General features: G+C 41.7%; 2 protein-coding genes across 3 annotated transcripts; one reads left to right on the top strand and one right to left on the bottom strand.

Moving 5' to 3' along the window:
- The first annotated feature begins 16,175 nt into the window (after nt 1-16,175).
- On the top strand, nt 16,176-17,109 carry LOC104024310 (tubulin polymerization-promoting protein family member 2). Its single transcript, XM_009479709.2, has 3 exons — nt 16,176-16,480; nt 16,641-16,794; nt 16,927-17,109. The coding sequence occupies exons 1-3, from the start codon at nt 16,176-16,178 to the stop codon at nt 17,107-17,109; spliced, it is 642 nt and encodes a 213-aa protein (XP_009477984.2).
- A 7,398-nt stretch (nt 17,110-24,507) lies between these two features.
- On the bottom strand, nt 24,508-59,849 carry SYK (spleen associated tyrosine kinase). Of its 2 annotated transcripts, XM_075726039.1 has the most exons (13): nt 59,436-59,849; nt 57,806-57,966; nt 48,029-48,167; nt 46,533-46,614; nt 45,461-45,510; nt 41,382-41,450; nt 33,806-33,896; nt 32,941-33,118; nt 31,489-31,698; nt 30,852-31,041; nt 29,320-29,460; nt 28,216-28,328; nt 24,508-26,608 (listed from the first exon to the last, which is right to left on the bottom strand). In XM_075726039.1, the coding sequence occupies exons 1-13, from the start codon at nt 59,847-59,849 to the stop codon at nt 26,536-26,538; spliced, it is 1,911 nt and encodes a 636-aa protein (XP_075582154.1). In that variant the 3' UTR covers nt 24,508-26,535. The 2 variants fall into 2 exon arrangements, with proteins under 2 accessions (XP_075582154.1, XP_075582156.1); XM_075726041.1 differs by lacking the exon at nt 41,382-41,450.
- Between the last annotated feature and the right edge of the window lie 12,240 nt (nt 59,850-72,089).

Below are 72,089 nucleotides of genomic sequence, written 5' to 3'. Positions count from 1 at the left end.
TTACCTGACTTATTGTCATTTAAGCAGTTGTAATAAGTTTATGTCTGGGTATGATTTTTTTTTTTCTTCCCCATAATTAGGCCAGCTTGCAGTCTTATCTTTGTGCCATAGTTTAAATCTTGTGAGTAGAATCTCAATAAAAGACAAATGCCAAACCTTTTTATAAACATTATTATTGTTACTTGGATATGTAATGTAAGCATTGAAGTCTGAAAAGGTTCTACCCACTACACTATCAAACCCATTTCTGTGGCAACTTACAGCACACTGAATATTTACTTATAGTAACTGTTCCACATAAATTACACTAATGCCATCTTAAATACATTCTTTTCAATGTAGAACTAGCATGATTGTAAAGCAGTTTTTTTCATTCAATTCCTAAAAATCTGGCTGTTCTGTACCTACTAGCAAGTGCTGAAGTGATTATAATCATGCTGAGCTGAAGGCTCAATTTCACAACCATAATATGTTCATGAGCACATCCAAAAGGAGCTGAGATCAGCCCACATATGGAGGGTTGACTTTGCCTTTAATGTGTAGCCAGTGGAGAGTATTTCTGTAAACACAGAAGGAAACCAAGCATGTAGATGTTTGGGGACAAGGTTCTTAATTTATGGAAATCACTGCTACCCAGCGGAAGTCAGTGAAACTATGACAGCTCATTCCCTGCAGCAGATCTGCCCTTTGGCTTCTGCAAATGCGTGTTTGTGTGGGTAATGTGGGACAAGCTGAATGTGGTCATCCACGCTGACTAATGTCCTTCCATGGGAATAGGACACCACTCTCAAAAACATGACTTTTGCAAACTGTGTGTTGCATAGGAACTAGTTTCTTTCTGGCAATGCAATACAATGATGCTGCAGCCTGCACTCAGAAAGACTATTTCTTACCAATTATTAAAAGCTCTCAAATTAAATCAGTGGTAAAACTCCTATTTCCTGAGAGGAACTATCTGGCCAAATCAGAATACATGTAAAAACTTCAGCTTATATTCTTTCAAGTAAGAATATCAAATCTTCTCCTACCTTTCTAGGTGTCAGGACTGAAGACCCCAGCAGGTCTCCAGGTCTTGCTGATTCAGACATCTAATAGGGACACTATTAAATAGGTTCAGAAAAAATTTCAGTATTCCTGCCCACCTCCACATCTTTGTAGGGTTTTAATGTTACTGGTGTTTTTTCTGCAGCAGATCATTTTGCCAACAGTGTGCACGTGGAAATTAATTTGGCCCTAAAAAAAAGAAAAAAAAAAAAGAAGAATAAAATCCATAGTTGTAAGCCAGAACAACTTATGATGAACTTGTAAAGAAGAACTATTTGCCATCCCTTCTTCAAAACAAAATGTAATATCTTTTAATTGATTCCTACTCATTTTCTTGTCCCTGGTGGATATGACATGAAGAAAGACTCAAAGTAAGGGAAGAAAGACTTAGGCAAGGCATGAAAAGCAGAGATAGTGAAGCACTGGGACAGATTGCCTGGAGAGGCTGTGGAATCCCCATTACTAGTGTTTGATATTTGTCTTATCTTGTCTAAGACAAGACAAGCATTTGTAGGGAATGACAGAGATAGTGATTTTGCCCTAAGAAAAAGAGTGGATGGCCTCTTGAATGTTCTTCCAGATTCCTGCCATCCTCCCCTCTCCTTTCCCTGTGATTTATGTTTCCTTGAGGTTTCTGCCTGCCCTCTCCTATTTTCTTAACTGCATATTATGGAGACTCACATATAATTGTCGAGTATTTGAGTGTAATAAGCTGTTTTTCATTTTCTTTGATTTTCCAACTACATTTTGGTTGTTACATATCTGAAATAGCATATGACCTTGTTATGACCACACTTCAGTAAACCATAGTTCGGAACAAAGAATGCAGCTTTGGATTTGGAGTTCGGCAAAGAACAAACCAATCTCATGCTTCTGTCCTGCCAAAGAAGGACATGGTACGCTTGAGGCGAAGCTCCTCAGAGGCCACGCAGAGGCTAGTGAGCCATCTCCTTAGCCACAAAGTATATGGGTTGGATCACAGGGAGGATATTAACCATAAGATCATGTGGGTGGTCTTCTTTCCTCAGCCTGGTTGATTTGCAGACTATGCAAATCATCACTCGGCAGATGAGCAAAGGAAAAGACAGAAGACTGCTTCTTTGCATGGTAGGTAAACCACACATTTCACTCTACCCTTCAATCGTGTTGCTTGAAGCGAAGCTTCTGTTGAGTCATGAAGCCAAACGGACCACTGTGTTCCCCTGTGATGTTAAAAAGGTAAGACTCATTCTCCAAAAAAAATGTTTTGCATGGAGACATTAGGATGCCTTTTCCTGAATTTTATAAAACCTCCAAAGTAGAATTTGAGGGTTATTCTCTCATTAATCATAGAATCATAGAATCGTTTAGGTTGGAAAAGACCCTTAATATCATTGAGTCCAACCATTAACCTAACACTGCCAAGTCCACCACTAAGCCATGTCCCTAAACATCACATCTACACATCTTTTAAATACCTCCAGGGATGAGGACTCAACCACTTCCCTGGACAGCCTGTTCCAATGCTTGACAACACTTTCACTGAAGATTTTTTCTTAATATCCAATCTAAACCTCCCCTGATGCAGCTTGAGCCCATTTCCTCTCATCCTATCGCTAACTACATGGGAGAAGAGACCAACACCCACCTCACTACAACCTCCTTTCAGGGAGTTGTAGAGAGCAATAAGGTCTCCCCTCAGCCTCCTCTTCTCCAGGCTAAACAACCCCCGTTCCCTCAGCTGCTCCTCATAAGACTTGTGCTCTAGACCCTTCACCAGCTTTGTTGCCTGTCTCTGGACACGCTCCAGCACCTCAATGTCTTTCTTGTAGTGAGGGGCCCAAAACAGAACACAGTGTTCCAGGTGCGGCCTCACCAGTGCCAGGTACAGGGGTACAATGACCTCCCTAGTCCTGCTGGCCACACTCTTTGTGATACAAGCCAGGATGCTGTTGGCCTTTTTGGCCACCTGGGCACACTGTTGCCTGTCAACTAACACCGCCAGGTCCTTTTCAGCCAGGCAGCTTTCCAGCAACTCTTCCCCAGCTCTGTAGCATTACATGGGTTTGCTATGACCCAAGTGCAGGACCTGACATTTAGCCTTGTTGAATCTTACACAGTTGGCCTTGGACCATCTATCCAACCTGTCCAGATCCCTCTGGAGAGCCTTTCTACCCTCAAGTAGATCAACACTCCCACCCAACTTGGTGTCATCTGCAAACTTGATGAGGGTGCACTCAACCCTCTCATCCAGATCATTGATAAAGACATTAAACAAGACCGGCCCCAGTACTGAGCCCTGGGAAACCCCACTTGTGACTGGTCACCAACTGGATTTAACTCTATTCATCACAACTCTTTCGGACCGGCCATCCAGCCAGTTTTTTACCCAGCAAAGAGTGCACCCGCCCAAACCATGAGCAGCCAGTTTCTCCAGGAGAATGCTGTGGGAAATGGTGTCAAAGGCTTTACTTAAGTCCAGGTAGACAACATCTGCAGCCTTTCCACTAAGCAGGTCACCTTGTTGTAGAAGGAGATCAGGTTAGTCAAGCAGGACCTGCCTTTCATGAACCCATGCTGACTGGGCCTGATCACCTGGTTGTCCTGTACATGCCACATGATGGCACTCAGGGTGATCTGCTCCATAACCTTCCCCAGAACCGAGGTCAGACTGACAGGCCTGTAGTTCCCCAGATCCTCCTTCCAGCCCTTCTTGTAGATAGGCATCACATTTGCTAGCCTCCAGTCAACAGCGACCTCCTGAGTTAGCCAGGACTGCTGATAAAGGATTAATGCATATATGCATACACATATGGGAATATGCCCATGGGAAAGTAAGCCTACAGGCCAGGGCTGGGTGCTGCAGCTCTTATGCAGGTAGTCCCCAGACTTTGTTCTGAATATTTCTCACAGATAAAACAAGAAGGTCTCAGGAGGACTGATAAATATTGACCCCACGCTACCTTCTCCTAGCCTCAAACAGCATTACTTCTGAATACAAAGCATCTGTGTGTTTTATCTCACTGCAAGCACAACTGACAAGTGCCTTTGCTGCAAGCAGAAGAGTGATTAGACCATGACAAGATTTTTCTTCTCTCAGCAAAGGTTGAGTGGATCAATCTAAAAAACCTTCTCCTACTTGACTGCCCACCCTTTGTGCCTGGAACACCCAATGATGCTGATGGATACCGGTTTAACTACATGGGTACCTGGGTTTACGACAGCAGACAGCCCTAAGTATTGGATTTCATATCACAAAATTGACCTTAAGAATCAGCTGTGGAAATAATACAAGGGTTAAAGTGAAGGGGCGAATAAAAAAAAAGAGACTTTGGGGCCATTGAGGTCTATATTTATATCTTGTTGCCATGAAGGAACCAGTGCCTGAAATTGGCGGTTGAACGGTTGTGTCCACAGAGAGTGAGCGTGAATGTGTGTGCATGGGCGGGGGGGGTGTTTTTCTGCTAATACAGACCAGGACTCCCCCATAATTAGAGGTGGCAGGTGGTGAGGTCCTGCCACAACCATGCATTCACTCTGGCTCCTCACTCAAAAATAGGATTTGGGGAAGCGGGGAGGCATGTGGGGGGATGTTGCAGGTTCTTGGGTTTTTGCACAAGGTGCACCTAACATGGTAATGCCAAGCATGATTGATATCAGTTTGAAGAAACCTGTTGGCTTTTTGTGTTTTTTTTCTGCCCTTAACCAGACCTGAAAAGCAGTCCCAGGCTGTGGCTTCAGCAACCGGCAGCATGAGGCCAGCTGAGTTGTGTAGACTCCCACAAAGGGTGTCTTGCTTCCGGCAGATGTCCCAGATACCAAGCCATTTGATCCCACCACAAAAATAGTTGCATAAAATATTGTGTGTTGGCTCTGGCCTGACAGCGATGGGACTGTTCCGCTTCACTGGGCAGGTGGAAACATCCCGCTGGGGCTGTGGCTTGTGTCCAGCAAGCCTTCTCCCTCCATGGGGCAGCAAGGTGCCTCTGCGCAAGAACATGAAAGGGAAGAGACATGGGGGAGTTTTCCCTTCCCTTTTACAGATGTTCTTTTAAAAACTGACACGCATTTTCCTAACTGACTATTGGCACCTAACTTTGCTGCTGGGAAAGGGAATGTGGCTGAGCTTAAGGCTTCTGACACATTTCAGGAGCGTTGCTGTGTCTTCAGGAAAATAAGGACCTACAGCCAAACCCTCAGCTGGTGTCAAATGGCAGAAACCGGTGACTGCAGCACTGGGAAGCTGATTTACACCTGCTGGGGGGTCTGCTCACGGAGAAAAAGCATGAAGGAAGCAGAATGTTTTGCATTGCATGGCATGAGCCCGCATGCTCAGGAACACCATTGAGACTGCTGTTGGTCTTAACGCTGCATTCTCTTTTCAGTGTTGTGTGCTTCCCACCCCTGGCCTTTCCCAGCCTTGCCAGGAGCAGAGCTGTGCCATTGCAGAATTTGAAGCTGGTAACCGCTACTGACCACTGCATACATATATTTTTCAGAAAATCATACCATAAAAATCATGCCACAAATTATCTCAGTTCCACAAAATAGTCCCATGTGGATCGGTCAGTGAAATCATGAAAGAATGCTGCTTTTGAAAACAAAATGTTCTTAGCCAGGAGAAGTCTTCTGGTTTGCCTAGTGAGTTTCAGACCTGGTTGAAAACTGTCTCTGCCCACTTTGTCCTTCCTCCTGGTTTTAAGGGATGTGTACTGTCAGTCTAAGCTGTGAAAGTGGGCCAGGCACCACACCCAGAGAAGCAATAACCTGGTACCATCATCAGCAATGCGACGGCAGTGCAGTGCAGCCCAGTGGCCTCAGTACTTCTCCCGGGCTGCTGCATGTGACAAAGCCTGTGCTGCCTGACTTGCAGGCAGAGTGGACTAAGTTAATCTCCCTTGGGAAGTTCAAACATATTGCAGCCACACATGCTGCCCCAAGTCTCTGCCTCCATCGGCTTGCACTGCTTGAGTAATGCAGAGTGTGCAAAACAGGTGTCAGCTCTTCTGACGCAGGCTGGAAAATGTCACTGTTACTTAAGTCAAATGTAAGTTTTTTTAGAAGCTGTAAAACAGTGGAAAATGAGCACTTGCGCTCTCCTGCTTTTCATGAGCTGTCCTCTCTCAGTTTCTGGTGTCTAGGACTCTGGTAATCCTCTTCAGTGTAGTTGCAAGTGTGAACTGCTCTGGCTTCCATCTGCAGCAGCTTATGGCTTTTACAACTATCCCAGCCTAAAAGGAGTATTTTGTGGTGCACTGACTGTTTGTTTGTTTACTTGTTTTAGAAGAATCTCCAACCACAGCAGATTTTTCCATTTTCTAGGAGACGCACTGTAGGCCAAAAGTGGAAGAATGAGAACTGAGAGAAAATATAATAAGTTAATGTCTCCCTAGGTCTGGAAAGCAAGAAAACTAAACTGACAGTATGAAAATAACTGTACAGGATCAGAAGAGAAGTCCATCCACTGACATGTATGTACTTAGACCAGAACAAGCATGTGCTCCTACAGCATCCTTTGATATAAAACTTCCTGGCTACCAGTCAGGCTCAGAGACTTGCCATGCTGGATGTTGTTGCCTTTCTGTCTTTGGTGGCCCTTTTAAGGACCTTACCTCCCTGGCTTTTCCTAATTGCTTTTTGAACCTCTCTATTTTTCTGTAACACAAAGCATCTCATAGTGGTGAGTTTCACCATTTCACACTCTGAGGACAGAGTGAGGGGCTGTCATTTCTCAGCCTGCTGTAAGAGCACAGAAGCACAGAAAGCACAGGAAAACAGCAACTCCACTGGACTGTGTCAGCACCCAGCACTGATGTGAAAATCAGAGATGCCAGGTAGAGTGGAATTTGTCTGTGCCATGGAGCAGCAACATCTAGTACTAAATAAATGTTCTTGCTAGCCTCCATCCAGGTTAGGGTGGTACAGAGGGCCAGTGCCAGGTCCTGGTCTAGCTCAGTGAGTCCCTGACTGCTAGGATATCAGTACTATTGATCAGTTTTATTGCAGCAGTACCTAAGGGTCCTAACTTGGATCTGATGTGCATTTTCAAGAAGGTGTAAACACGCAGCAAGACAGCTCAGCTCCCAACAGTGAGCAAGAGCAGGCAGATTCAAGTGTGTGCGCAAGACTGGAGATAGCCACTACCTTTCTTTTGCCATTTTTAGATTTGCTGGATGCCTGAGTTGGTGCTAGAGAGTGCAGCTTGTGGGGACACCTGTCAGACCATAACCAGAAAAATGGGAAGGCCCTGCTGTATTCTCAGCTCCTTAAGATGGATGCTCTTTAGGGAGGACTCTCTGCCCCAGGATGGAGCACAGGGCTGTGTCCAACACATCCATGAAATTAATCTCTGCTCTTGATATGCCTGGAAGGCATTAGTTCAGTCAAAACTGAAACTTTCTTCTTGTCAACCCTAGCCACTCATAAAGGCAACAGAAGCGTGTATCTGTGTGTTATCCAGCACAGCACTTCCCTACGGAGGTTTAAAGGGGAGGGTGCCCAGCTCCCTGTCTTTGCTCTTTGCCTTCGCCAAGGTGTTTGAAGTCTGAACCATTGCCTGACAGTGGAGAAAAGACAGCATCTTCCTCTGCAAGCTGCAGTGTGTTTTGAAATAGGTTGTCAGTTTCCTTAGTAGTGATAAAAACATAACCCTATTTTTTTTTTTTTTCACTGATAGATCAGAATAAGACTAAGTCTGTAGCTCTAAAAGTCTGGTGTCTTAGACCATCCTTACATCTGCTGTGGGACTTTACAACCTGCTGCTAACACAACAATTTTACTTACTAAACAGGATGCAGAAAAACTAAGCAATCAAGCAGGAAGATCTAAAATATAATGTAAATCCTTGTGTGTTGTTTAAGTCTGGTTGTGCTCAGTGCTTTTAGCTGGGATATGTTGTATAAGTGATTTCTTTTATGGAAGGCAAGGTAGGAGAGAAGGTAAAAGCATAGTGCAAGGACAATGTAATACTAAGACTGCAGTTTGTGAAATTAGCCACTGTATTGCTTAGTATTTCAGCAAATAAGGTCCAGTATGTGCTTTTAAATATTAGTTAAGCCATGGCCTTTATGGACTGATATTGAAGAATGTTGCTGTTTAATAAAATAAGGCACAAAAATAACACTGATAATTAGTTATTAATATTACTTTCTTCTTTTGCTTGAAACTCACTTTTAAAAACTTGGAATAGACTTCTCTGGTTGAAACAGGCCTGTGCAGCTGGACAGAAAAGTACAAAGAAGACTTGAGCTGTCATAGAAAAATGATGGGCCAACATCAGCTATGGTATAAATGAGAATATCTCAAGAAGGTCATTGAATTTGTTCGTAAAGATGCTAAGTGATAAGTGATGAGGAAGTCTGCTTGTCCTATTTGTACTTGATGCATGCCAGCTTCTGAGTTTTCTGTTGGTCTGAATGACAGCACACAACTGATGGCTTGCAAATACCTTACTATAAGGACTGAAGTAATTTAGGAGCTTAAGTTACAATAGATATCTAGAGGTATGTTTCTCACAAGCACCTAAAATGTGATCTGAATTTTTTAAAAAAAACCATATGATACACTTGCTTTTTGTATGCAAGTATATTAGCCCTAAAAGATGCTTTAACTTAATATTTCTTGTGCCTCTTCCCCTACAGAATGCTTTGACATGTAGTGGAAAAAAATAAGCAGCAACAACTGTGTTTGTACAGTAAGTACAACCAAGGATCTGTACCTTTTCAGATAGACTTCTAGATCAGAAGAACTAGTAAGAGACTTCTGCAGGCAGAATGATGTTGTTGGAACAGTGTGCAAATGGATCAACTTGTTGGAACAAACTAAAACAAGATCATTTATTCCTAGATAATTGCATCACATCAAGTTTGAGGTAAATGTAATTTTGCCTGTGGAGGGAGATAATATAATGCAGCTAATATAGAATAAGAAAACAGACTTCAGGACCAAAATTAGTTCCTAATATAGCTTCAGTGGAATCAGTAGATGTTACACTGGCAATGAATATGACTCACGTTATCATATAGAAATTATATATATATGTATGAATATGACCTTTTCAATGTAGGAAATGGAAAATGGAATGGAAAATGGGAAATGACCTTTTTAAATATGTTAGTAATCACTTTTAATAATGCAATTATTAAATGACATATTTCCTAATGAGTTAGCTAGACTGTTGTAAAAGCTAAGATTTTTTTTGTAAGTCTTGGGAGAAGTTCAGCAAACTGGCACACCTGCTTAGTATTCCAGCATTTTCACACAATACTGTGGGGCACAGTCTTCTCTCACTTATGCCAAGAAACCCCAATGTGATAGAAAAGCCAAACTTCTGGCCAGGAAGACACATATTTGTCCTAGATTAATTAATCTGATAGAGGATGGTTATTCTGCTATTATTCCTGTAACAAAAAATGGCTTCAACATACAGCTGTAGTGTCCTTAAAATTAAGTTTTGTGCTCTGATCAGAATACATTGACTAAGCTGAGCATTTGATTTTCCTCTGTGGTTGATGTCTTTAAAAGGTCTTTTCCTTTTTTTTTTTTTTTGTGACTGAGATGATTCCTGAAATAAACTATGCCAATTGTGGGGGGAAAAAAATTGCTTACAAACATTCATGAAAATAAGCAAATATTGTGTAAAACTGCTCAATCTAAAGCAAGAAACTTCTTCATAGAAGTCCAGATCATGACGTGCATCTAGACCATCAGAAGATTTCACACTGACTTTACGGTCTAAAGAGAAAAGCGAAGGAATGAGGCATGTGAAGTCCAATAATCAAAAGAGAGGGCTGTGCTGGAGCCCTCCCATGGGAATGGTACTTGGGGAGCAAAATTTCTTTAGCTCTCCAGCTAAAATCAGTTCCAGCCAACACTGTGATCCAAAAGGCACCCAAGGAGAGAAGAAAGCTGTGGCTGAAAATTGCTAAGAGAGCTCTCTTAACCTTCGGTTTATCTGTTTATGTACCTTTTCCTGTCTATATCTTCCTACACATAGCTTGAGGAGGACGTTGAGGTTAAACTATAGGATAATATTTGTATAATATAAGGAACTGTACAAAGCTCTGAAGGGCAGTGGTGACACAGATTATGTTTACCATATGTCTGTACTAAACACTGAGCATGATCTTGCTTAGTGCCTCCATGAGCTGTCAGACATGCAGTATGACTACTAGGCAGACTAATACTAGCACTAAGGAAAAATGAAAATGTTTAAGTACTCAAAATTTGAAGGGAGGATAGTGAAAATTGGTTATTGCTTCATTTCTGTCTCAGCACACTCAACACATAAAGATGGTAGAGTGTGTGTGGGGTTTCTCTTAAGGAGATAATAATGGATGTGAAGCATGAAAGAAATGCAGTCTGATGCTGCTTCGTGCTCACTCTAACCATCCTTCCTCCCTGTACGGCTGTTCTGCGCAGCCCAGCTTTCCATCTCAGTTTACCTGCTCCTCAGTCTTGCTGTGGCCAAAGTGTCCACACGAGCTGCAGACCGTGGCATCTGGGGCAGCTGAGGGGGGCAGTGGTCAGCAGCCACATTGGCAACCTGCCCCGGCTGCGTGTGCGGCAGGTATTTTCCTGCGTGGTTCCTGGGCATCGGTGCTGTGGACTTTGGTGCCTGTCCTTTGCCATCCACCCCATCGCTGCTGGGGGACACCTCGGCTCCACCCGCACCAGCGCCGCCTGCCACGCAGAGCGCCTGGCGCAGACTGGACTGGGCATCTCCCATTGCAACGGCTGCAAAACATCACCCACTGTAGACGAATTCCTATGAGAAGGGGTGTCCCATGGGTGTCCCTCTAAAGCACATATTTCCTGGACAGATGTAGATTCAGACTGACCACAAGTCGAAGAAGAAATCACCAACTCTTCCTGTGCTCAGCCTCTGAAACAAGAGGCAGGTGATTTCCATAGATAGAGAAAGAATCTGTGGGTTTGTAATTATCCATTTCTACTAGAGGGATATGTTCAGTAAGGTCAGTTGTTCAGCACAGGGGTAAGAGTGGATAATTTCTTGGTTTATTTCTGTGGACTCACTGAGGGGTCTGTGGCTCACCAGAGACTCCAGGACAATGCAGAAACAGTTTTCCATATGTTGGTTTTCAAGAAAAGGACAAGACCCTTGAGTTCACATGGGCTAGACTGAGGCATACAGAAGGTTACTTCAGTGCAGGATTATTGAACTTGCCCTAATTTACTCCTTTGAACAACAGTTTGATCTACATGTCCATAAAAAGTTTCCTGCTTGTGTGTGCCTGACATAAATAAAAGATGCACTGAGGAACTGAAGATATTGAAAAGAAATCCCATAAAATATTTTTACAGAGAACAGCTGCATGTCTGGTCTCTTTAGCTGTGTGTTCATTTCTGACAAGTAGCTTCAAATTTCTCAGTGCAAGATTCTTGTTCTTTCAGCTATTCTGTAAAACTTCTCTTTTAAGCCCAGGCACCACTAACATGCTGCTCTCCTTTCTCCAATGTCACCATACATCTGCATCAGACAGATTATATTTGTTCAGCAATACAGCTAAATTCACTGCCTTTCAAACTTGTGCTATGTATTACCTTCTCCTACTTGACTCTCATTTTAAATAAAACTTTGTTCTTCATCTACTTGGAGACCAGGAAAGGGACAATTTGGTTGCAAAAGGACATGCTCGGGGATCAAACTGTGGGGGGCTTGTGGAATGGGTACAGCTCCACATCTGAGTTTTGATTCACCTTCATCCTCCATCGTTTGGGGTTTTCTGGGTCTAGGAGTAATCCGAGCAGCTCATTTTGACAGATTTATAGTGTTTCATACTGTAATTGGAATCTCACTGCTTTAATGTCTTCATTCAAACAGTTTCTCTGATCATGGCACTGAAAGGGAAGTCTTAAGCCATACATAGCTTTATGTGAAAAAAAGGAGGTTTATGTGATTATGGTAATAGTTCATAAAATCTAGCAGACAAAGAATAATTTAGAATTCATTTATTCATAACAGCAGAAGTTAATATTCTTCTTGCCTACAAAAGAGTTTCAGACATTAATCTTTTCTCCTGGATTTCTGCTATTCTGCAGAGCTAGTTTGGACTGCTTCAGTATTACAGATACCCTAGCTTCTTTTTTTTTGTCCTTTCTAGTCTCTTCAAAACACTGTTTTTCCTTAAATAAATAATGCTGATTCCATGAAGATGGTATCAAAGCTGCCTTCCAACTTTCCTTCAGATTTATGTAAGTATTTGAACAGAACGCTGAATTCTGGTCTCTGTTTTGCAGCTAAGCATTTTACTGATACAGAATAAATCACTTCCCTACAACTGAAGATTTAAGATTTAAGCAACTTAACATATCTTTTCATAATTTGGGAATTTCTTGTTAATGGTGCATTTGCTTTGGGAACAGGGGAATAGTGGATGAACAGTGTGTGCATATCTGTTTATATATGTTATTTATATTATTTCAGTAGGATACTGCTTTTTCCTTTTTTTTCTTTTCTTTTTTTTCTTTTTCTGATGATCCTCCTCTATTTCTTCAGTGTCTGTCTTATCTAAGATGCTTCAAACCTCCTTAAATGTAATTTTAAACTGAGCTCAAAAAAGGCTGGCAACAGCTTCAAATACTTAACTAGTTACTTGGGACCAAATTGTGTACTCCCTTGGCCTGTCAAAAGCCTTGCAGTTGAAAGCAGAAAAAAATTTGGCACATAGCCAGAATTGAAGAGTGAAGACCATAGGCACAATGATTCAGATTAATCTCTGTATTAACTTCACTGAAGCAATACATCTGGAATATATTAAAACAATTTTGCTGTGTGATCTGTCAGTGAAGTGCTATCATTCTAGAGAGTGGCTCTTTAAAGCCCTGTCCTCCAGATTAAATTAGTTTAGCGACGGCAAACTGACAGATCACAGGAGATGCTTTTCCTTAGAGGTGTCTGTGAGGGGAATCTTGGCTTTTCGTGTCAGGCCCAATGCCTTTTCATGTTTCTATCAGGGAGCTGAAAATACAGGAAAAATTGCTGTTAATAAAATTTGTGGATGACAACAGGAACTGCTAGAGAATCTGCTCGAGAAACACGAGTATAGAGAATGCAGGGAATTTCAGAAGAACAGCAGTCTGGCCATTTGCCTTTTGCTTAGTAAGGTGTGTTGGCTGATAAGAATCCCTGACCATACATGCCTCTGTGTGTGTGTGTTGGAAATAACACAGTTCTCTTTTTTGTGAAACGTTGGTGACCTCTGGTGAGCTTCTTGCATGCTCACTCTACCTGCAAGGTGCATAGCTGGAGAGGGGGCTTTGTCCTTTGGGTTAGGTGGGGGTTGGATGGCACTACCCATTCGGGCCATCCAGATCCACAGGATCCCCACCTTCCCAGGCAATCTCTGCAGTTTTGGAAACTTGGCTGGTTTGAACTCTTGTTGTTTACAGCTTTGTTGAGTTTATGGCTGGGGAGCATTGCCCTGAGAGCTTTAAGGGAAGTGACCTTTTGGTTTATTCATTGTCACATGCAGACTGTGAGGAGCAGAAACAAATAAGCTGTTGGCATCACAGAACTGATTTGAAGTGGTTTTGAGTTACAGGCCAAAAAAAAAAGAGGTGGACTCCTGACCTTGAAATTTATGGACACTTGGATACTCACTCTAACAGAGTATTGCTTTCTTTCTGGGTCCTTCAGCTTCAGCTAATCACCTAAAGCTAGGTATACGTTTTTCAATTTAAAAAAAAAAAGCCATATGCTGTAACTAAAAGGGGAAAAGAAAGTTCAGTTCCAAAAATACACTCTGCCACAGAAAAGAGACACCTTTCCGGAATATAAGAAAAGTCCCCAACAACAACAGGCACATCTACCCCACACATCATCATTCCTGTGATGACAGCTAGTGCCTCATTTCTTCCCTGCTTTCCTTGCACAGGCAGTGAGACTGGCATTCCTGCTGGGGCAGCCCCAAAACAGGGGCCTGCAACAAGGGAAGAGGAAGCAATTCATTGGGGTGATCAGCACTTGTCTAAAAGGCAGAAACAGCACGGCTACAAATCATTTGTCTGAGGTTTACACTGGCATCCCTAGTCTCTGCCCCTGGCTCATCAGCAGCAAGTGCCTGGCTGTGCCAGGGCTGTGACACTGTCACCCCGGCGGGGCAGGATGCCGGGCCGTGTTCCCCAGCAGCAGTGGGAGGTGGCACTGGGCACCTTTTTGCCATTTCACCCTTGCCTGGACCACCCGCCCAGCAGAAGTCTTCCAAGGCTGACAGCTGTCGAGTGCCTTTCACACAAGACCTGCCAAGGGGCAAATGAGTTTTTCTGGGTGGCAACGTAATTGGTGAAGAATTATGGTCAGTCCAACAGGAAGACCAAAGGCCATGCAGAAGTGCAGGAGCGGTGAGCATGCAGCAGCATCTGCAGGGTTTTCTTCCTGGAATGGGTAGAGCTTGGCCAAGATCACACTACTGCTGTGGGCTTGCTGCTACCAACAGCAAGACTGGAAAGTACTCGCTTGTTAATTAGTGGTGAGAATAAAATATTTCTGAAATAAGGCGTATTTATACATGGTTCCACGTTGCTAACCACAGCTTAAAGAAAAGAAATCAACCAATGAAGGCACATTAGTTTAATCTTACATGGGCCACAAAGATGAAATGCCTTTTTTAAGAGTGCGCTATCGCAGTGCCCCTACAAACATGGTACAACTGCCAGGGTGCACTCTGAGCCTTATTTTTGGCCTGAACTTCCCAGATCCAATTTCCAGCTACTTGAAGTTTGTAAGCTTCTGAGTAGAAAACTGTGTTTCTCCAAGTTTCTTCACAGGTGCTGTGTATTTTGCCTCTCCCCCTTCCCTTCCCACCCCACCCCACTTTTTGGAGTTACTGATTTCCAGGTGACCTCTAAAGGCGTGTGGGCACATCCCCTAGGCAGGCCATGAGCACGCTGGCAGCAGATCAGCTCCTCAAGGAAGGATGAGCAAGGACTGGCTGTATTTCTGATTATAGGGATAAATGCCCCTTCGCTTTGGAGTGTACATGTCCCAGTGTGGATGACATTTCCAGCATGTGACACCTATGTTCGCTGAAGACTGCGATATTTGGTTTTTTGTCCCATAGTGGGCTGAAGGTCCGATAAACCCCCGCAAGGGATTTGAACTGCCTCGTCCCTGGTGGCACAGGGTTGTCCCCTCCTCTTCTCCCCCCAGCCCTGTCCCCGCCCTGTGGCGAGCCTTCCAAGGACTATGACATACATGGGTGCTGAGGTAACAATTGGCCAGAGAGGCCACAGGCCAGAGGGGTGGCTCTGAGTGCCCACTGCCTCCAGGACAGTAGGAGAAGTGCCATCGCCATCACCACCCTCATCACCACCGGCTCACGCAGGTGAGCTGGGTCCACACCTGAGGGGGAGGGAAGGGTCCTGGGAGGGCCCCCAGCAAGGACAACCGGAGCTCAATTCATGCTTGCAGCACACAGCCTCCCTGGTAGAAGCCTGCCTGATTTTTGCTCTAGAGAGGTGCAGACTTACATAAGATTTATGTTAAATGGCAGCCTGCAAACAGCCTTGAGACCCAGAGCCCCTGGGTGAAGCACAAGGCTGTAGGAGAGGCTGGGTATTTCAAAATGGTTCAAGGGTGTCTCACAAGCAGCAGGTATCGGCTGCTCGAGTCATGGTGGACTGATTTACAGTCCAAGCAATGTTTTTTATATTCTTAGAGATCCCTGATACCCAGTTGCAGTGGTCTAAGTTGATCAGTAGTGGAAAATCTACTGGTGTTGGGAGGACAACCTAATTCAGGGAGCAATTCAGGGGACAAAGTGTGATGGGAAAGATGGAGACAACTCCTTGGTGACTACTTGCAAGAAGGTCTGTGAGATTTAGGCACTTATCTGGGGCCTAGAAAAGAAATCTAGCCTCTTCATTGTCAAATAGCAGACAAAAATTGTAAGCAGACAGCTTACAAATGCAGGCATTTGTTATTGAGACAGTTTAACTGAAACTTTTATTTCAAAAAGGTTCAGAAGTTTTGGATACCTCATTCCTTCACATGCAGCCATCATTAATTGACCCCAGAGTCCCATCTCCACCCCTCCTTTGCCTTGCGTCGGGTCCTAACCCGTCCCTGCCCCAATCCTGCCTGGTTCCCAGGTGTTCTGAGTCAATGCCTGTGTGGTTGTCATGGTTATCCCATGGTGGAGAGATACATGTGGGTGGTGCCCCTTGCTCTGCTGGAGGCGAGGTGCATAAGACATGAGCGCGTGTCCAGCAGCTGCAGATGGTCCTCAGCTTCTTCCCTGCCAACTTCTTCTCTCCACAGCAGCAAGATGTCAGAGGTGGAAAATGCTTTCCGTAAATTTGCAGTATACGGCGATACATCTGCCAGTGGCAACGACATGACGGGGAAAAACTTCTCCAAGATGTGCAAAGAGTGTGGGGTGATGGATGGGAAAGCCGTGACCAGCACTGATGTTGACATCGTATTCAACAAAGTCAAGTGAGTGTCGCAGGGAGGCACAGGGGGCAGCGCAGCCGGGTGGGAGGAAGGAATAGCAGGACGCAGGCAGGCTCTTGTGTGAGGGGCAGTCCTGGGGGTTTCCCACCCCACTGCCACCCAGCGTTGAGATAACTTTCCTCTTGGTATCCCCTCACCATAGGACCAAGGGTGCCCGCACCATCACCTTTGCTGAATTCCAGCAGGCCATGAAGGAGCTCTGCTGCAAGCGCTTCAAGGGCAAATCGCCAGAGGAAGCGCTGCAGGCTGTGTATGGCCTCATCGAGGGGAAGGAACCCGGCAGCGTGGGCACCACGGTGAGTATGAGTTTGCTAACTCACTGTGCACCTTGAGCTGCCATGGGACTATTTGTCCCTGCTGTAGGGAAGAGCTTGTTTGTGAGCTGTTTCCTAACGCTGGCTGCCTCTTGCTGGCCTCCTTTCTTGCAGAAAGCCACCAAGGCTGGTGGGGTCGAGAGGCTGACAGACACTAGCAAATACACCGGCAGCCACAAAGAGCGCTTTGATGAGAGTGGCAAAGGGAAGGGTCTTGCTGGCCGCAAGGATCTGACTGACAACAGCGGCTACGTTGGAGCCTACAAGGGAGCTGGCACGTACGACCAGAAGCACTAGGACAGAAACTGCTTAAGGAAACAAGGACTTTTCCTCTATAAGATGGAAGGAGAGGCAAATAAAAATCTCATGCAACCAGCCTTCTGTGTCTATGCACACCAAATCTAACAGGGTGGGAATGCATGGCATGGGCACCGGATGGCTCCAAAGAGGTCAGGTTCCCCATCTGGCCATGCTTTGATTGCTGGGTGGTGGAGTTAAATCCAAGCACAAGCTAGCCTTCTGGAGGAAATTCTGTGGGCCAGCTAGTCCACTGCCATCACACTGCTTTGCATTTCCAATCAAGTGAACAGTAGGCTAGTCTCTGAATAGTCACTTATTTTTATTCTCCCCTCCCAACACACTGTACTTTTTGCTGTGATTTTTGGTTTGGGGAGTAGTGTGTGCATATTTTTGTATAGCTGCACTGGCTTACATCCAAGTTGATGGCTTCTGGTGGTAGACAGCCCACCAGTGATGCCTGACCACACACTGAAGAGTGCTCTTGCAGGGCATAGGATGCAACAGGTAGCACAGTGTGGAGAGGGAAAGGGGTACCAGTAACACCATTTCCTGCTTTTTGCTTTACCCTTCCCTCAGGTTAAACCCACTCACCCATTCCTAGCAGTTGGCATGATCGCTCATTACTGTTTTCCCAGGCTTTGGGATGCTGGCAGCTGGGAAAGAGTTTGTGAGCTTGAGGAAACAATATTCACGGGATATCTGAAACAGCACCTTTGGGACAGTTTCCCCTGACATTATGGAGAATTACTTAGCTGTGCTATTCCAGTCCTACAAGCCCTCATCATGGGCCATGACATGGGTGCTCAAGGCACGACACTTGCTCAGAGCATATTGCTCTTTGCCCCATAGCACTCACAAACGTCCTCCTTGCTGCCCTAACCCCAGATAACACAGCAGTTGGGTGGATCTAGGAATTAACAAATACCACTCACTCGCTCTCTCTTACACTGACCTTAGGTACCCATGACCTTTTAAGCTACTTTAAAAAAGATCCACTGTGCCCCTAGGTCTAAACTCAGGTGTGTGAAGTGGTTTGGTGACTTGTATATGTGGCAGAAAGCCCTGCAGAGAACTGAGCAGGTGCATTGGACATAATTGGCAGGGTCTTGGTAGCTGGGGACTGCAGGGGTGACCTGGGAGGAGGAGGTCACAGACCACCCTGTGCTGGCCCACAGCCTGAGCAGGGCTGGAGCAAAAAGATGCCACCAGCAAGTGCTGGAGCAAAGAAACCCCTTGAGCAGGGGCAGGCGCATAGAAGGACAGCAGAGGGGGTATGACTCTAGACAGACTGTGGCTGGTGGAGAAGGCCACACCAGAGCAGTGCAGTGAGAAACAAGGACCAGCAAAAGAGGAGGAACCACAGCAGCTGACCCCAATCTCCTGCACTGCCCACGGCCTCCTCAAAGGCACTGAGGGGATGGGAGACCAGGAAGTGGGCAGGAGAGGTGTCTGGGGGAAAGCTGATGTATATCCTCTAAGTGGTTTTTTTTAATTGCTTATTTCTCAATACCAAAATTGATAATTTAAAGTTTATGTTAGTTGGTAATAAAATAAACTGTGAAATTCAGACTCAAGATTGCTTCTTTGCCCAAGAGAGTAGGAATGGGATATAGTAAAATGGAAAGAATAGCACTGGAACATATGTAAAAAAAAAAAATGGGCCTTATGCCTGCTTTTTAATTTTTTTGTATAACTCAGGTCTTTAAAACACATACACAAGGTGACTGTACTCAGCAATGCCATCTTGGTACATCATGTTTTGTACAACAGTTTAAGCAAAATACCTGTAAATTAAGAGATAACAGGATGTTGTACAAAAAAGAAAAGCACTCAATAAAACAATAACAGAATATTCTCACGTAGCTCTGCTTTTGGCGGCATAGCATTCCCTGTTTAAGTACTGTCAGCAGGTAACTGCAATGAATATTAATATTTCAGAGCTATGATTGCTATTCCTGATGCTTTCTCTTATTAGTTCCTGAAGTGGTTCTACTCATCCTGTTGCTCTTGAGATGCTCCTGCAAAAACATGGCTGAGAGGCTGCAGGGCTGTATGATGGTACCCTAGACCTGGACACAGCTCTTTGTTTTCTGTGCTTTGGTGCATATGTCATAATACCCTCATCTTCTCAGGATGAAGGGCTGATTGATTTCTTCCCCACAACATAGCACTATGTGGGGAGCATAGCTGGTGCATGTTACAGTGTAATCAAAGATACCAGTTTGAGGTTCTCCCAGTATTTTCCACAGCCCCTCACCTCCAAATGCTTATTAATTCATGATGGGTACTAATCAGCAGGGTCCTGCAGAAGCTTGGTGGCCAAGAAGAAAGGCATACCGGCTCCATGGGCCCAGCAGCATAGCACCACCAAATAATGCAGTTTTCAGGCAAAAGATGCAGATACCAGCAGTCTCACAGCTGTATCAGTGTCCAGGTTTGGTGTGGCATCTGATGTCTCCATCCCTTCTAGCTGCATTTCAAACACCTTGGGATCTTTTCATTTTGGGGGAAAGGAAGAGAAGGACTACCCTCAATAACCAAGCAAACCTTGGTGTATTTCTTTGTTCAGGCCTCAGCTTCCTTGTAATTAAATGACTCAAGAAATTGCCCACATACAGTTCTGCAAACAAACACAGGAATGTGTTGTATTATTTGTTTCTTTTTTTTTTATATATATATTTTTATATATATATAGCTGGCATGGAAAAAGCTGTGGGAGCTTTGGGAACAAACAGAGCTTTGTACTTGTGCTTGTGTAGTGTGAGTTCTGGTTTGCATTAACTCGGGTACAATGTGACACTGGAGGGTGAATTTCTGAGACATGATTCAATCTGTACTTCATCCTGTAATCTAACTTGTGTAGTACTCCAGCACCAACAAGAATCACTACTTGTCCTGCCTATTCCTTATAAGTAGAAACCACAAAAAGACGAGGAATGCCATGCTCACTCTCTACAGCAGCTACAGAGTGGACAGATAAAAAGGAAGTCATGGTTGACTGAAGAGTTTAAAAATAGTACCTGATTACCACATGCCCCTGGGGAAGCAGTAATACCAGGGGATATAAGATTTTAAAATAGCCAAAGACATGCATATATCAATAACAGAGTCAACAACACATTTGCAAAAGAAAAAAAAAAGAGTTTATGCTCTAGTACATTGGGAGCCTGCAAAAATTGAGACGGCTCCCCAGTGCAAGCTCTGTGTGTTGGGTCCTGTTACACCACTGCCAGCTGATACTAAATATCTGAAAGAGGTTAGGAGCCTTCCTCTCAGGGTGGCTGAAGTTTATTTGTGCATCACTTCTCTGTGCTGTCCTTCGACCATCAGAGGGACCGTGAGGGCTTCCGGAGAGGGCTGGCTGCTGCTGGTGCTCCTGTTGTCATTTAAGCATGTGTTTGCATAGTAGTCAGAAGAACAAGGCCCATGGAAGCTCCTAGAAGGGAAGTGTAGCTGCACACATATAAATGGCCCAGTTTGGGGGATTTACTGGCAACAGTGGAAATATTCTGAAACAAAATGACATTGATAATCAAGGTGTTTACACCCAGCTACGGCTAAGATGTGTCATTACTCTGGAAAAATAGGGAAGCATTGGCTCTAAATTACACATCTGTTGTGGAAAAGAAACATCAAACCAAGCCAAACAGCCAATTTACAACTACTCCAAAGCAGAGTGGAAAAAATACCCCTAAGCCCTGCTCTTTGGCAAGCTCAGTGAGCTTGTTTCTCTGGTGCGTCTCTTGATGCAACCCCGCACCTCCTCCCCCCCCCCGCCCCGAGCCATTCCCTTCCATGCAGTTTCCTCGCTGTCTTCTAGAAATACGACTCAAGACCGACATCAGCAATTCTTCGCCAGCTGTTCATTGCTTCAGGGTACTGGAAGTGGGACCTGGTACAGTAGTCAGACAGAAATCACTTGATAACATTGATGAAGTCTGCACACAAATTAGAACAACCTCTGAAGATACAGCTGCAGTGGCTGTGTAGTAAGAACTGAGGCAGTAGGACAGGGCGTTACCAAACACAGGTAGCAAAAAAAATGATGAGAAACTACACGCATGTTTGTGCATGTGTGTGTGTAATGTTTTCAAAACAATGTCTTTAAACTGTGCAAGAGACAGCTATGAAAGTGCTCTGCTACCTGTTCTGCCGCTCAGGCATGCAGTTACAGTCTTGGCACCCTTTCTGTTGCTGAAACCAGCACAATCTCACTTTAACAAAGCAGGAAGAAGAACAGATATCAATGTCAATGCAGCCGCTGGTTGGTGGCAATGCGGCAGGACAGATGAGTGAGTATCCATGCAAAGTAATGCTCGCGCTGCAGCATGGGCTGGTGGCTCACGCTGTTTTCTGTGGTATTGAACACTTCTTTGCAAAGTCGTTTCTGTTTTTTGTTGTTGTTGTTGTTGTTGTTGCAGGTTGTGTTTCTAACATGACAGAAACACAGGGAGCTCAGGGCTCAGCTTACCGACCCGCTGTCAGACGGGGTGTACGCGGCGAGCAGCTGTAGCTGCACCTGCGTGGCAGTGGGACTCCTCCATGAGCACTTTGTTACAGTTAAGCAAGTCCTGGACCTGACAGGCTTTTACCTTGACAGTTTAAGGCATTTGTGATGGTAGACAGATGTGGAGAGCTAATGATCTATGCACATTTATACTGGACTGGTCATCCAGGTGCTATTTACATTCGAAGTTATGAATTTCAATGGACAGCAGTGTAATGCCTTCCCCAGCTGCCTCTTGTTTCCTCTGCTTCTCTGGTTATTGAGAAATACGCTCATCTCCACTGCCTCAGGGAAGCAGTGGTTATACTTGGTGCAGAGTTAATTATATGCCAAGGAACCTGTGGGTATTCACCTCAATTAACACATATACGACAGAAAAGAAAAAATACCCATTTGGAGATTGATGCACAGTGCTAGCCTGGCTTCAGAGAGCTCTGAGTAGTTGGAGGACTGTAGTTTTCAGTCGGCTTTGCGCTACATCACTGTTGTTTCACAGGAATCCATGGTATAATACAAGCCTGAAGGAAGATGTGTATGCCACAGGCATATCTCTTTTTTCCAGTGCTATTAATCCACCTAGTAGGAGACAATTTCTTTCCCTACACACTTTGTCTTTCCGATAGTCACCGCATACTCCACCCTCATTCCTCCCCTCCTTTTCCAGCCGCAAACCTCCGCAGGTTACCTGGCTGCCCCAGTAAAGGTGTTTGCATGTCAGCCCCCAGCTGCCCGTAATTACTGCAGCAGGCATTCGGCTGTTGCGTCTTGCCCCATCAGCCCTACAACCACTCCCTGCTACCACCGGGCCCGCAAACCGCCCCGGCAGGGAGAGCCGGGGCCCAAATGCGGTTGTGCCACCGTCTCGTGTCACACCAGGGCGTGTGGCACTGGGATGCGCTGCTGGGGAGCGGCCATACTGACTCTTGAAGTGACTCTCTTCCATCCGAGTCTGGCATCACTTTAAGTCTGATACTGTTTTTCTTCACCGTCAAGAATCAGATGGTGCATTTTTTCCTCCCTCTCTTCTTTCTTCTTCTTTTTCTGCGTGACTTCTGCATGACTTTCTGCATGAGGCTTTCCGTCTTCACTAAACTTAGGGCTGGTAATTACAATTGCTGGCTTAATTTTCCCCTGTACTATTCAACCCAGATGCCACCCTCACTCCCTTCTATGCACATGTGGGACATATTCCGTATCCTTCTGCCTGCAATCCCCCACTGCTGGTACCACTTAAAAGACAAGGGGACACAGAATCTCAGAAGTCTCCGTTAATCATCCACAGCTAACCATTCACGACATAAATCATTCACGATTTGCTCTTGCATGGAACTTTGCTTCACAGCAAGCAGCAAACGGGCGAACAAGTTCCTCCGTAGTGCAGAGGCACAGGAGGAGGCGGGGTGGAAGGGAGAGTGCCAGAAATGCTCTGACAAGTGCATCAGGCTAACAGCGTTCAAGCATTGCCACCTCCTGGCAGGGCCGGGCCGCTCGGCTGCCTCAGCACGCATCCAGGCTGCACAGGCTGCTCTCAGATGCGCTCTTTATCAAACCTGCAGTTCTGACCGTGATGATTTCAGGTGTGAAAATCATGGCTGTTTTGCATTGATTAAAAGTCCCCTTGCACGGTGTTTGAAGCAGGTGGAGATTGCACTGGCGTTTTTGAGAAGTTTGGGTAGGTCTTTACAGCGAAGGGTGCATGGCCTCCCATGCTCCAAAAAAACTCCGTGATTTTGAGGATTTGAGCCCTAACCAAAGCTGTAATTACACTGTTTTCCTTCACTGAAAAATCTGTTTAACATGTTCTCTCCTGCTCCATCTTCTCTGAGTTACTCACAGCAGGCTCCCCTCCTCCATGCTGCAGTTTGCTGCCCCTGAACTCTGCTGTGACAATTTCTCGTGGGGCTACGCTGCCAAATGGCATTTCTGACCCGAGCCAATCTACAAATAAAGACAACCAAATCCAGGTAGCCAAAAGACAAAAACCCCTTCATATCAGTTGATGGTGCAGTCCCACACGTGGGAAGGTGGAACAATTAGGCCAGATTTGCTATGCAGGAAAACAACCACAGCAGTACAGCGTCAGTCAGTCACTGACTGATTCCCCCCAAAGGTAAGTACCTGCTTGGAGAGCTGCCTACCTCTCAGCCTTTGTTGTTTATTATTCAGATTCACATTCAGTCCCATCCAGCATTTGCTTTCCTGAGGACTTGAGCTTGCAGCAAAAGCTAAATGAAAGACTAAGATATCTCTGTTGTTATTTCAGAATACCTACAACAGCTGCCTGCACCTCTGAGGGAGGCTCCACGTGGTACAATGTGACTTAAATCCTGCATAGCTGATACCTGTAATGCAGAAATCCTTGGATAGCTGATACACTGCACCAACTCCTGACACCTCTAACCATCCAGATCCAGCACAGCATTGTTGAAAAGCAGTATCTTGGAAAGGCTTAAGTGTAATAACAACATGCATATTTGGGGAGATTTTCCTGCTAGTCCTGCATAGCTTCAAAATCAGCCCAGTGCACCTGTCTGTCATGTCAGGTACCTTTCAGTGTCAATAGGGGAATCTCAATCTTCCACAACAATCCAGTAATTCAGTAAAATACATGCTCTGCACAGCATCAGCATTTTTTTAGAAAGCACTTTTAATATTAAAGGATTCTTGTAAGAACAACATATTTTCCAAAAGTGTCTTTAATTTCAATTTTAAAACCTAATCCATTTATTTCACAATACTTTATATTCTCATTGTAAGCTTTTATTACACAACAGTAAAGTTGAAAATAATTGAGTAACACCAGAAAGTGACATTCACTCAGAAGAGAGGGGAAGAAATATTTCTCGTTTTATTGTATCAGATAACACTTTTTCTAGGAGGTGGGGGGTGGGGGGAGGGGGGGAGAGATTTATATCTCAGGGAAATTGAGCACTGTCACTTGCTGGCTAGTACAGATCTGTGCAATTTGTTTATAACTAATATCCCCATGAATGTACTAATTGCATGTGTAGCGCTAACAATTTCTCTGCAACAGGATTAAAGCACACAAAACACCTACATATAACTATGTCTAACTTCTACACAAGCTGTTCTTGCAGAAAAATGTTTCTTAAAAACAAAATAAAAAATAAATCATCTGCAATATAAGTCACTTTTGGTCACATTTGAAACATGGTCTATTGCACTCACTATCTTTCAGTAGCATGTGCCTTCTGAAGCGTCTTGCACTGGACACCCAAGTTTAAATTACCAAAAATCACCAGGTATTTTTTGAAAAATAGACCATAAACTGAGTAAAAAGAAAAAAAGAACTTACAGTAATGCCTACATTTGGTTATAGGCGTCTCTCTTATGAAAATTATTTCACACTTTCTCAGTGTAATTGCCCACACAGTTTCTTTGCTAGAGAAAAAAAATCACTGCATCTCTAAGAATACCCTGTTCACACAATTAAACATGTATGTTCTAACCAGCCATATGTAATAAATATATCTAACTCTAAATCTTATCCTTTTTATTCTTCTAAAATCCCTATATCTAGTAGATGCAATGTATATAGACTCCTGAGCTATATGCAAATGCCAGTAAATTAGCTGCTTGTGAGGAGTAAGTGATAGAAATTTTCATATCTATAATATTTAAAATGAGATTGGACAAACAAAGCATAGGGGTAAAAATAGGATCAGAAGTTGATTACATTATTTTTTACTACCATTGCTATACTTGCCCATTAATGGAGATGCACGGTGCATTACAAAAGAGTGATAAGACCAATACCTTTTCCTGAGATGCTCACAGGGATTAGTAACAGGGCAAATACTAACATTTATGAGCAGACAAAAGTGAACTCAATGTCCATACGCCTGTTTTAAAATATTTGAGCTAGGGGTGAAATTTAGCTTTAGAGGTGATAAGGTGTGGTGACTTCTCACAAATGCTTTTCAAGAAAGGTTTGAAAAAAGATAGAAATGATTGCTGCCCAAAACACAACACAAGCAGCTTTGGTATACCCAAAGAGATAACATGGAAAAGTTATCTCTGGAGAGGCTGAAACAGCACAGAGAAAGGAAAGGTGCTGCTCCGTCACCTTTCACTGTATAGCAATCTATTCAGGAATGCACTGATGGAGTTTATGTTAAAAACCAGAACCATTGCCTTAGGTGCTGATATGTTTTGTTCCAAGATGAGAGCAAGCCCCTAAGTTCCCAGGTTTCACCAGGAAAAAAAAATAACTCACTGAGGGACAGCTGGACTTCCACATGAGATGAGGAACAAGAGAAGTTGGTCACATTTAAAGATGATGATGATGTTAGAAATTCACATCTCCCAGTTCCCCTCTGCCTGCATTACTACTGAGAAGAGTACGATTTGGTTTTAAAGGGGCTTGGGGATAAAATCAAACACGCTGTCAGTCAAAACAACTGACACACTTTCACAGTGAATTTCCTTCACAGTGAGAAATGTTTATGCTATTCTTCCTCAGGCAGGGGGAAGGCTGAAACAACTCTTAATGAACTTGAGGGCTAAGAATATTAATAAAAAGAATTTAAATCCCAATCTGCATTCAAATACAAGAGAGGAAGAGGGCTGAAAGACTTTAAATAGGTTTTACATGGCCACAAAACGTAATGCCAATACAGCTGTAAATAAAATGAAATGGAATCTAGCAAGCGTGTAAGCATCTGCTCTGACATCCTTCCTGCTCGCTTTGGGGCCTCTTCACTTTCAACACTCTATTTTGGAGCTGGATATTGCACAGAAGGCAAGAAAAGGCAACCCTACAGACACAGGGCTTAGCTCTGAGCTTTGCAGGGTGAAGGCGGCGGTATAAAAATCAAAGTCACTTGGTTTCAGAAACTGAATTGCTTCTCAGAGGGTGCTGGCTGGAGGCAAGGAAGCTGCTGTTCTTCATGCTGTTAGTGGGAAATGTCGTAATAGTAGTTACGTAATCTCATCTCCACTGCAACAAATCCTGGTCGGTCATCAACACTGTGGAAAGACGACAAATATCACTGTGTAGGAAGGAGAAAGCTGTAAAGGTGCGTGGGCCTTGTAACTCTTGGGACTTTACCTCAGTGATAGCTCATCTAAAGCTGCTCACGATATTTTAAGGCTACCAAAATGATGCTACAAACGAATACCAAGTGGCAAATGTCACTACACAGCATCCAGTCAGTGGATTTACTATCATGCCCATTACTTTGTTGCTGGTGAAAGTACTTCAAGAAAGAAATAGTAAATCAGCTCCATTTCATTTTCTACTTCATTTACTTCAGTTATAATCTAGAGAAATGAATATTTACAGTGCAATATCTGCCCTATAACGGGTACTATGGTCATACAGAGTGGCTTAGCACCACTGAGAGGAGCCTACGCATACACTATATGCCTGTACTGTCTTTCTTTCCTCTATACCTGCAACTCTTCATTGATTTGGGAGAACACAATTAAACTGACAACAAGCCCTTACAATAATACGTTACATATTGAGATAGTTACACTGCCTGACTTGAGCCTTCTTTTTCAATTTTTTTCTTTTTCTTTCCAATATTAAAGATATTTGAGTACAAACAAATAACAAGCAGCATGCTTTATGATACGCTTATTAATGATAACAAAAAATTATCCCTTTCAGACAGCATTCTTTGAGTCAAACCAAAAGGCCAAAATTATTTTATGGCTCCACATTCTTTCTAGAGTACTAGGTGTAATAAAACTAACAAAGAAGCAAGGTACCTAAAAGTGAAGTACCACAGCTCCTTAAACGGAATCTAGAGACCTTTGTTGGTCACACATATTCTCCAGATGGTGAACTGGAAGAATAAGTGACATTACAGTAGACTTTGGGTGCTCTATGGAGACCTTCCTACAGGTAAAAGTAACTTCAACAAAATAGTTTAAAATGATAAATCATAAAACATTTTTAATAAATTTTTGCAATATACTGATTAAAAAAGAATATCAGGTAGGCTTTTTTTTCCTTTCTCCATATTTCGTAATTCTAACTTCTGAACTGTTATCGACCAGAAAAAATGTTTCTGACATATTAGGTATGATCTGAAAAGACATTTTGCCTCTCACTAACAGGAAGTCAATGTGGGATCCAATCTCAGTATATTCAGAAATGAGAGAAGAGAAAAATAGGTCAAAACCGTTAATTATTGAGGAATGGAATGAATAATTTGGCAATATGACTTTGAAATTTCAGTAAAGAGAAAGTCTTGGAAATGAAAATAATACAAAATACAATCCAAAATGAAACAAAAATATTTGCTTTATTTCAAACTTTCTTTTCAAAATACATCAGACTGACCTTTCTGTGGAATGACTTGGTTTTTATGATACCCTACTTTTTGTGTATAACAGTTCCAGCAAAATCAGCTGGGCAAAATCAGCTTCTTGTAATACACTCAATAACTCAAATAATTTTTACTTGAACGTGCAGCTGACTCCTTAGTTTGTAGGTTGTTTGTAAGCTAAACACCAGCTGAAACGATGTATTTTGAAATATACACACACCCCCACCCCTCCTGGCTATTAACTAAGTAGATTAAAATAGACTTCTATTAAAAGAGAGAGCATCACATCACACTCACTTGTACGTCCAACACAATTTCATTAGATCATAGACTTCTGTTGGACAGGCTTCAGGACGTTCCATTCGTTCTCCTCTTTCAATCATCTGTGCAACTTCACCACCTTTCATTCCCTGGAACAGGGTGACCAGAACAGTCATCTGAGTTGCAAATTATTAGAACACACATGCTAGTATAAAACAAATGGAGGTCTGGATCTGATTGTGGCTGGAAAGCTGCCTGGGTGGCTGGAAAGCTGCCTGGCCGAAAAGGACCTGGGGGTGTTAGTAGATAGCCGGCTGAACATGAGCCAGCAGTGTGCCCAGGTGGCCAAGAAGGCCAACAGCATCCTGGCTTGTATCAGGAATGCTGTGGCCAGCAGGAGCAGGGAGGTGATTGTCCCCCTGTACTCGGCGCTGGCGAGGCTGCACCTGGAATACTGTGTCCAGTTTTGGGCCCCTCACTACAAGAAAGACATTGAGGTGCTGGAGCGTGTCCAGAGAAGGGCAACAAGGCTGGTGAAGGGTCTGGAGAACAAGTCTTATGAGGAGCGGCTGAGGGAACTGGGGTTGTTTAGCCTGGAGAAGAGGAGGCTGAGGGGAGACCTTATCGCTCTCTACAACTCCCTGAAAGGAGGTAGTAGTGAGGTGGGTGTTGGTCTCTTCTCCCAAGTAGCTAGCGATAGGACAAGAGGAAATGGGCTTAAGCTGCGCCAGGGGAGGTTTAGACTGGAAATTAGGAAAAATTTCTTTACGGAAAGGGTGGTCAGGCATTGGAACAGGCTGCCCAGAGAGGTGGTGGAGTCCCCATCCCTGGAGGCGTTTAAAAAACGGGTAGATGTGGCACTTCGGGATATGGTTTAGTCTGGTCTACCCTTGATTAGTCTAGAGTGGACTTGGTAGTGTAGGTTAATGGTTGGACTGGATGATCTTAAAGGTCTTTTCCAACCTAGATGATTCTATGATTCTATGATTTTTGGGCTATCCTTTGACTCATTTGTTGCAACAGATGGGGTGTTAAGGCCTGCTTTGGCCTGAAATAACCCTTTTTGGGTAGGAAAAGGCATTGGTTCAAATTTGCTCTCAATTTTTACAGAAAAAAATATTGCTACATAGAACTACTCACCTTATACGGTTTTTGCCCGTAAGAGAAAGCTTCCCACATTAAAACCCCAAAGCTCCAGACATCACTTTTACTAGAAAAAGTGTAGAAATTCATGCATTCTGGAGCATACCACTTGACTGGCCATTTTCCATGACTTTGTGCCTAAAGTAAGTCATAACAAAAAGGAAAAAAAGCAGGCTAGAAACAGTGGTAAGTAGTAAACAACATCAGAATTCATATAAGCCAACTTAACTTAGATCTGCACACATTTGTACTAAATACCATAACATTTCTGATGCAGTTGGCATTAAAGAGAATGGGTAGCAGCTTCTTCAAAAGTGTTACAAAATTGTTCCTAATCTTCCACTTTCAAAATAATGCACTGAAGTGAAATTTATGGTAAAGCAAAGCTTAGCTAAATGACTTGAAGTCATGTTTTTAATGGCATTTAATTTAAAGTTGCTCCTTCCAAAACAATATTTTTTTAATCTAGGCTCCCCACAGAGGGTAAGAGATACACACCCAGCTACACTGACTCTCATTATTACTTGAAGTTGATGCTCCATTTCAAAGCATGGCGACCGCCTTGTGGCAAACTGCAGTTTGATTAAATTCTGCCGTAACACTGTGTTAGGACCATGCAAGTGTCAAGCTGTCCCAGCACAGTGCTAGATCTAGTCAAAGAACCACACTGCATTTTGTGGAGTTGTAAAGGGAATGGGCCTTTGATACCAATTCTCAAACCTCTGACAAGCAGCTCTGGCTAGGCTAGCAGCAATTATTTAAGATGTTACTGCCTTTTCTGGCAGTAGTTACTATTCCCATAGGAAGGTCATCAGAAGGGAGCATGTGCTTGCTCCTCCTCTGCAGCATTTCATGGTCTGGCTTATTAGTTTTAAACAGCTGGTGAAAGGGAACAGGCATAAGGAAGAAATAATTTGAACTGCAAGAACAATATATCAGAAAAGAAGATGTAGACACGATTAGAGCCTTCGTCTCCCATGGATGTTTTTACCTTATTAAATGTGGCAGTTATTTCAGTCCCTTTAGATGTACAAAGATCCAGTGAATTTAAAACCAAGCTAAACAAATTCTACTTAGATCAAATGGTTATTTACCAATGGTATTCTTTCAAAAAACACCCCAAATTCAGTTCTGGTAAACAATAATACAATGTGTTAGCCTAAATTTTCCTGGGACATGGTGAAAACCATAAGCGCTCAAAGGTTCATTCTGCAGTGAAGACATTTTCCCCTTTTCATATAAGGAGGTAGCTCATTTCCACCATGAATTCCAACCTTCTAACGACAAGTTTACCAAAAGTAAATGAAAGAAGTAGGCAAATAAAAGAAGGGACTAGCTTTTTCCTCCCTACACATCTCTTAAAGTTGATCATGCATTTTGAAAATCAGTAACCTACTATGATGTTATAAAATAACGGATGGTGCATATTATTTCTAATTTCCGACTTTTAAAAAACCCTGCACTTCAACTGAAAAAAACCTTATTAAGCTATGCTACTATACAGCTTTCATGTCTTGTGCAAACCTTACCTTATAATAATTTTCATCAGCACTAAGAGCTTTAGAAAGTCCAAAGTCACTAATTTTGGCATAATGTTGGGTGACTAATAGCACGTTCCTTGCAGCCAGATCCCTATGAACAAAGTTATTCTCCTCCAAGTATTTCATCCCCATGGAAACCTGATGTACCAGCTCTGTTATATTCTTGTCCGTGACATGTCTGAAAATCATAATTGAATTTTTAAGAGGTCAGGAGTTCATTTCATGACTTTTCATGGAGTTCAAATATAAATCTTTACTATGAACTTCCCCACGTCATACTAGGAACCCGATCCACTTATGTTTAGCTAAGCTTTAATTAGGACGGGCAGCATAAGAATGCCCTGAGCAAGATGATGTGTATTCATATCAATATATGAACAATTGACAGACATGTGAAAATTCTTTCATTTATTCAAAATGCACTATTTTACCAGAAATATTTGACAGTTAGGAGACATGTACAAGACAGTCATGTCTCAGTGAAGAGTAACTACAGTGATTAATTATTACATTAATGTCATGTCAATTTAAAATTGCCCTTAAAAGGAAAAAAAAAAAAAAAAGGGAGCTGTATCTTTTTTCCCCTTTGGATAAATCCTATGAAATGTAACCAAAGCTTACATACCTATTTTTTTGCAAAAATTTGTTCAGTGGCCCAAGCTCTGCCATTTCCATTACTAACATCCAGGCCTCAGCTTCACATATGCCTATCATTCGGACAATATATGGGTTATCCAATTGCTGCATTACATTTGCTTCTCTCAGTAATTCATCCTTTACAGCTGGATCATTACTCTCATTCTTAAGAATTTTCACAGCCACTGGCTTGGCACCCCTAGAAAAAAGAATCCAATTCTGGGATTAGTTGCTGAAAAATCTGTGTGCAAATGTACACAATCTTCTCCTGTGTTTCTGTCCACATAGTACAAAGTGTGACAAAAGACAGAACTGACATTCAGAGGGGAAGAAACCTGACTGTAACAGGAACATCTCTCTATCAAATGCTCAGAAGACAGCTAAGCAAAAGAGAGAATGGGAAGAACCTGAGAAAATTAAAGTCATAAAAACGTCTTAACAAGCCTGAAAACAAATGTACTGGACAAAATTTTCCTGCCCATGCTGGCAAGAATGACATAAAGCTTTTCTGGCCATAAAAGTTATAAAGACCCTTCTAAGCACTGAGGTTTTTGGGGGGTGAGACTAGAACATGCAGCATTGCAAGGCCCCAAGGCAGTGCTCTGAAATCCTGCGAAACTAAGCCTACTACTGCAACCTTCAGCTCATACTACTAAGTGAAAGAGTGACTGATGAGATCAACAGAGCTCAAGTGTGAAACAAGATTAGCAAATACACAAGCTGGGACTAGAGCCCTTCAAATCCCCTCACACTGTACTGGAAAAAGAAAAATCCTTCCTGCCTCTGAAAAACTTGGTTAAAGAAATGCTTCCAGCTTCAAATGGTGAAAGTATATATACATAATCAGCCCATGCACTTGAACAACATACTGACAACATTTTACTATGAAAATGCTTGAACAGTCAGGTGCACCCACTTCTGCCAGTATAAACCGGGTCTCTTCGTACTGCAATTGCATGATAAAAGAGGTGGCAACACGTCAACATTCCAGCTTCATGAAACAGGTATTTATCACACTTATTTTACATGAAAATCTCTTTGCTCTAGGTAAGCTGTCCATGGCACTCTATTTCTCAAAGAGAGGTTGTGCAGATTGGAAATACTGAGTAGCATGACTGCCCATACAAACTATGGAGGAAGGCAGTGGACTTCCCACACTACTATCCCTGAAAGGAGACAAAATAGTCATGAGGGGCAATTTCCCACTTTACACACAAAAATAATGGCTGGGAGGTGACTATGCTGCGGGCAGAGAGGTATCTGCCAACAAAGGAAAAGAAAATGAGTGTATGTACAAAGCAAGAAACCAGAGAATGTTAGCCCAAGTTACTTAGGTACAGTCTGTCACCCCAAATGACATGCAAAGATTACTGCTGCTCCACAAAATAAAGGCTACAGCTCTTACATATTAGACTCCATTAAAATAGAAGGAAATACTTACTTTTTCATCTTATAGAAACCTTTCTTTACAGTACCAAAGTTGCCAGACCCAAGTTCCCCTTCCTCCAAGGTTAACAATTTCCTGTCAAGAGTGACATTTTTTGGTTTCATTTCATCTGGATCAGCATACGGACTTTCATAGACCTCAGTATCCATGGGTAAGGCCTCTCTCTGATCACCTGCAGATCAATCAATGAAAAAATTAGACATTATGCGAGACATTTTTGCTCCCACAGCTACTATATTCACCCTTTCTATGTTCAGGATCATCAGTATGTTTGACTTACGAGGGCATTATAAAGAAACCACATGCAGTCCAGCTACAGGCACTTTAGAACACCCCAAAAAAGAGTGACCTATACCCGGTGACATGCTCTAACTATTGAGCATCTGTGTAATGTGAAACCAGGAGGTTCCTTGACAGAAGGAGCGTTAAAGGCTGCCCTGTCTCCTTAGTACTTCCCATTAGCTACCTCAGACAATTCTTCAGTCAGAATGCTGCCTTCTAGGTAGTTCATTTTTAGGCATCCATTTTTAATTGCATTTTACAGAATGCCTGAGCTCCAACTTGGCACTGTGGATGCAACAGGGCATGATTCTTCTAATGAAGTGCAAGGATGCAGCTTTTAGAATCAAGGAAGTAACAGTCTTTCACTTCAACAGGGAAAAGGGGATTTCTGCTAAATTACTTTTATTATAGATGGTGACATCTGGCAATTTCAGCTACCAGGCTTGAGCTATGATAGTGGCTATACAAATACACAACTTGGTGTGAAATATATGCAAGAAAAAAAGAATTATGTGATGAGGAGAGATCTCTGGCATAAAGAAGGAAATTGTATTATGACATAAATTACTCGGCCTACCTCTTTCTGCTCCTGTAAGACCTCTCTTCCTTTGCAGCACGTAAGGATTAAAAGGTGCTTCATCAGGTGGGTGGCCAATACTTGGCTGAAGCTGTAGCATAGAGAGTTTTTATATTTAACACTGAATAGGTAAGTCAAAAGCATTTTTTTTCCCCCGAGGATTATGGCATAATGATTGCAAGAGACACACAGGTGAGAATCAGAAAGTAAGAAAGGGATGCAGCAAAGTTTATTTTCATTGTAGAGGTTATTCTTGAGTAAAAATGCAGGCCAAATGAAACATACACTGCTAAAGCATAAAAAGTTATTGCAAATATTTCAGAGCATTTGATCTGAGGGAATTAACTGGAATGGGCCATGCACAAATCTTATTCTGCAGATATTAAATTTACATGCTGTTTTCAAATCTGCCTTGTAACACAAGGAGTCATAAGGATTTCTCTTTAATCTGTCCTTCCTCCCTCTCTAAGTTATCTCTGTCTATATCTAGGCCATAGAGAAATTCCTAGCACAAATGAAAACTAAAAATACTTCCCTGTTTCTCTTGTGGATGTTAGTGACTCCACTTGGAAGAAACTGGGGTAAAAAGTAATTATTTTAATAGGCTTGTGTAACATCATGGACAAACATCATAGACCAGATACTAGCCGAGTCTGTCTGCTCTGAGGAGGAAGAAAATTACCTAATTGTTACTGGAGTTGAACATCTGGTTCAAATACAATCCCTCTGCCTTTACTCTTTGCCTGGGGAATACTATGGAGCACACAAACCACCCCAGCAGAAACACAGTGTGTTCTGGAGCTCTTTGGCTGAAGGATGAGTCTGGCACAACAAAGTATAGATGAGAGAAACTTATAATCTGCTCTCTTCTCTCTGTGAACTGTCAGGAACTGGGAATTACAGAACTTATTCCTGCAGTTTAGTCCCTTTTCTTTCTCAATATAGAAATGTTACTCTACTCATGAGTGACCTCACCCTCCTAAGAGAGTGTTTTAAAACCAGAAATTCAAACATCAACACACATTTGCTCAGCTCGAATAGGAAACAAAGGTATATTGTACTTGCAAAACACTGGATAGGGCTATTTTGCAAGTATTTGCGTACATAATTCTTCTTTTTAATTACTGAAGCTTTCAGCAGCATAAGTTCCTGCCTGAAACAGTTGTGGTTTTCAAGTAAAGAGAAACAGAGCTTGAGAAATGTCCAGGAGTGAATTATTGGGTGCAACAGAAGTTTTATCACGTGAAAACTCCATTTTGTAGGGAAAATGCCTGACCTGAGTGGTACAGATCTTTAAATCATAATGATCTGCCTAGTTGGATGAAGCAGAAAAGGTTTCACTACATAGATTTTACAGAAAACTTCCAAGTAGAGAGCCAACACTCAGCAAGATTCTGGCCTAGTGGGAAGAGCATGGTGGTATCAAGGATGGTAAGGGTAGTGTAACTGATCTGGATCACTCAGTCTTGTGGAACACTGTTGAAAGGCCATTTGCTGTCAGGGCAAGCCACAACAGTCCTGAGACGGTTCGGAGGTAAGTCAGGGACCAAAATGACCTGCCAATCTCAAGAAAAAGGACGCAAATGAATGGTATAAAACAAGATATGCAGGAGATGAAAGAAGGTATGGGCAGGAGTGTTAATCTGCTTGAGGGTAGAAAGGCTTTTCAGAGGGACCTGGACAGGCTGGATCGATGGGCCAAGGCCAACTGTATGAGGTTCAACAAGGCCAAGTGCTGGGTCCTGCACTTGGGTCACAACAACCCCAGGCAATGCTACAGGCTTGGGGAAGAGTGGCTGGAAAGCTGGCTGAAAAGAACCTGGGGGTGCTGGCTGACAGCGAGCTGAACATGAGCCGGCAGTGTGCCCAGGTGGCCAAGAAGGCCAGCAGCATCCTGGCTTGTATCAGGAATAGTGTGGCCAGCAGGAGCAGGGAAGTGATTGTCCCCCTGTACTCAGCATTGGTGAGGCTGCACATTGAACACCGTGTTCAGCTTTGGGGCCCTCACTACAAGAAGGACATTGGGGTGCTGGAGCACATCCAGAGAAGGGCAACGAAGCTGGTGAAGGGTCTAGAGCACAAGTCTTACGAGGAGCAGCTGAGGGAATGGGGGTTGTTTAGTCTGGAGAAGAGGAGGCTGAGGCGAGACCTTATTGCTCTCTACAACTATCTGAAAGGAGGTTGTAGTGAGGTGGGTGTTGGTCTCTTCTCCCAAGTAGTTAGTGATAGGACAAGAGGAAATGGCCTCAAGTTGCAGCAGGGGAGGCTTAGATTGGATATTAGAGAAAAAATTCTTCAGCAAAATTGTTGTCAAGCACTGAAACAGGCTGTCCAGGGAAGTGGTTGAGTCCCCATCCCTGGAGGCATTTAAAAGATGTGTAGATGTGGTGCTTAGGGACATGGTTTAGTGGTGGACTTGGCAGTGTCAGGTGAACGGTTGGACTTTATGATCTTAAAGGTCTTTTCCAACCTAAACAATTCTAGGATTCTAAGATCCTCAGCTCTAGTTTTCTTTTTCTAGTCTGGTACACCTTGCCAGGTCTGCAAGTTAAGAACTGTATTTCCAAGACTTTATTTCACACACAGGCTATTCAATAACTCAAAAGAACCCACTAAGGTTGCAACTCAATCCTAAACCTCTGAAGTGATGGGTTGGCAGTTTCACTGTGAACACTTAGGACAGTCTTTCCCTACATTATGTCAGGATGTATAGGGAAATGCTTATGTTCAGTCAAAAATATTAATCATCTTCTGCAAAGCAAAAACAAATCAGACTGAATTATACTTACTGAGACCATAGTGATTTCAGTTAGTGCATTGCATATATCCTGTATTGCTTCAGAACACATCAAGACTTCTTTGGGTTTTTTATCTTATTGCTAGTTACCATTCAGTATTACTACTAGTATTGCTAGTTACCCATTCAATATTACTACTGAGAATTGATTACGGTTCCACTGGATAGCTTCCTGGATGTATTCTTGCTTCCTATGTTAAATATATTTATACTTTAAAAGGGCGATCATTTTACATTCCAAAAGGTAATTGGAATCAATTAACTGAGTGGATACAAAGCAATGTGGACCGACATTAATACTTGTTGCTAGACAGATACAAGTACAAAGGAAGAAGGTGCAAATTGCCACACTGCATGAATTTTATGGAAGCCTCTGTTTAACACTTCTTGGCTAAGGGGTTCAAAAGTAGAGTGGGAAAAATAGACAAAAATATGATGACTACCTAAGAAAGGGACTGAGATGCTAAGTCTTCAGTAGCAGTTTCCAGAATACTGGAAGGAATGTTCTGAAATACTTTGGAATGATAAAAATCACAGTTGCAAAGGACACCTTTTGCGTACTTTACCCTTAAAATAATCTCTCTGATAGAAATGCAAAGCGTTCAGAAAATGACACCTAGAAGAGACTGCATTGCTCTGGGACCCCTTTGCATTTTGAATGCTTTGATAGGACTATCAATTGTCCTCTGTTCACTGTGGGAATACCTCAACTGTGTACCAAAAAGCATGATGGGAATATCTGAACCCAAGCCTTGAAATGTCCCACAGCACACCCCTCCCTTAAAACACTGAAATCTTTTCTGTACTCACAATTACGTAAAGTCACACAGGTGTAGCTGTAGCTCCAAGCTAACCAATGAAGCATGGCAGCTCCGTTTTCTTTCTTTCCACAAACAGGCGAGTGCTGGATAGAGTTTGTGTAGTTGCTGTTACATAATGAGGAATATAAATTCAGCCCAAAGAAGGGTACAGTTTCAGCAGATTTTCCTTGGTTTTAGATGAGTAAAAAGATTGTGTACTGCTTTTCCTCATCGTAACCCAAGCTTATGAGAAATGAGATATAAGCACTTTGGGAAAGGCCTTTGAAAATTATAAGCTCAAAATTTCAAATGGACTTGAACTTACTGTTTGAAGAAATTATGTTTTTTTGATGGCAATATAACCCTGCAGGCTGAATCATAATGATGGCAATTACCAATTCCACTGCAACACCTTCTATACGTCTGATAAGTAAGCTTTATCCAATTGCGGTTGAAAAACAGGGCAGCAACTCTTAAGTAGTACTCAGCCAGTATTGGATAACCCCACAAATTTTAAAAAACTTGGAGGGTGTAAGGTCTCATGTGATTCATATTAATTGCAGACTAGAGAGGTAGTTAAATATCCCTGATCCTAGGTCTCAGTGTCTGAACTGGCATACTTTGGACTGGCCAAACAGAAATAATGTACACCAAATTCATACACCTCAAGAACCCATTCACTGGTGCCGAGCAGCTGGTAAAAATACAGCTCTGGCCATGACATAGCTGACTCCTCAAATGGGACATACAGAGATGTTTCTGCTCTTTGCAATTTAAGAACAAAGTAAAAGAATCAGAAAGGATTGGATGCTCTTGTTCAAGAACTACATTTAAAAAAATGAGTGCATCACTCCTGTGCTTGCGAATAAAACTCTGCAGCTATGAATTGGAAATGACACAGTGACACCAAATCTAACAAAGCAGGTTCTCTTTCTCAGAAAGCTGCTCATGTTTAAGATGAGTGATAATGTCTTACATGTCATTAGTGTTAGCTTAGTTAACTAATATATATGTATGTGTGGAATGATATTCCCCATTGTTGAAGTTTGATTAAACAGCTTAACAATGGCTTTTCATGAATATTTCTGGTTGAACTGCAATTTGATGTTTCACAGGCACCTTTTCAGCTCATATTAGTAACTTGGGAATATTGTGAAGCACTCAGAAAACCTCAAACGTTTTTCTTCAGTTCTGCCAGTTATTTATTCATGGCATGTAGCACCCTGCATGCCTTTCAATAGGATTTTCTAGCAGAAACGTTGGAATTTTTCTCTTTAAGTCAAGTGAGGCAGACTAGAAATGGTGCACAGGGTATGTACCATTGCATGTACAGTGGCCTGGGTAATAGTACAATAAAATTTCCTTTTTATTTAAATGTCATTTAAATCCAGAGTCCTTTTTGCCCTACACTTTAAAAACAGCAAGTTTAATTCTGCAGATCTTTTTCTGACAAAGGGAGCTTTATCTTAATACAACCAAGGTATAGGGTAGGAGATTACTCCTTGTATTCTTACAAGAAGCAGATAATGGGCAAAATGACTGTGAATTTGGTCATCCAGTAAAAAGGAATACAAGAAAAAGTCCACTAGAGGAGCCTGTTACAAATGGCATATACTATGTGACACCTTGTGGTACGTACACTTGTAAACTATGGGGCAGACTGTCATTTTATGCTCTTATACCAGAAAGCTGTTGTGAGCCTGTTGATGTTTTCCCATCAACGTATTTTTTTTCTTCTGCTAGGGTTTAATTTTCATTGGTTAAACTTTTCAGGTACCCATAGTTAAGCTCATCTAAATGTGCCATTATTCCCCTTACTAGGGACTGGCTATACTAGTGTGGCACTTTTATAGTAATATAGCTTCATCCACAATGAGAGGAAAGCAGGAAGCAGAGAGTTTGCATTGACTCAAAAGATCTTTCTAGTAAAAGCAATACCTCTTTCTGTGCATGGATAAGGCCTTAATAGGATAACCTCTAAGCATGTTTGATAGCATCTAGTTGATGCAATGAGAACAAGACCCGCTTACTGTTTGCTTTAAAATATGAATGAAATGGCTCTAACTACTCTAAGTCTTATTTATAAAAATCAGTAAAGATGATAAGTATATTCTTTACTATAAAATTATGGAGGCAATCTGTACAGCAAGTGCAATTTGTTTTCAGGTTAATAATTCTGATTTGCAAAACCACAAACGTATATGTAAGACTATAAAATCATCTTATTTTGCTAAACCAAACTGAATAGCAAAATACTGCATAACAAAGACCTTATTAGTCAAATCCTCAATGACTTTTGGCTATGACATCTTAGTCGCCACTAGGTGGCAGGAGTTCGTTTAAACTGTCATCTAAATTGCCAATTTACATTAGTCAGTAGAACAGCTTGAAAATTTTTGATCTGAGTGCTAAAATTATTTCAAAATAACCTGTTTGTGAAATTTTAAAAAAATCCATAATTTCCAAGACTGAATAAATATAACAGCATAAATTTTCCGTTTTACTGTCTGAAAGTTTTTGACATAAGAGAAGTAACTGCCTAATTACCCAGGTCTAAAATAAACTCTGTATGTTGAGGTTAATGGATGGTAAATCTTGGAGATGTTCAGAGCAGAATTTTTGTTTAGAGTCTAAAATTTGGCAAGACAATGAAATTTGTGCGTTTGAGTATTTAGGGTTAAGTATACATAAATGGTGATCAAATCAAATTTCTGAAATTATTTTCTTAAATGATTGGTCTTTCTCTGCCAATATTCTTCAGCCTGTACTTTGCATATGTTTCCCAGAAGGCAGGAAATAGGTATTTGACTGCAGAAAGCAACCAGACAGCAGCACAGGTTTTCCTAGGTGAACAGACAGCAGAGTGAGTGACCAAGCTATGTCTAAAGAATTCAGATTCCACACTTACTTTTCTGAACAAAACCAAAATAAATCTCTTGTCTAATGTGTGATAATATGGAAATCTTTTTCAGATGGCTTTAGAACATGTCCTGACACTGTACATGTGTTTGTACATTAAAAATGAGATGTGGGTCCTGTAAGGGTATACAGATCACAACAGCTATTGGTACTTCAGTATAAAAGTGAACTGAAATTATAAAAAAAGAATAATTGTTATTTACCAGGACTATTAAATACACTACATGTCAAACAGTTTTTCACTCTGAACAGCAGCGTACCTCTAGGGCTTTTTATGCCTGCTCATTTTTGTTGAAGAGCAGCTGGAAATAAATAAATAAACAAAAAGAGAGACTCATGGGTGGAACAGGGACACACATGTTATTCTCAGCATGCAAACAAAGCTCATAACTACATGCTTCACAACTATATCAGTTACTAAACAGCGTAATTTTCTAGCCATGCAGCAGCATTTTCATTAGTACAGGGCTGAGTTCCCCTTGACTCCCTAACATCTTATCACCTTTCCCATACTGCTTGGTCTTGTGACATCTTACACTTGCCTAAATGTAATTAACGTCAATGCATAACAAGATTTGTGCACACAGGTTCTGTAAGAATACATTTTGTGGTTGTTCTTAACAAATTGTTCCCTAAATGTGTTCAGTAATAGCAGTGTGTAAACAAGCCAATTTTCTGACTAGGAATGATATTTCAGAGTAGAAATATCATTTTGTTCTGCTATAAGTGACTTTTTAAAAACAACATTTTATCACATTTTATTTGCAGACTTGTTGAGATCTGCACTAATATTTTGGGATGTGAGAAATTACTTAAATATACTCCCTCAATTTTTAAAACTTCTTTAGAACCATTGCTTTATTTATAAAATCAAGGCCATAATTATGCAGACAATTAGGAAAGAAGCAGAAAGCTTACAAAATCTTCACAATCTGATTGTTAATAGCCAAGACACACATTTAGTAACAGCAAGCCAAAGGGGGGGAAAACAAAGAGCGAAATTAGTCAAGTGTAAGTCCTTTCAACTCAGCCAAAAACCTAAGAAGACTGTATGAGGCACCTTTTTGCTGCCAGCCTTTGGAAAGGTGTATGATTTGAGTCTTGAGATAATTCCACCTCCTGCCCAACTCTAGAAACCACAATGTCAAAGAGGAACAGTAAATGTGTCAGGAAAATAGCTAAAGGTATTTTACAAAACAGACATAGTATACAAGAACAAAACACTCCCAACCTTTCTCTTGTGTGTGCCTGCAAGTACACATATGATGCATCAAACAAATGTCGCATAGGAAATCTTAGTACTAAATTTTCTTTTAACTATATTACTCTCAAACCGTCCTGAATCTGTAGATATACCTTTAGGCAGTTTTTTTCAATTCAAGCACATTGCTCTTTCCCCAGATCTTTCACACAGTATGTTTCTCCTGCCTCTGTTACTGAACTTTAGCCAACCCCCAAAATATTTAGCAATGTAAATCAGTTGATAACTTCAGTGTCTTGAAGTATGACTCATGTATCAAGCAAGATTTGAAGCACACCTTGGTCTTACATCAAACAATGTGGTTATTGAAGCAAAAAGCACACAAACTGATATTAATTCCAAACAAAAATGAACAGGCTTTAGATTTTTACATGTGCACTTATGTTCTGTACAAAGATACTTTTAAAAGAAACGCAAATATGATTTTTAGTAATACATTAATTTAATTAAATGTGACTAATTAGCATTTCTAGGGGTCACTGAGAGATCATACCTGCTTAATTAAAACTGTGATGCAGTACTTATTGACCAAGCATTTAGGCTGATGCTGCGGTTGAAATAATGATCTGAGACACATTCTCAGCCTCTTTAAACAGCCCTTGAACTGACTTACAGATACATGTTCTGAACTTCTAAATAACCCATTTGGACTTTTTTTTTTTTTTCTTCTGAAAAGACAGTTTTTCTAATGGATAGGATTGGTATTTTTCCTAGCTTTCTTTAAAAAAAAAAAAAAAAAAGGTTGATTTCACAAAAAAGAGGTATCTTTTTGTTTAAAACACCAAGGATAGCCATGCAGTCCCTATTCCTGCTGGAAGAACAGAAACTTTTTTGATGCTTGACAGTCTTCATAGCTGTGCTAGATAAAAATTCAGGTACTGCATATTGAAAAAGCTTACTGAATTGGCTATTTTCTTTTACCTCTCAAAATTCTCTTTCCATATCAGGAATACATGAAACCTCAAGCACTTCTTAGCTATAGCTTTGCAACAGAGAAATTCTCTAATGGTTCAAGTGCTCTTTTGCTCATGACAAGAGCAGCTCCCAGCACTTGACCAAGCAGCCACCTGTAATGCCTTGATGGTAATACTACTTACCTCAATTGTTTGCATTAGACATACAAATGCATGCTATAAGGAACACTTAATCAGGGGCAGCAACAGTACTAGCCTAAAGTTAGGCTGTACTCATAAGGTTTATGTCCATTATTACTATCTGATAAACTGTGGCTAAACAAATAAAATACTGAAAAAGGTTAAGTGGAGAATTTGGGAAGTGGCCAGAAGTTGGCAGCTTCACTGTAATGTCAACAACTGATTTTAGGCTCATACCAAGAGCTCCTCTGCAGGTTTAAATACATATTGGGATGATGTGCAGGGAGAAAAAAGTAATTTACAAAGTCAAAGGGGATCAAAATCACCTTAAATCTAGTTATGGAGCCTCTGGTGAAAGGCAAGAAAAGTCCTAGTCCATACATGTTCTGAGAGAAGTAAGAAGGAGTAACCCTCCATAATTAGCATGGAGAAATTATCTCCAATACAGACTGTCAGCAGAAAGTCATTCCTTTTGCAGAGGAAGCATATTAGTATCACTAAAAAGGTGATTTCCAGATCACAGAAAAGGGGACAAGAAACAGCAACATTTTGTCATTCTAAGTTTGTTCTTGGAGCATTAGCAAATACTACACAAATCCCTTCCTGATGTTGTAAATTTTACTCCAAGCCCTTACACACCAACAGTTTGCAGTTAAATGAGTTGGACAGTCTGCCTTGCATATTATCCAGCAGATCTTTCTACAGTGGTTCTACACTTTCTTAGCTTCAAAGCAACTTCAGATTTGGGCATGCTCCCCACTAAGGCTTTGGAATCTCACCAGTGTATTTTAGGCATTAATATATCTGAAAATAAAAATTTATTGAAAAATTGGTCTGGATGCAAACACCAGTATTAGATTGTCCCTCAGAACAGGCCATTCCCCTCCTTTCTTCAGCCATTAATCTTGTTCTGTCCCTCTACTCTCTCTCTTTTGCTTCTTTATTCTTATCAATCTTTTCTCACAAGTCATGATCATTCCTGTTGGCTTGCTCTGGATTATCTCCTGTTCAACATTCTTCAGTGCAGTGCCAAAAACTGGTGAAAGTATTCCGGCTGAGACCTTACCAGTGTTGAACAAGCTGGAAACACTCTTGATGTTCCCCTTTCTTCTACCAGCATGATGATCGCTGGTCCTTGTTCCTGTTCTGATCCATTACAGGCATCACATCCTCTGAAAAATTGTTGCTGCTCCCCATCCTGTGTTCTACATCTGACTATTAGAAGTGCAATATCTTGCACTTCTACTGAATTTCACCCTGTTTCTTCCAGGATACTTCTCCAATTCATCACAATTACTTTCAGTCCCAATTCAAACATTCACAATCCCAACTCACATATTCTGGCAATCCACTTTGTAAAATAAAAAAAGATGCAGTACTTCAGAAATGTCAGAAACATTTAAATCTTAATTAAGATGGTGTAAATAATGTGAAGATAGATTGCACATCTATCTACATAAGACTTTGTGACTGTGTTTGTTCTTTTCAGGATGCATTTTTGGTTTTGCAATCTGAATTTGCTGTATTTCAGGCTCTGCGTATTAAAAAAGCAACATGAGTGGTCTTTAGTGAGTTACCACTTTTGCACAAAGATATTAATGTATGAGAACCTGGCAATATTAACTGAAGTCTTTGCACTCCATAAATAATAATGTTAATTTAAAATTTTTCACTTTCTATGTTTGTGTTTATACTGAAACTAACTTAACAGGCTTTTTTAAAAAAACTCCTAAAGAATATACAAAATTCAGATTTCAGTTTTAAGAAGTTCAGAATGCCAAACATATTGTAGCTTTAAAGTATATTTTAGGAGAATATTTGCAAAATATGCACTCAACACATCTCACTCATATCTCCATTGCTTTTCCTTCTATCCATCATGTGCTTAAACTTCACAGTCGTCCTTGTAAATGGCATACATGCAAACCTTAGGACAACATTTAAAAAAAAAAAAAAGGCACTGATTTTGGTTGCATAATTTCCAATGATTTAAAAGGGCACCTGATTTTCAGAAAGCCGTGGTATGAGAATGGTTGTTCATGGACCCACAGGGACTCAACAGTACTGAAATAAATCTAATTGCCTATTTGAACAAAAATATTTTTTCTATAATGTGGGTCTGCATCAAGATAATGACCTAGATGATTAGGCTCTCCAGGGAGTGGTGAAACAACTAAATTAAACTCCCTATTTCAGATGAGATCAGCTACAGCTGAATGAGATGGTGTTATGTATCACACCTCAGGTGGCTCCTCTGATCAATGGACTCTAAGAACTTAGCCAATTATAATCACAGATGGGCTTGCTCACTTGATGAAAGAACTTCCCCTAATTTCACTGCACAAGGAATCAAACCCTTGTGCCAAGTCTGATGTTAACTGCACATACCAAATATGAGAATAAATTGAACCTCCATTTCTGCTTGTCAGCAGATACTCAAAATGGACAATGTAAACAAAGCAGTATCTCTCCTCCTAGTGTTGACACAGTCACTATAGACCATGACCATCTATGAGGCATTTTCACAGATGAAAAATACTGATTTTCACATACATTATAAAAGAAGTTCACAAAATTAAATGATGAACAGCTCATGCAAAACACTGATGAAAGCAATAACCATGCTAGAATATGTTAAACTTATTCTTTTCAATTTACTGTTTATAACCCTAGAAAAACAAATTCACTGTTGCAATAATATCCAAGCATTAGGATTCCTAGAGCAGTATGTGACTGTAAGCCTTCTGAAATGAATGCTACTGCTATATCACCACCTACTCTTACCTTAGAAGGGGTTCCAGGAAGAGGAAGAAGAGTGTTAAAACCAACATTATCTGTAAAAGAATCAAGTAGAGAAGGATGCTGAGAAAAGTGAGAAATGTACTGTGAGAACACAAAGTTTTACATAGGGGACCAACTTTCTAGTTTTTAGATCATACTACAGTGTTTCTCCTGGCCCATCTTCTTTGCTTTTGTCTCTAATGTGCAGCAGGCTCTGGTACTTGCTGCCACAGAGACAAAAGTACGTGCAGTGCCTAAATGATTCAAAGGAGCAGAAAAAGTACGGGCATATCCTCTCACCATAGCACTGGCATCCAGTCAGAATGACAGAGGAAGGCCTTAGAGAGAGAATATGACTTCTGGAATAGCACAAGTTCGACAAGGATCAGGCAGAAGCACTTTTTTTTCCCCTGGAAGTCAGGGCAAGAGGGAGGACAAGGTCTCATTGGTATTTAACATGACATTAAAGAGGAAACAGGCCAAAGAGCATACTGGACCTCAGGACACTCCCCACTCCCCCACCTCCTCCTAATTATCAAGGAATGCCTCTTTGACCCCCATTTTCAGCATCAGGTGCAGCTAATCCCTTGTTCTGCCCTACTCTCCCCAACATGGGAAGTAACTCCTCATCTACCAGCAACTCACCTGTTGGACGTGCCTCTCACTGCACCCAACCTGAATGCCTATAGCAGCACTGCTGACGTGCTGGCCTCAGCTTCGACTAAGGACCCTTGGAGGAGTGCTGGGACGACCACCTTGTTAGCGTGCACAGGCCACATAACATGCACTGCCACTTTGAGCAGCAAAGCACATTTTGGAGCTGACATTAATTTAGAGCCAGCAATAACCGGGAGTTGGTAGCCTCCCTTAAGCTACAGGATCTGCCTCCATCCTGCATGGTCTGGCAGATCTTAACTCATTTAAAAAGTTGGAAATGTAACATTTAAATTTTTTTTATCCAACTTTAATCTACCATAATCTGCACCCACCTACATGACAAGTGGAAAAAATGCACACATCTTTATCATCATTAGTATGGCTATTTATACATATCAAAATAATAAGAATAACTCACCATTTTCTGAGCCAACTTGTGGACAGGGAATGGTAAGAACCCTTAATAATCCATCTGGTTTGTATGAATAATGCTCAACTAACTACCAGAATGAGAGGGGAAAAAAAAAACAGAGAGAAGGAGAGAAAAAGATATTAAAAGGTAAGGGAGGTATAATTAAATACAATGTCTCTTTAAAATTGTGTGCATATATACAATAATTGGTATATATTATAGCAAATGAACTGGTCATGCAGCAGATCTTTGCTGCACATGTTCTTACCTCATCTGTACTTCTCTTTAGCAGGGGCGCATGTTTCTGAAGTAAGCTTGTGGATGAATCTGGAACCTGATCCAGGAACTGGATTTGTAAGACTCAGCATTCCACACCTGGTTCTGCTACTAAGCAAATCACTTCTTTTTATACCTCCGAGTTCCTGCCCTTTTTTTTTTTTTCTCAAGATGGGTATAACTAAAGTGCAGGAATTGTCCTAATACACAAAGCTTTCTTTGGACCTCAAAGTCACAATGGAATGTAAGCAGCTAATAAAGGTATAGCACCAATACTTGTGGCCATTTGTGTCCCTGGATTGTCCTCTCCATGCCATTTTGTTACAGGTTTGTTACTGTTATTTTGGCTTCGGTGCATTTGGGTAGAAAGGAGGGGGTCTGTGAGTGAAAGAGTTGCAGACATACTCAAAAAACTTGTAAGACAGCATAGCTGCTTTTAAATTTCCAGTGACTCCAGGAAAGAAATATGCAGGATATTTACAGGAAAGGCTAAGAATTAATATATGCAAGTAAAGACCCATATTTTAGATCTGTGACTCACTTGTTTTAATAGAACTTTAAGCAAGAGGACATAAGAGACTTTTGCAGGGGTTTCAATTCCCTTAGCATTTTCAATTTATGCAGTCATTTCTCCAGTATTCAGTTTTATTACTGACTATGGCATAATCAACTATACATTCCTTAACTGCTTAACCTTTACCAGGGTTCAGACATATTTTGGTGGCAACCCTCAGCAAACTATGCTTTTTCAGCCTTGAAGGTAGAGAATTTCAAAGCTAAAGAATGCAGTACGTACACAGCATTCTAAATCATTCCCTTTGTACTTCCTAGAATTCTGCTTATTGCTGTCACAAAGGACATCAGCAAAATACTATACCTAGCATAGCTGTTATTGAATATGGTCACTTGCAAATGCAAACAGTCTTCCGTTCTAGAGAATGTTCAGCTAACTGAATAATAATTACAGCAATGTTGAGCTCAGCCAAGCTGCAACATCACATTTGAAAATGATTAAACTCTCTACATTTACATAGCTTTCTACATTAACATGTATTTTCTTCATGTATAGAAACCACATAAAGTTGGAAACATATGACAAATAACCTGCCAAAACATGTTGCTGTTTAGCTAAAGAATGTTGTCACACAGCAAAGTAAAACAAGCTGCCTTAGTGAGTTATATGGAAACATGATGACAGATATCCAAGTGATTCAAATTTAACAGACCTGCCAGAGAGTGTCAAATCTTTTTCCATCCGGTATGGAGAGCTTTCCTGTCTTATCTCTGTCAATACGGTAATGCAGTACTTTTCCATCATTCAGCAGACACAGGGCATAGGAACCATTGCTGTCCCTTTCTCGGATACTGTAGGAATAAGAGAGATTTGCAGGGTTGTGCTTTACTAGGAATGAGCATCTTGGTTGAGATTCTTTTTTAAAATCACCCTTTCCTTTAAGCTTTTGAATGAAAAAAAAAGCAAAATCAGCACTGCAACTTCTGAAGACATTTTGTTAAGCCTTTCATTTATTTCTTAGTGTCATTTGTTTTCAGATAGAATTCCCTAAAGTTTCTTTTTTTTTTTTCCCCCAAAAGGCAACAGATGATAACAGAAAATCCACGATGTGGAGCTCTTTGCTAGGCAGCTACCAAACACTGTGCAGTGCACAAAGCACTTTGTGAGCAAGGAAGCGTTTGAAGGTTTGTGCACTGCAGGCCTGCAAAGCCCATGGAAGTCTGAGGCCAGGATCCAGCATATAGAAGCAGCTACACTTCAATCTCCTCTACAGCTGACCTAAAATTAAAAACAGATAAGTGCCTTCATTAAAGCAAGACTTCTCTCTTATATCTTTTATTTTGAAACAAAAAGAAGACAGTAAGGGCAGAAGATAAAATACTAAAAGAATATAATGTGAAATACAAATAAAGGGAAAATCTTTGTCCACTGAAACAGCTTGTTGTTTGGCTGGGAATTTGAAGTAAATCATACATTTCTGTAATCATCAATTCTTGCAATTTCTGTAAAGATGCAATGCTTTGTTGCAAATTTCACACAAAATATGCATGAAATTTCATATAGTATTGGGGTATATATCTGGTCTAAACTTCACCAGGGAGGGATCGCAGAATGAAATACAAAAACATTGTCTAAAATTCATAGGTAGCCAAGATGATCTCCTTCTTCCAGGAGATCTGCAAGCAACATCTGAGATGCCTGTAAAGTGTTGCAGAGTTGTTTTACGTGTACTCAAGGCTAGCTCACACTGAGACCAGTGTCTTCTGGTGACTGGACCAGAATTTGCTACTGGCTCCATCATAGCTGGCAAAGCATTCCTGAGTAGAAAGTAGGCTTTTTCTTTCACTTTGAGTTGCCCATGTTCACTTGGTGCTGACAGTGCGACAGTAATAGAGCTAGATTAAAATTTTCTGGAATAATGGGTTTTTCCTACCAGAACCCCAGATTCAGCAAGACTGAAACATTTATTGTTCTAGTGTGCACAGAAATCTACTCACTCTCCCTTGAATCCTTCAAAAGCCCTGAAAAGAAATACAGCAGGATACGCTCACTAAGGTGTTGGAAAGCTTCGCTGGTACACCACTAGTACTTGCTATCACATCTCAGAAGATTGCAGAGGCAAGCATTAAATTCTGCTCCTCAGCTGATTCACTCAAGGCTGAACCAAAACAGTGTTTTGTCTGAACTACTCATGGAACTATTTTTTTCATCCAGAGTGGTTCTTGTTGCTTAAGATGTGAACAGGACACTGGTTAAAGGAAAAGGGAAGTAGGGTCAGGGTTTTTTTCTGAAACCAAACTAACTTGCCTAGTGTTTTTAAAGCAACTTGAAACACACTGTGGTTTGTCATGACATGCAGGTATTTTCTCAGCATGCTGATTTCCTTTGTTGACCGACCAGTGAAGAACAAGAGGTTCTGCTAAAATGAAGAATGACTTTTACTTGTCGTCCTCTGACTTGCTCTTAGTAAATAAGGCTTGGAAAAATACTTCCAGAATAGAGGGCATTGTTTCTAAACCACAAATGAATGGCATTTCGTTACATTCAGACTTCTGTTCAGAATACAGAACAAGTAAGGTTATAAAAATCCAATGTCTTGTTTCTGAGTAACAAATGTTGTTCATGTTTCACATGAGAAACTGGTGGCTCCAACACAATTAGCTCTACTGGAAGTGATTCTCATTTGCAAGAGTTGTTACTATCACAACAGGCATTGTAAACATTTCTTCAGAGCACAGGCATCAATGGGAGAAGAGAGTCCTGATTTCTAAGGACCACTGCACAGATCCAAACAGCCCTATCAGTATCCTGTGCAACATTTAGGCAGAGTTCAGGTTTATAAGGTTGTAGATTCTGAGCTCTTCCTTCCCTCAACCCAACAGCTATGTGACTCTGAAGACATCCGCAGTTCACAGTCATGTCAACTTCTGTCAGACAACTCTACCACTGCACATGCAAAAATTCTCCATTCTAATATTTATGATTGACCAGGGTCCAGGGGAAGCCTCATTGTCTTTGGGTTATGGTTCAGGTTTTTTTTAACTGTAGCCAGTGAACTCCAGCACAATTTGGATCCCTACAAAACACAACAATAAGAGGTAATGCTATCTTCCAAAACATGTCTGAAGAGCAGAAGTATCAAGAGCATTGAAGCAACAACCAAATGATGGCCTAAGTCTTAGTTTTGGCAACCAGATCCCTTACTGCTGCAAAAAGTGCTCTCACAGAACCTATCATCACAGTCCAAACCAAACACTTTTACCGCCTCTGATGACAAGAATTGTCACAGGCCATGTTTCACAATTTCAGTGTGGTTTTTTAGACTAGATGGATGTCTAGGTTAGGCTAAGCCTCCAGAATTCCAGCTGGGTACACAGTATCCAGTACCTTACAGTTACCATAAAAAACGGAATCAAAGAAAAAGGCTGCTCAAACTGAAAGGTTATAAACTGAAACCTCTTCAAATGGAAATCAAGGTTTTCATATCTTCTTGATGGTGTTGCCTGTACTACTCAGGGTCATCACATCAGATTTGGGGGCTCTCTTCATATATGGAACTTTCTTTTTACGATAAGTAACAATTTTCAGAATGTTGAGAAAAAAATCCAATATTCCAAATGCAATATCTGCTTTAATTTGCTGAAAGAAATTACACACAGTATTTACTGTTCTTCAATACAAACTGATAAGAAAAGAATCTTTTAGAAAAAGCTATATTTTTTTTAAAAAGCATTTTGGCAAGGAAGGAAGACATCAGTGAAATATCACCTGGTCTTCCATTTCATGCCATTACAGAGAATTACAGATCTACAGAAGAAAAACATAAAGATAATAAACACCCGTAAATGAACAGTATTATCCTTTTATCCACTGAGATTAATCAGAAACATGAACAACTTCACTGAGAGCAAATTTGAATTCATAGATATATTAGAGAACCACCAATGTATCCAGATTTTCTATGACATACTTTTTAAAACACCAATTTCAGAAGGAACTAAGAAACTCAAATTGTTACATAATGAAATGTAAAGAAGATTTAGTTGTCAATTCTAATTTTCATGCAATCTGTGTTCGAGTATTTTTTATGTTTTTGTGAATGCAACCCAAAGAGCAACCGATAACTATTTGGAGTATCATTACAGAGTGTGTAAATAGCTATCCATTCTCTCCTTTGGTAAAGTCTCTATTTTTGCTTGGAAGCAAAAAAGAACAATGTCCCAATTTTTTCTGCTTCCAAGTGAAAAGCCAAATGATCCCTTTCTTCCTAAAGGAAAAAAATCCCTGAAGGTGAAAAAAGTAAATTGCTATTACAACATGCTTCATTGACTGTGTAGAAAAAAAGAAGTCACAGCATTCTACAGTGGAGAATAATGAAGGAAATAAACTAGCAAAACACTTGTTTTAGGAATGGTGTGAAATTATTCTTTCTCCTGAATCCAAGGGCGTGTTAAAGCTTGTTCTCGATCTTGCTTTGCCTTCTCAGCAGTAACAGCCTCCTTGATGTCAGAGATACTGACATTCCCCACTGCTGATCAAGCTCCAGCCATTCCCTGCTTGTCTGCCCTTTTGACCATCTCTCTTGTAATGTTATTAACAACATGGCTATTCATTATCACTTCAAATATCTGCAGCACGCTGCACACGTTCCAAGTTTGAGGGCAATAAGGAATGAACTTGGTGCCATCTGTAAAGGGATCATACAAAGGAAAAAATGGATTGACTGCAGCCTTCATTTACATAATTTCTTCTCCCCTGTTTAGTGGCATATTCAAAGCTGTTTCAGAAATGTGAGTGCACTACAGAATTTAGGACCTAGCTCAGCCACACGCTATTGCTATCCACAATGGAACCTAAAACTTCATCTCCTATTAAGGCTATTGGGGTGTGCTGCACAGTGACCGAACACCTATGTGAGAAGGACTACATCACTGTAGTCTATTTTGCTGGCATTGCCCTGCCAAAAAATACACTAGGCTCCACCAAAACCCTAAGAAATAGCTTTGCTGTATAACCGCACCTGCAACAGGCGACCTCAGTACAGCTATCTCAGTCAGGGATCGCATCTTGTCTTCACACCTCTGACCAACTCTGCTGCTGAAGCACACAGCGTAGAGCTAGCCTTGAGAAGCCATAGCCCTGCTGCAGTGGTCTGCAAGTGGCACCTGACTACGTACCTAACTGAAGATCAGTAAACAGCTCTCCCAAAGAGCTGCAGGCATCATCCAGGCTGCTGTGGAGGGGAATACAGCACCTCTAGAAACATGGTTCGCTGTCTGCATTTTAGCATTTATCTTGGAAAATTTTCATGGTCATCTAAGCTTAGCAACTGCTTTGCATTTTGAAGAGGAACTTCATCATTACTTAATATCCCTAAATTCAGGTCATGTTTAGTAGGTTTGTTTTCACCTTGTCTGATGTCAACAATGTCCAGTTCCATTTATGGATACAAACATAATAATGGTAGATTTATTTACAAAATACTCTACAAGGTTCCATAAATCACCTAGCTCAGTATGCACTCCAATAGTGGTAAATTCCTAGAGGAAAATGATAAGATTAATGTAAATTCCTAGAGGAAAATGATAAGATTAATGTAAATATAGACTGCTCTATGTATTGGAAACACAATTTTTTTGTCAGACAAAGGACAAGAAAACTCTTACAGACAACTGCACTTCAAAACTTATTTTGAAATGGTGTTACTGGTGTTAACTATTGTGACATGTAAGAGACAGTTTAGACTCTAGCTGTCATGAGATGCCATGATGAGCAGTGCTGTGAGTCATTCTAATAGTGTAAACTAGTTTTGTCCTCTTTAGAATATCTCATTGCATATTGTAGACATTCTTATGATACTAAAAGTGTTTTCTACTTTCCTTTTACACAACTGTTCACATTTTATGTCAACTACATACGGCAACAAACACATAGAAAAGGTTTATAGAGACTAAACTGCTAATTATGCAATGCCTTCACTCACAATTACCTTAATGTTGAATTTTTAAGTTTAACAGTATTTCTCAATATTGTTTATCTCGCTTCAGCTTCAGAATTTCTGGTTCTTAACACATATGCAAGATCACATGTTCATATAACTGAAGTGGTCACTCCTGATTACAAAACAAGAATTGTCAAGAGCTAGCACACACCAGAGTTGTTTCCTACGTGAAACTGCAGAGAAAACTAACATTTCTTACACTGCTAGTAGCTGATTGCTGTTAGCAAATTTTTAGGTTATTTTTCAATGGGTCCACACATGCAAGCACTCACACAGATAATATTAACAATATTATAATAATATTATTATATATTATTAATATATTATTACAATATTAATAGCAGTATTAATAATATTATTATGATCACCTCAACAATATTGATCATTGTATTCTGCAATTATGCCCCCTACCAGGCAAAGGCTAATGAAAAAACATGTCTGGTAAGAACCAGCATCCTACACAGCATGCAAAGGAGTGTTAATGAAGCTAACAGGGGCTTGAGACTTAAATAAAGTTCTCTATTTTCAGTTGCTTTTCAGGTCATTTTAGAGATATCATATTTTCCTTCTATTCCACTGCTATAGTTTTTTCTCCAAATTTTGTGGCTAGAGGGGCAATATCTCATGAGTGTTCTTCTCAGAAGAGGTGTGTACTGCTTCCTATTTCACATTGTTTCATGACTTTGTTTCTATATTTGGCTTTGAATATGAACTCTATAGCACCCACATACATACTTATTTCACTGACTTTCCAGTCATGACAAAAACTTTAAAAAGACCTTTTAAAATTCGCTAGTAAAACACAGACAGTTAGCTCAGATCTTTTCCAGCAGCTGGATGAGTCGCAGTGTTAGATTTATGATGCTATTCACGACATTTTGAACTGCAATCAGGAAGCTTTTCAACTATTTCCATATTTATTATATAAGAAAAATTCTAGATTTGATAATCTTGTAGTGCTGCAAAGCAGCGCTAAAGAAATCTATACGTTAGATGTCTTCTCACAGAGACTGCTGTACTGGATTTTGTTTCAAGGTAGGTAGGTCAGACAGTTAGCAGATTTCTGGTGTAATGAAGTTTTAGAGACCCTTGTAAAAGAATATACAGAAATATTCTAGCCTTCTAAAATTTATTACCTTTTCCGTAATAAACAAGATGATTTTTGTCATATACCAGCACCTGCTTGTGGGCTTGTTGAATAGCCTCAGAGTACCTCATCTCACTGAAAATCTAGCTTCTCTCTATGTTCCCAGGCTCCAATTCCTACCTCAACAAGCGAACTTCTCTTAGACATTGAATGTTTCTAAGTTTTACCTTTCAGTCAGCTACCAGGCTTGAGTGCCTTGACCAATGTGAGAAAAACAGTCCCTGAGCAGCTACATTCACAAGCACAAATTCACAGCCTACAGTCCACAGATGTACAGAAGATTCTGACATGCACTGCTGCTGGGTAAGGAAAAAGTATGCGATGCCTGTGCCTGAAATGTAAAACAATGCACCTCTCTAGCACTCAACAATTTTGCTGCTACTGTTTTCAGTTAGCTAACAAATGAGTGGTTTATTTCTCAACACCTGCTGAGCAAGCCCATGTTAGGCAAACCACTGCAGAAAACCGAAAACCTCTCGAAATTAGACACTTCTTTTGTTATTTGCTATGAGCCTCTAGGTCTACTGATCTGAGAGCTAGAAGAGCTCTGGAAGGAAAAATAACCGCTTTCTCAGTTACATTTTCATATTATTTAAGGTCCAGTAGCACTTCTCCAGTGGCACTTCTCATAGTTTAAACAGAGCCTGAAAGTTAGCATTTTCCCCTCCATGGTTTCATCTACCTGATGTGAAAACAGCCACCTGAGTTCAAGCAGAACTATAAGATACGCACCCACTGACATAACTAGTCCCACAGGAGAAGGTCTGACTGTTCCCTCCACAGCTCATCGAGCATGTCACTGCAAACAGCACCAGAAATACCTCCTAGGCCATCTCTAAGGGAAACAGGAAAATGCGGGGGAAGTATTTCTATTTAAAGCTGTAGGAATGCTTATAGAAGATTAAGAAGAGACCAGGTCTACAAGAGAGACTGAAAATGTCAAGTCTGCTAAAAAATTACACTCCTTTACTCCAAAGCCCATCCCTGTTGTTGAGCAATGTTAGCTAAGGGATCCATCTCTTTGAAGAAAAATTAGCTTCCCTTTTTTTCCCCAAAGAGAAGCACTTTGACCACATAGAAACCGAAGTGCGCAAGAGGTAAACGGGAAAAGCTGCAAGTTTTAATATACGATCAACATAATGACTCAGCTGATATAACATTGATTTCGTAAGATGTTAATATAGAAAGTAATAATTTTTCAGAAAAAAAAGGTCATTAAGCTTTGCTGCAGCTCACATACCCACGTGCTCCTATGTCTAAAAAGTACGAAAAGAAACTAGCAAAGTCACAGAGCAATGAAAAGGAGAGGTGGTATGGTAATGCTGTGTTGGCAATCTATGACAGTGACTACATTCATCAAATTGATGACACTTCTCCTGCGCTATAGAAAGAAGCATTCAGAAAAGATGAATCTGTGATAAGGGGAATCTTCGGCTCCGCAAACTTTTGTAACAATTTTTGTTACTGAGGGAAGGAAAGATATTTCAAGAAATGAGGTGTCAGTACACTCAAAGTATTCATAGGTAAGACCTAAGATAGGAATAAACTCTACCAGAAAAAATGATTTAGAGGAGTTACCAGTTCCTGACAGTTAAGATTGAAACACGGAAACATACGAAGGTTGCATCTACATTAGCAATTAGTGTGGCACAGTTATGGCAAATCAGTAAAGCGAGAGAGTTGGTACTGAAGAAGCATATCCATCCTGCACTCACTCCTGCAGTTTTACTCTGGACTAGCTTTAAAAAAATCGAAGATAGTTGAGTGCTGAAGGAGACTGCATAGGCAGGCGATGAAATTTCTCTCAGGAATTATACAGCTCTGAGTGATCCTTCCTTGGCCATGACCTTTAAGCTTCATTTTCCATCATTATATAAATACTTCCATTTGGAGGGCAGGGGCACGCAAAAAACAGCTCAGTGAAAACATTGATTTTTTTCAACTGAGGATTTTCCAAAAGAAAAACATTTTTGTTAGAAGATTTTGACTGGCTCTAATCCTCACAAGATGACGGCTGCTAGTCACTATCCTAAATGACACATTTGCACTCAGAAAAGAAAAGATCGTGAGGTCAAGTAAACGCAGACAGCAGCGGACAAAATGGCGTTACCAAGGTAAAAGTAATTCCTTCTGTTGCTGAACTGCAGAAGAAAGCACCACCACTGCCCCCGGGAAAGCTGGCAGTCATGGATCCCAACAGTTGTTAACACAGGCAGTTTGTCCGTATTTTTACCACTTTGGTAAGTCAGCGTACTGGGTGCAGGTGGCCAGGCCTCGGCAGCGGGGCTGCAGGGGCTCTGTGAGGGGGCTGGGGGCTGCCCTGGGCCGGTCACGACTGGTTCCAGCTGGACCCAGAGGACACCCCTGCAGGGCACCCCCAAGCCCCTCAGCCACCTATGCGGCACCTCTGCGGCGGAGAGAAGAAAACAAACGCAAACCAGAAGCAGCAGCGCAAACAGCAAGGCCGGAGGAGGAGGTGGGGAGGAGGTGCTCCAGGCGCTGGAGCGGAGAGTCCCCTGCAGCCCATGGGAGAGGCCATGGTGGAGCTGGTGTCCACACTGCAGCCCTCCAAGCAGGTGGGTATTTCCTGAAGGATACTTCCTGTGGAGAGCCCACACTGCAGCAGGGAACAGCGTGAGGAGGAAGGAGCGGCAGAGAGAAGCTGTCACAGACTGACTGCGGCCCCCATCCCTTGCCCATCCTCCCCCGCGCTGCTTGGTGGGAGAGGAGCTGGCTGTGAGGGAGTGAAGTTCAGCCTCTGAAAACTGGGGGTGTGGGTGTGTGAGGGGAAGGTGGGGCTTTATGTTTCTGTCTTTGTTTCTTACTGTCCGACTGAATTTTAATTGACAATAAATTAAATTACGTTTCCCCAGGTGAAGTCTGTTTTGCCAGTGAGAGTTAGTGGTACATGATCTCCCTGTCTTCATCTTGACCCACGAGCTTTTCCATCCTGTTTTCTCCCCCTGTTCTGTTGAGGAGGGTACGTGTGACAGCACCTTGGTGGGCCAAGCTTAACCTACCATAGTCACTTAGTATGGCTTATCAGCTATAAAACAAAGTTAAATGAATTTTTCTTGGTATTGAGTTTCTCTGATACTCCCTTTAGAATTAAACCTAGTATTTGATTAAAAAACAATGACCCACACTTTTGCTATCGTTTCCCACCTTTATTTAAGCGGCAACATAGTCTTGGAGACACTTGCTTAGTACAGGAATGATTACGTCATGTATATCATGCTGAACTGGGCTCTCTCACTGTGAATGAGCCACCTTTTAGGGCATACTCTCATTTGAGATTCATTCAAGGGAACTGTGTAAGTAACACAGAAAAAAGCACTCACAGAAATTTTCCATTGTTTCTTGACCCAATGAGGATACGGTGTTCTGACTCTTCCCGAGAGATCCTCCCGTGGAACCACGGCATCTTCTCATGGGCTGTAGTGGCAATCAACTTCTCCAGCTGAGGCTTTTGACTAATGATAGCTTGTTCAAGAGCATGACCCTAGAGAGTGGTAAAAACACAGCAGGACAGTCACAACTGTCTTCTGCAATAAAAACATGACAGGTAGACTTCCACTATTGGCTTGGTTTTGGGACATCCAAAATCTGCACGTATTTCTTCTATGTGAAGAAAAGATCTGGTTGCTATAAGGATATTAAAACAAAAACTAACATATGGTAATCTAAACATCACAAAGCTGGGATTCTTCCTTTACCTCTGAGAAACAGAAGGAAAAGTAACCAGTAAATTAAGCCCTTAACATACCAGTATTTCAACTGAAAATTATGTCATATTTTAGGCTAATGACACATAGCTAAATATACTTAGTGTCACTCTGAGATGTCATAAAACAGCTCCATATTACATATCCCATGGCAGTTTACTGAAACAAACTGAACACGCTTTGCATTGTTGCATCAGGTCTATGTTGAAGACATCAATGCAAATTTCCCCAAAGCAGACAGAACAGTCCCAATTTTAGAGTAAACTATGTTAATATTTTAGGTATAACCTAGAACTTCTAAACCCACCTACAACCTATCACTTCTAAATTTGGCCCAGAATCTGAGGGCAAAACCCCTTAGTTTCATCAGTTTTCAACTTGAGTTCATCAACTTCCTTCTAGATTGGGCTTAGACTCATCAGAAAAAGCTGTAAGCCTCAGCACTTGTTGTAAATGTAGTATAAGTTTCAGGCTTTTCCAGTTTAGGCATTGCTCCACATACTTTACAGAGCAGAACACATATGATTACTTGCTAGTACCAAAAGAGATGAAAAACCTTGTGGAACTCCATGAGTTCATAATGGTAACTTGTGGCATCCCAAGGTGAAATAATATTCCTGTTGCAGATTCCTACACTAGTGATTCCATGTTAAGACTGGCTTCTTCACAGTCATTCTAAGGAAAAAATACAGTCTGTCTTCCTCAGCATGGAACATTCCTGCTTGACACATGCGGTACTGAAGACATACAGGCAGTGCTCTACAGCTAAGAAACCAAGGTCTATTTTGGATATAATCTAAATAAGCATCGCAGAAACAAGGCCAGCTAAGAGGGGAGGATGTAAAACAAGTCACCATGTCATCATGCCTGCCTGCACATCAATCTATAAAAATTCAGAATCAAAAGCAATCAAACAAACCATTTGTGTATCTTGTTCATTTTATCTATTAATTTGAGGTGCATGTCGAAATCTGACGATACAAGTTAGTGCAGTGGTAGATAAGGCTATGCTAGCCCAAGACAACATAAACGTCCTAAGTTTTGTAAAATTTCAGGAAAACTACACTTATGGCCAAGTTACTGCATGTACTGGAGGAAAAAAAAAAACACTGTTCAAAACTCAAACAGCTGTGATCCCATTATGAAAAAATACTACACAGCAGCAGCAACAGCTGGAAACAAACACTGCAATCTCTTTTTCTTCTAACTCAAAGACCACTTTATGGAAAAATTATCTTGGATTTACCTGCAAATTCCAAGTTTGTTTGACATACTCTCTGATGAGATTCTCTTTTAAATCTTCAAAGGGTCCTGTTTTGGGTTCAACACCTGGTGGTCGGTTGAAAGGTTTTCTCAGTAGACAGACAAGGCCATCTGCTTCCTCTGAGTGATAGTTAACGAGTTCAGCAGGACTGGCATGCGACTTGCCTCCTGCAATAGCATATGACCCACTCAGCTCCCTCTCAATTGTATAATGATGAACCTTCCTTCCATGGGCCAAGGATAAGGCAAAGCCCCCCAGGTAATTCCGGCTTTGGCGGAGCAAGTATAGTCCATCACTCACTCCTCCTTGCATCAGATACTCCTCGGCTTCTTCACGTGTAATATTGCCAAAGAAGTATGGCAAATGGTTAGCAGGGTTCACTGTGTGGGAAGCCATGTTTTTTGCTTTTCCAAGTAGCAAATTAGTATTCTGTATCTGAAAAACAAAGACAGAGACATGAGTATCAGTTGAAAAAAAAAGGATAAACCAGTAACATGCCAGCTCACATGTGGTATGTCAGTAATATATTTTTTAAAAGATCTTGGGACAAAGAACACATTTTGGGTTTTATCTTGTTAGAAGTTGTCTTTCTAGATCCGAATAGGAAGTTTTTCCCTGTTATACGGTAATATAAATGTTTCCTGTAACTGCACAAGTTTCCTTTAACTCTTTCCCTCTCTGCTCCTTTGCCTAGCCATACAGAGGTCCTGATATTTTCACTTGCCTGAATGCCTCTATTCATCCTTTTGTACTGGCCTTGAGGTGTTTCCCAATAAAAGGAAATAACTAGGTAAGAAAGGTTCAGTGAGAACAGTTTTTTATTCCAGTTTTGTGCCATTATAGTTTTGCTTATAAGAGTAGCTTATGCCAGTATGTGGGCTGAGTATGGACAAAAGTCCTACATTAAAATAGTTAACATTCCTCTCCGCAGAGATTTACCAATGTTTTTTTAATGGTAAAAAGAAAAAAAGTTATAGTGCCTTTTTGAACAGTTTTCATTTCAAACAGCTTATACTGAAATAATAAGAAGGCACGCTACCAACAAAAACACAGAAGAGAATAAAGTTCAGCATCTCTGAAGAATAATAGTGAACATAACATAAACAGCTTCAATTCTTTTACTCTTAATTTAACAATAAAAATAATCTCATATATATTTTTATATATATGTATATAAAAGATTGTATTATTATATATATATAAATATATGATAGATTTTTTTTTAAATATGCACAAGGACTCTACAGAACTCTAGCTACAGGAATACTGTTCTTCTTGTGTCCCGTCTTCCCTGAGTTATCCCAGCCTATAACCTACATTTGTCAGCAGAGAAATTTACTTTCATCAAACCCCATGGCAGATTACACCGCCTGGACAGCTAAATATTGTGCTGGAATTACTTTTGTCTCTTTCAAGTTCTTGAAGAGGAGACATCAGAACACAAAAGCTGAATTTTCTTTATTATTCAGATTAGTGAGATTTAAAACACTGTCTAATGGATACTGGGAAGAATACCCCAGCTATCTGCTGACAACATTTAAGTGGATAGGAAGTGAATATATTGACACCAATGAGACCTGTATTCTTCCAAGAGTATTTGCAAGCTCTTTCTCGTCAGATGAAGTGGTCCACAACTGCAATTACTTATGTAATCGTAAGTTCCCCAGTCAAGTCATTAATTGTTTCCTGCAACATTGTGAGTTTTTCATATACTTTCTCCTCCAAATGCTTCCCCAATCCAATCACTGTTTAACCAGGACTGGCCACAGACTGTTACATCTGCAGTTTATGGGGAGTAAGAAGGAAGGAAATCCATTTAAGAACAGTTCAACATCTTCTTTCAGTCTAGAAAGAAAAACCTCACTAAGTATTATTGCCTGCACATCTGTAAAATTAATTCATCGTCTGAAAAATTACTTTCAGACAACACAAGAAATGCTGAATAAAACTAGCAGTACGTGCTTATGTTTGTATTATATTTGTGTATTAGATTAAACTTTTCCTTAGGAAATACCTCACAACTTCATTGCCAAAATTTTTATTTCCCTGTCTTTTAAGTTCAGTTGTGACAACTTGATATTGAAATACTCTCAAGTACACAAAATAGGTGACAGCCCTTGTTATCTGTGTGTATTATGCAGACTTTAGACTAACTAGGCAACACTACAAGTGTATCAAAGGAAAACCACTGTTGTTTCTTTGTATTTACAAGATCACTGCACATCTTGTATTCTTCTTTTCCAATGTATATATACTAAGTAAAATGTATATATACTGAATATGGAACCCATGAACATTAACCTACAAAATACTGTTATCTGTGTTTTATTCAGGTCACTGCATCTCTCTCTTCCCACCTTCCATTATGTTGGCCAGAAGCAGACAAAAGGATCAGAAGTTCAGTTCCTGTTTCTATTGCTGTGCAGGATAGAGCAGTAAAAACAATGTACCCTTCACACTTAAACAAAGAGCACAGTTTTAGGGAAGCCATGCAGCAGTCTGTGAAATGAGCATTAAATAATTCAGGATGTATGTGAACGGGGTTAACAGACCTCTTGGCTTGCAGCTGGCCAAAGTGTGCAACTGAGTTATGTGAGCACAGGTGGAGAGGACTTTATGGAAGACCATGTGAGAGGAGAGGGTCCATAGTGCAAAGCTGCAACTGCGGAATGAGCGTCTTAACGTAGGGCCTTTTGGCACATGGTGCTTCAGGCTGACACCTTCCCGGGCAGCTCTGCAGCAGGCAGAGCTGTGGTGTGCCTACTGCTTAGTTCAGATATGGCCCATCAGGGGACCATAGCTGATCTGCTGTCTCATGCGCCTGGGTCAAGAAACAGTAGAGAAATACCTGTGCTGCTCTGTGAATATGTGAAGAAGTGGGGTGCGGGTGGAGGAACGCAACAGTCAAATGAACAAGGCTTGCACAGTATAGAAAACTAGGCAAGACAGAGTCAGGACAAACCATGTGTTGTGCAAATCTTCTGGTCTGCTCCCACCTTCCCAAAGAAGGGAGACAGCAAAGCTACTGCAGCCCTACAAAACAGACCTGTGTGGAGCATGCTATTTATTACTCTTGTGGTTTGCCACCAAAGGTTACTGGTTTAAGATCACATAATATGCTCAAGTTAATCTTTCTGGCATTTTCATTGACAAAACTTCCCTCCACTTTCTCATTTAAATGTCTCAGTACTGAGAATTCACATTCTTAACCCAAATGATCTACTAATATATCTTTTACTAATTGCAAAAGAAAGCTCTAACTGAAGAGACAGAAGGCAGCAGTCCACAGCAAATCAGCACCAAACACTGATTCTGTGTAAAACACCATGCAAAATGACAATTTCAACTGTACCAGATGAAGAGAAAGACAGCTTTCCTTAAACAGAATGCATTATTTCAGTAACGTAATGCAGGGCCAGAGGATTGTAATCAATAGCACAAGGTCCAGCTGGAGGCCAGTTAATAGTGTTGTAACCCAGGGTCAGTACTGGGGCCAATATTGTTTAAGATCTTCATTAAGGATGTGGACAACAGGGGGAGTGCACCCTCAGCAAGTTCACAGGTAATACAAAATAGGAAGTAGTGGCTGAAATACCACAGGGTTGTGATGCCACTCAAACACACCTGGGAAGGGTGAAGAATTGGGCTGAGAGGAATTTAATGAAGTTCAACAAGGGGAAACATCTGGTAGAGTGGGCTTTCCCCCTCTGAAAGGGCGTCAGCATTTCAGCAGCCGCAGGGTCTGTGAAGCAGAGCATTGCTGGGCTGCCCACTGCCGGGTCTTTGTGCGTGGGCCACCAGCCTCTCATCACAGGACCTGACAAGCCTGAGGTTAAAACCCACCTGCAAGGCCACATGTTCTTTAAGCTCTGGCGTGGGGGAGAGCAGCAGCTGTGGATGCTGAGCAAAGGCAGCCCCTTCCAGCGCTCCTGTCCCCTTTGCGCACCTGCGCAGTGCTGCGGGGCCCGTCGGCGCCTGTCCCAGGACCGTGGGCACCCTGAGAGTGCCAGGGTCGTCGGCAGCGGTGAAGATCCTGAGAGTTCCTCAGCCTTCCCTGACCATCTCCTGCAGGTCCCCTGTGCTAACGCAGGTGGTGTCTGGGGGGGAGAGCACGGAGGCTTGGGGGTCTTGGGTGTACCAGCTTTTCCCTCAGGGCCACCCAGCAGCTTGCCAGAGCCTGCCCCAGGCGTCTCACCCACCCCAGCTTGAGAACTGGGGAGGTGTGGAGGAGATCAGGGCTTCCCCTCCTGCTCCCCATGCCCTCTCCCTCCCTGCAGCCCACCTCCAGCAGGGCACAGAGATAGGGGCACATCCCGGCCCAGCCCCAGGGCTGGGGCTGCTGCTTTCCAGCCTGCAAGAAAGCCTTCGGGAGGCCCTTGCCTCCCCTCTCCCACAGCCTTCTGGGGCTTCCTTGGCTTTTCTACTCCTAGCACCAGACAAGCTCCAGCACTTTGCATGTCTGTCTTGCCAGGACATGGCATCAGGCGCTGAGGAAGCCACAGGGCAGAGCAGTTCTGCTGCGAGGGACAGCGGCATGAGACAGCCGCCCCAGACAGGGCACATGTCAGTCTCTTCCCACGTGTGATAGGCTGAGAGGAAATGGCTTCAAGTTGAACCAGGGGAAGTTTAGATTGGCTATAAGGAAAAATTTCTTCACCAAAAGGGCTATCAAGCACTGGAACAGGCTGCCCAGAGAAGTGGTTGAGTCACTGTCCCTGGAGGTATTTAAAAGACATGTAGACATGGCACTTAGGGACATGGTTAGGTTTATGGTTGGACTCGATGATCGTAAGGGACTTTTCCCACCTAAACGTTTCTAAGATTCTATGATTCTATCAATCTGAAAGTCGCTACAAATATGGAGGCTTTGAATGTTATAGTTCCTGTTTCCTTCAATCCTGCCTACTTGTTTCCCTCAGACACCCCCCCATGTCACCATGTCATTCTTTTCTACTCAACTCTGCACCACAGATACTGCTGGTTAGGAGATGAACATAACATCATCCCACCTCTGGTAAAGTGCTTCTTGAAAGCAGGCTCCAAGTCTTCAATCTCACTTTCGGGAAGGGTAGAAGAAAACAGATTTGCTGCTTGATTTTCAGTAAGGAAAAGAGCTTAAATCATGATCTACCACAATTAAAACAAAAGAACAATTGCTATAATTTCTATTCTGTGTGAATCTTTGTGGTCCTCAACAGCAGAGGCAGCTGGGACACACAGGGCACAGCTGCCAAATGTTAATCCTGAGACTGCAGGAGGTTTTCATTGGCATATTGGTAGGGAGGTTAGCCTGGACACAGACATGTTGGATGCACGGGATATCCACATTGGCTCTTCACGAGCACTGTACAGCTAATTTGGAGAAAAGGCCAAAATAATCGCATACAATTCTCATGCCAAGAATGGTACTGCACTGCACCACCTGTTCAAAACACCTCAGTTACGTTGTAGTGAACGAAATTCAAACAAAAATGCCACCACACTCTTTATCTGTGGAGGAATTTATTTTCAAGGAAGTATTTAATGGAAATTCCTTTTCTCCGTACCTTTCATTTCAGACTTAAAAAAGATGTTAGCACCTTCATGTCTGAAAAGGATAAAAAACTTCAGAATGAGATTAAGACCTAATAAAATAAAAGGGGGGAGGGGGGAAAACTCGCATTCCCTGGCTACAAAAGATCCTGATGCAATGGCTACTGAAATTAAAGTTCACTTAGACTTCGATGTGTTTCAGATAAGGCTCCTCCTCAGAGTATTGTTCAGTCTCAGATAAATCTCAGTATTTACTATGCACTCTTCAGGATGAGTTGCCCAGACACAAGTTCTCTTTGGTGGTTTGCTTTTTGTGTAATCTGTAATAGGAAGTTTTTCCACTGCTGACAATTCACCATATTTATGAGTATTAAAATAGATGTTGAAAAAACTCATCTATATTCATTAAGAAGTCACAGCACACACACAAAACCAAAGTGATAGGTATTCACAGCGATAGGGCCAAAAGCCTCTGAGTAAAATCCCTCTACCCTTTCTAAAAGATGTTCCAAACCATTCTCCAAAGGGGGAGCATGTGTAGGCATACCAAGTTAAATTGAATTACTTATCTCAGAAACAGAAAGCAGGAAAGGTGGTACATCAGGACATTCATTGGGGTTTAAATGTTGACATGGAAATCTGACTAAATGCTCAAAAAACTAGACAGTGCTGAGCTTTACGCTGCTGTTCTGGCAGTGCTGTTACCAAACTATTAGATTTGAAAATAGTTCAAGTATAACTACAATAGGTGTAGCCACACCTTTGGGGTCACCTGTGGATAGATGGCAGTAAGGTTGAAGCTGGAATCTGCCCAGTCAGAACTCAGACACTGCCTGTTTGTGAAGGCTTCTCAGCTGCACACTCGTCATTCAGATTGTGGGACTGGAACTGGTCCTTGTTACTTCTTGCTGGAGCTTGAATTTTAGTGACCCTCAAACTGTCTGACCTGCTAACATGTCATGGTGTTGGCCTGGACTGTCTTACTATCTGCTGGCTGCAGTTCTACATACAGTTCTTCAATTTCCTTTAAAGCCCACTATGATACATCTTATGCTAGAAGGAAGTAATCTGTTATCCTGAACAGTCAGGTTCAACTCTGCAAGTGAAAGGGTATTAGTTTTGGCAAATTCAGTCTCTACACGTTCCTTTCTAGTAGACGAGTTATGGATATTATGTCTAGATTCAATAGTTAGCTTTGTTAATGCAATGAGTTTGTGGATTTGAGTCAGAACTTCACTCAACTAAAACGAGGCACTCAGAAATGCCACCACCGTACACAGGTATAGCACTGCTAAAACAAATACACAAATTTAAATGCTGCTATAGATCTTTCTTTTAAGGGCTGTTTGCTTCTTATTGTGTGAACTAGTTTTTTTTTTTTTTTTTTAAGTTGCATTTAAACATGGCAAAGGAATAGAAATAAAAGATTAAAACAAGGGGTTTAATTAAAATTCTCCAAAGATTTTGGCTGCTGTAGAGGCCATTGAGATGAATTCTGTACAGTTATTTAAAGACATAGATTGAGTTCTGTCCTCCTCTTCATACTCTTTGACATAAACCCAAATTCCTCCAACCTGAAAAAGTATTAGCCCTGTTGACAAATGTGCAAAGCACCATGTCAACACTGGGCAAGTGGTTCAACCATTCTTCGCTGATCAGTTACACTGATCCACCAGACCCATTTTTAGACACTGTCTAGAAGCTTGCAAAAAAGGAAATACTATTTTTCTTTCCAATCCTCTTTTCCTTTTCATCTTTAACTCCAACTAATGAACAGCATGCAAAGCTCTCCTTGAAACAGCAAACTGCTCTGTGAATAAGGCCTAGTTTCCTATGAATTCACGCACTACAGCCTTCAAGCAATAAGCCAGGCTCCTCCTATTAGACTTGCACTTGCTCCATCTTCCAAAATTCTCACAAGCACAAACTCAAGTACCCTCAGCTTCCTCCTCATCCATTAACTACTGGATAGCAGGGAAACACAAACTGCAGCTACACATTTACTGTTTGGAAGCTTAGAAAAATGGGCACATGTTGAGCTTATGCTTTCATGCAATGGAGGCACTGTGTTGGCTTGTTCTCTGGGCACATTTATTTATTCCCATAAATGATTGATCAGACTATCCATGAGAACCTCTCCTCTGAGAAATTAGGCCAAAAGTAAAAAGCTATCAGGGAGAGCCTGGCAGGATGGTGACTGCATGAGACAGTTTCATTAGAAAACCAGGCAAAAATAGTTGAAATGTGATCTAGCAGTTCACAGCAAATTCAGAATTCTCTCAAGTACGAGAAATACCACAAAAGCCAAAGTAGACTCTGGCCCCTAGCAGGACAATGGCACAGATGGGCAGATAAAAACATTTTGAAGAAACGGTAGATACAGTGGAGTTTTGAGTGGTAAAAAGCAGGTGCCTGTGACAGGTCTGCATTTAGACATCTTGGATTCCTTATTGACACTGTAACTTCTGCTAGCAGTGGTCATTGGCAATACACTCCACAATCTCCAGTTTGTAAGGAGACTTCATCCCAGCACAGATAATGACTTGGCTACAGCAGTTTGCATAGTTGCAGGACCAAAGTACCTATGATATCCCAGAATTGCCCAGAACGTTTGTTCAAAAGGTCATCATTCTTTGGTAAACTTCACTCACAACAAACATTAAAATAAATCTCCTGTCAAAGGTGCTGGATGTTCTGAGCTAAGGGCATCATAAAGACTTGTTTTAATTCTGAGATGAAGACTGGGGGCAATAAAGCACTTTTGGCACAACAGACCCCTCTATAACGAGATTAGAGTTTTCCTGATAGAAGCTTTGACAAACACATTGAATGAAAGAGCAGAAAAAAGGGCTGTTCCAGGTGCAAGACTAGTTTCTTTGACTTTGCTTATCATACCTACAAAATATCCTCCCAAAAGACAAGAACAAAGAAAGGTAAGTACAGTCACTCCAGCTCCTAGAAGCCTATCAACATGTTCTACGTGCTTCTCACTTGGGTCAAAATGTGAAAGAAAAAGTAACACTTTGTATGTTTAATCATGCTGCCTATACCATAAATTAGAGTTATTAACTTTTCATCATAATGAAAATGATGTAAGTGCCATCTCTGGATTCCTCCCTTCACCTGGCTGTTTGAGGTGTCTATCGGATGGTACCCAAGAGGACAGAAACTCTTTCAGGCATGCTGCACACCTATTTCCAAGACCTAGCGTACAGGCAAATGCTATTGTCTTAAAAATAACCAGTAAGAGGCTTTTGGTTTATGATGATCTTGAGATACAGTGTTCACTACAAAACTGCTCTGTTTCACCAGCATTTGTTGAAGACCCATTTGGAGTTTGAGTTCATACAGACCAGAAAGACCATGAACATGAGCCAGCTCATATGGAGGTGACTTAATCCTTTCATTCCCTACAAAAGTTAAACTAAAATCTTCCACAGAGAGCAAATATTTATGTATAAAACTGAACAGACAACAAATACAGATAAAACTGCAAGTTCTTTCCCCAGTAGTACCACTTCTCACAAAAAGGGAAGGCTACAGGCCATCAGTGACTTCCTTAATGAAAATATATGTCATTACATGTTATATATAAAATTACCATATGCTACTCCTATAAAATATCAATTAGAAGATTATAATTAAATTATTACTTATCAAGGCAGCATTTGGGGAGGAATACTAGAAACTTTCACTGCCAGTACTCAACACTGGTCTACTCTAGCTGGGTAAGAACTGTATGGTTTCAGCTGCTGACTGTCCTCACTCTGCTACTTCAATTTAAAGTTTTACCTGGAATGGGACAAATTCAGTGGTCTGAATTTACGAAAATTTGCTTCTATAGTAATCTGCATTTCACAGGTCAGTCAGAACAACTCTCACATCTGATTTTATTTTCTCATAATCCTATGAGTTTTTACTCAAGATGTTGGCTAAAGGTGCAGGAAAAAAAATATATTTTCTTCACTTTTTAAAAAGGATGTTTCTACACTACACCTAATGCCTTCCTGTGATGGGTACCTTTAAAAATGTTGTTCCTTTTTACCAGTTTATAGTTCCTCAAACAGAGAGGGAAAAAAAATCCACTGCAATATAGATGAAATGGCAGTGGCAGTGATGAGGGACTCTCTCTTAATTCTTCAGAACATAAAATGGAAAAGTTCAAAGCTCAAATAAATAAGAAGGCCTGGTGTAAAAAGTTTATAAAATATGGAGAAGATTTCTCAATTATCACTGGAAGAACAGCAGCAGGATCCTTATATACACCAATGCACACAGCATGGGCAACAAACAGGAGGAGCTGGAAGCCCTTGTGCAGCAGGATAGCTATGACTTAGTCACCATCACAGAAACATGGTGGGATGACTCTCATGACTGGAGCACTGCACTGGATGGCTATAAGCCCTTCAGAAGGGCTAGGCAAGGAAGGAGAGGCAGTGGGGTGGCTCTGTATGTTAGGGAGTTTTTTCATTGTATAGAGCTCAACGATTGTGATGATAAGGTCGAGTGCTTATGGGTAAGGATGAGGGGGAAGGCCAACAAGGCAGATGTCCTGTTGGGAGTCTGTTACAGACCACCCAACCAGGATGTAGAGATAGATGAAGCATTCGATAAGCGGCTGGCAGAAGTCTCACAATCACTAGCCCTTGTTCTCATGGGGGATTTTGACTTGCTGGACATCTACTGAAAATACAGTGCAGCAGAGAGGAAACAGTCTAGGAGGTTCCTGGAGTGTGTGGAAGATAACTCCCTGACACAGCTGGTAAGTGAGCCTACCAGGTGAGGTGACTCGCTTGACCTGCTGTTTACAAACAGAGAAGGATTCGTGGGAGATGTCGTGGTTGGAGGCCATCTTGGGCTTAGGGACCGCAATATGATAGTTTTCAGTTCTTGGCGAAGTACAGAGGAGGGGAAGCAAAACCACTACCACAGACTTCCGGAGGGCAGACTTTGGCCTGTTCAGGACACTGGTTGGGAAAGTCCCTTGGGAGGCAGTCCTGATGGGCAAAGGGGTCTGGGAAGGCTGGACATTCTTCAAGAAGGAAGTCTTAATGGCGCAGGAGTGGGATGTCTCCATGTGCCGTAAGACGAACTGGTGGGCAAGACGACTGGCCTGGCTGAACAGGGAGCTTTTGCTGGGATTCAGGGACAAGAGAGGAGTTTACCACCTTTGGAAGAAGGGGTGGACAACTCAAGAGGAGTACAGGGATCTTGTTAGGTCATGCAGAGAGAAAATTAGAAAAGCAAAAGCCCAGCTAGAACTCAATCTGGCCACTGTTGTAAGAGATAATAAAAAATGTTTCTACAAATACATTAACAACAAAAAGAGAGCCAGGGAGAATCTCCATCCTTTATTGGATGCAGGGAGGAATATTGTCACCAAGGATGAGGAAAAGGCTGAGGTACTTAACGCCTTCTTTGCCTCTGTGTTTAATAGCCAGACCGGTCATCCCCAGGGTACTCAGCCCCCTGAGCTGCAAGACAGGGACGGGGAGCAGAATAAACACCCCATAATCCAGGAGGAAGCAGTTAATAACCTGCTATGCCACCTGGACACTCCCAGGTCTATGGGGCTAGATGGGACCCACCTAGACTATTGAAGGAGCTGACAGAGGAGCTTTCCAAGCCACTCTCCATCATCCATCAGCAGTCCTGGTTAACAGGGGAGGTCCCTGATGACTGGAGGCTTGCCAATGTGATGCCCATCTACAAGAAGGGCTGGAAAGAGGACCTGGGCACTACAGGACTGTCTGCCTGACCTCGGTGCTGGGAAAGATTATGGAGTGGTTCATCTTGAGTACGCTCAATAGGCATGTGCAGATCAACCAGGGGATCAGGCCCAGCCAGCATGGGTTCATGAAAGGCAGGTCCTGCTTGACCAACCTGATCTCCTTTTATGACCTGGTGATCCAACTAGCGGATGAGGGAAAGGCTGTGGATGTCATTTACCTGGACTTTAGTAAAGCCTTTGACACCGTCTCCCACAGCATTATCCTAAGGAAGCTGGAGGATCATGGCCTAGGCAGGTGTACTCTTCGCTGGGTAAAAAACTGGCTGCGTGGCCGAGCCCAGACAGTAGTAGTGAATGGAGTCAAATCCAGTTGGCGACCAGTCACAAGCAGTGTTCCCCAGGTATCAGGATTAGGGCCAGTCTTGTTTAATACCTTTATCAACGATCTAGATAAGGGCATTGACTGTGCCCTCAGTAAGTTTGCAGATGACACCAAACAGGGTGGAAGTGTTGATCTGCTCGAGGGTAGGAAGGCCCTGAAGAGGGATCTGGGCAGGCTGTATTGACGGGCCGAGGCCAACTGGATGAGGTTCAACAAGGCCAAGTGCTGGGTCCTGCACTTGGGTCACAACAACCCTATGCAGTGCTACAGGCTTGGGGAAGAGTGGCTGGAAAGCTGCCTGGCTGAAAAGGACCTGGAGGTGTTGGTTGACAGCCGGCTGAACATGAGCCAGCAGTGTGCCCAGGTGGCCAAGAAGGCCAACAGCATCCTGGCTTGTATCAGGAATAGTGTGGCCAGCACGACTAGGGAAGTGATCATCCCCCGTACTCGGCACTGGTGAGGCTGCACCTTGAACACTGTGTCCAGTTTTCGCCCATTATTACAAGAAAGACATTGAAGTGCTGGAGCGTGTCCAGAGAAGGGCAACAAAGCTGGTCTAGAGCACAAATCTTATGAGGAGCAGCTGAGGGAACTGGGGTTGTTTAGTCTGGAGAAGAGGAGGCTGAGGGGAGACCTTATCGCTCTCTGCAACTACCTGAAAGGAGGTTGTAGTGAGGTGGCTGTTGGTCTCTTCTCCCAGGTAACTAGCGATAGCACAAGAGGAAATGGGCTCAAGCTGCGTCAGGGGAGGTTTAGATTGGATATTAGGAGAAATTTCTTCATGGCAAGAGTGGTCAAGCATTGGAACAGGCTGCCCAGAGAGATGGTGGAGTCACCATCCCTGGAAGTGTTCAAAAAACAGGTAGACGTGGCACTTTGGGACATGGTTTAGTGGGCATGGTGGTGTTGGGTTGATGGTTGGACTGATGATCTTAGAGATCCTTTCCAACCTTAATGATTCTTAGTTTTCACTTTCATTAAAAATATCCAG

Source organism: Pelecanus crispus, chromosome Z (assembly GCF_030463565.1).
Source record: "Pelecanus crispus isolate bPelCri1 chromosome Z, bPelCri1.pri, whole genome shotgun sequence".
In the NCBI taxonomy this organism is placed as follows: Eukaryota; Metazoa; Chordata; class Aves; order Pelecaniformes; family Pelecanidae; genus Pelecanus; species Pelecanus crispus.
The sequence above is the reverse complement of the archived record's forward strand: the minus strand, read 5'-3'. Positions and strand labels throughout refer to the sequence as shown.

Excerpts from the sequence above, each read along its gene's own strand:
- LOC104024310 (XM_009479709.2), top strand. The coding sequence starts at position 16,176 with ATGGTGGAGAGATACATGTGGGTGGTGCCCCTTGCTCTGCTGGAGGCG. Across the intron at positions 16,481-16,640 it reads ATCGTATTCAACAAAGTCAA|GACCAAGGGTGCCCGCACCA; the intron begins GTGAGTGTCGCA and ends CCCTCACCATAG. Across the intron at positions 16,795-16,926 it reads CCGGCAGCGTGGGCACCACG|AAAGCCACCAAGGCTGGTGG; the intron begins GTGAGTATGAGT and ends CCTTTCTTGCAG.
- SYK (XM_075726039.1), bottom strand. The coding sequence starts at position 59,849 with ATGGCTTCCCACACAGTGAACCCTGCTAACCATTTGCCATACTTCTTT. Across the intron at positions 45,511-46,532 it reads ACAAGTTGGCTCAGAAAATG|ATAATGTTGGTTTTAACACT; the intron begins GTGAGTTATTCT and ends ATTCTTTTACAG. Across the intron at positions 33,897-41,381 it reads CAAAGGCTGGCAGCAAAAAG|CTTCAGCCAAGTATTGGCCA; the intron begins GTGCCTCATACA and ends TCTATGCTACAG.